Source organism: Pinus tabuliformis, chromosome 3_2 (genome assembly GCF_031772625.1).
Source record: "Pinus tabuliformis cultivar Carrire ecotype Pingquan chromosome 3_2, CPIR1, whole genome shotgun sequence".
Taxonomy (NCBI): Eukaryota; Viridiplantae; Streptophyta; class Pinopsida; order Pinales; family Pinaceae; genus Pinus; species Pinus tabuliformis.
The window spans coordinates 1,065,788,327-1,065,860,415 of NC_142302.1; the positions used below are offsets into that span (position 1 = coordinate 1,065,788,327).

Genomic DNA, 72,089 nt, shown 5'->3' on the forward strand with positions numbered 1-72,089 from the left:
ACAAGATGGGAGACTCTGGCACTGCCTAAACATTGGGGGGGGGGGGGGGGGTTGGGGGGGAGGGGGGGGGATTAAGAGGCTGAATTTTTTCTTAAAAGCACTAGCGGAAAAGCTAGGATGGCAGCTTTTCAACAAAGACAGCCTTTGGACGAAGGTGGTAACTTCAAAGTATATAAGCCCCATTAACCCTCTGGATTGGATTCGACATGACAAAAGAACATATGGGAACATCTCCAACATTTGGAAAGCAGTAAACAAAGCAAAGGACCTAATAAGGAACGGTTTGACTTGGCGAGTCCGTTCAGGCTCAAACGTGTGTTTGGGAGTGGACCCATGGATAGGGTGTGGAAACACTCGCAAGCTCCCTGAAGACCTGAGGCTTCACCTAACTAAACAAGGGATTTCTCATCTCAGCCAAATTGTAGACAGTGAACGATCCTCCTTAGCATAGCAGGCCTGGAAATCGAGAGCAGCCCTAAATATTCCCATACAGTGGCAGCATTCATGGAGCCTTTACATAACAGTGCTAACAGAGGCCCACATAAGGATCATGGAAGGGGAAGATGATCTCATTTGGGATTTTGCAAAACATGGTTACTAAACACCTAAGACCAGATATGTAAGGACCTGCGGTCCTTGGCACACCCACCGAAATGAGGTGTGAGCTTGTTGGTGAAAGGAGTGAAGATAAACAAAGGATGTGCAAGCTCATAAAGGAGGTGCAACGAACATAGGTGATAATGTGCACGAAGGGAAGGTGAGCGACATGTTTTATAGCGTGGGGAGCATGGGCGCTCAACCCACGGCCGACCTACACTTGAAGCAAGGCTGACATGTGAAATGAGGAGAATTGCAAAGTGTAGGGGCATTTCATTACATGGTGGATGAGTAGGCTTGGGTAGCCAACTCGCCCAACCATCCATATATATTATGTGTGACGAAGGTTCATTTGGCAAGTGTTCAAGGAAGAAGTGCGTAGATAAAAGGCCGCAGCAAGGAAGTGAGGCGCAAGTCTTATGCGCCCAAGTCTTAGGCAGGTCGCTTAAGTGTGCACGAGTCTTTAATGAAGGCGTGGGTGCTCGGTTGTGTGAAGGCATGCAAGGGTTCTTGGGCAGCTCGGGTGAGCATCGGCCCGTCGTGCAAAGGCAACCGCAGAAGTTGAAGAACGATGGAACGTGGTGAAGCCGAGTGCACGGTGAAATGTTGGTGAAGCCGGTTGTGTAAAGGGGGTGTCTTGGTGACTTGGTGGAGTCACCCGCCCGTTGTGCACGAAGACAAGGTTCGGTTGTGAAGTGCGGAAAGGCAGCTCGTGTGAGGGTGCGCGCGCCTGACTTGGGAAAGGAAATCTTGGTTGTCACACAGTGGTGTGATGAAGTTGTAAATTTGGCTAAGTATGAAACTTGGTGTTTCCAAGTATACTTGTAAAGCTTTGTAATATTGAATGACTGTATAATATATTATTCGGGCAGACTCAGTGTTCAAGGAGTTGCCCCTCCCTTTATACTGTGCAATTGTGTTCTTCGTTTATAATTGTTGTTGATAATGAATGTGTATGGGTGTTCATTGGTATAAAAGAACATTAATAATACTTGGTTGCGAAACACAAACTAAGTTGGATAAGTGGTTAGGCGTAGTCCACGAACATAAGTATTGGTGAAAAGAAACTGTTCGGTGGTGCTGCACCTCGCCAAGCACAGTTGGAAGACTACCGTCATCTTCGGCGTCGTGACAGGTGGTATCAAAGCTCGGTTGGAGTTGGTTGAAGCTTGGAAATTGGTGACAGTAAAGCACGTACTTGCAAGTGAACGAAGCTATTTCACATACAAGTGGAACAAGAGCTGGTTCATGGTTGCAGGCAACTTGGTGAAGCTGTTGGATGGTTGAAGTTAGATTGAAAAAGAGAAGGAATTTGTTAGCAATGGCAGGTGAATCTCAGGTTGGGTCTAGTCATGGTGCGAAGGATCCTACTATGGCATTCATTGAAAAAGTGTTGGAAAAGATGGAGGGCTTAGAGACTTACTGGACTAAGAAGATGGACTTGGTCGAGAAGGATCAAGAGGCCAATTTGAAGATGAGGGAAGAGCTCGAGGAACTCTGGACTCAACACGAGTACATTGATCTTATGTGTACACAACTTGAAGTAAGGTTCAAGGAGATTGAAGTGGCAAGAGATCGAGACTTGGTAGAGATCGTGGACTTGTAGAAATATCTTGACGAAGCCAGAGATGGGATCGCGGTGTTGAAGAAGGCCATGAGGCATAACTCAGTTGAAGTGCCTCATGTGAATGCAAGGAAATGGAATCTTATGATGGTACAAGGAGTGCAAATACTCTTGGCAACTTTCTATGGGACATGGAGCAATACTTGGAATGATTGGGTCTATCCGATGATGAGATGAAAGTGAAGGTAGCTGCTGAGTTCTTGACAAAGGATGCTAAGATGTGGTGGCAAAGGATAATGGATCAGATTGCGAATGGAAGTGCTGGTGACATTACTTCATGGATGAAATGAAGAAAGCTTTGCAGACCCATTTCAGTCCTCAGGATGAAATGCAGGAAGCAAGGATGAAGATTAAGTTCATAAAGCAGACAGGGAACCTATAGACATATCAGCAGGAGTTTGGAAGTGCGGTTCTGGAACTTCCTGACATGGCAAAGAGGGACAAGGTGTTCAACTTCATTATTGGATTGAAGCCTTGGGCATGCAATGAAGTGAAGAGGCAAAAGATTAAAACACTTGAGGAAGCTTTTGCTGCTGTGGACAGGTTGCTGGAGCATTAGGATGAGACTTCTGATGATAGGAAGAAGAAGTCCGATCAGCCAAAAGAGAAGAAGAGGGATGATGCTTCGAAATCGGATGATAAGTCAAAGACGAAGAAAGCCTTGAAGTGTTGAATATGTGTTGAACCACATACGGTGAAGAATTGTCCTTCTAGAATGAAAGTGGCTACTATTGCACAATCTAATACGAAGAATGAAGAAGCTTCTATGGGGATGATGCAGATACTTGGTGCTGCTGCTGCTACAGAGGTGATCTCTCAGAGGGATCCTGAGAGGAACAGTTTGGAGTATGTTCGGATGAAGGTTGAGGGTGCTGATATACTCACTATGGTGGATAGTGGGGCTACTCACAACTTCATGGGTGAAGATACTGCGAGAAGGATTGGGCTGAAATTTGTACCAGTGAAGGCACAAATGAAGACAGTCGATTCTCCTCCTGATTGTGTTCTTGGTATAGCTGAAAAAGTGGAAACAACACTAGGTGAGTGAACAGGGAAGGTCGACTTCACTATAGTGCGAATTGATGACTATGAAGCTGTGTTGGGAATGGAATTCTTGAAATAATTTGATGATATGATTGTTCCACATTTGAAGAGACTATACATTTATGATGGAAGGGGAGATGTACCCATTGGTGTTCCAACCATTGGTGTGACTAAGCCTGATTGTAAACTGGCAGTCATGCAAATGGAGGATCAGAAGCGAATGGAAAACATGAGTAAGCGGTTGTCTATGGTTGAAACAAAGCTTACCAAGCAGTCATTAGTCATCAGGACACTTTTTGATAGTATCTTGGATTTGTCAAGAAGGCTAGAAGTGGTTGAGGATGATGATGACGATGATGAGGCTTATGTGAGGCTAAATGTCCGAGAGGAGGATCAGGTCACTTATCTACAGAGGATGGAGATAGAGAATCCTGACAGATGGATTGAGATTATTAGTGAGGGTGAGCCTTTAGGCTCTACTCCCTCCACATATTCTTAGATGGCATAGAAGATGGGGCTCATTATTAGCTGCTCATGGCAGTGAGTCCTTAAAATAGGTTGAGCAGCTATGGCAGATGGTACAGGGATGGTTCGGCATCAAGCATCATGAAATGTTGCAAATGGGATGGAGTTTCCATGGACTTGAGTATGGGTGATATTCTTGGTGAGTCAAGGATGTGGCAGAATCGGAGATAGACTGGTGAAGGCATAAGGATGTTCACTCTCATGGCTTGAGTGTGACAGTTGGATTAGCTACCCAACTAGTCCAAACATGGGGTCCGGAAGTGCACGGAGAGATGTTGGCATCAAGCAGACAAGGAGGACAATTCACAGGATGGACGACACATGATGGAGATGAGAGTTATACATATGTTGCAGGGATGTTTGCAGTATGTGGAGGAGTTGACATCATGGACCAAGGATGAGACAGATGTTGATATTGATCTTGGTGGATGGCTACCAGGATGGTATGTTGTCGAGGATGACAACGATTTCAGGTGGAGGAGGTTGTAAGGACCTGCGGTCCTTGGCATGCCCACCGGCACGAGGTGCGAGCTTGTTGGGGAAACGAGTGAAGATAAACAAAGGATGTAAGAGCTCATAACGTAGGTGTGACAAACATAGGTGATAATGCACACGAAGGGAAGGTGAGAGACATGTTTTATAATGTGGGGAGCATGGGCACTCAACCCACGACCGACCTACACTTGAAGCAAGGCCGACATGCGAAATAAGGAGAATTGCAAAGTGTAGGGGCATTTCATTACATGGTGGATGAGTTGGCTTGGGCAACCAACTCACCCAACCATCCATATATATTATGTGCAACGAAGGTTCATTTGGCAAGCATTCAAGCAAGAGTCTTCAAGGAAGAAGTGCGTAGATAAAGGGCTGCAGCAAGGAAGTGAGGCGCAAGTTGTATGCGCCCAAGTCTTGGGCAGGTCGCTTAAGTGTGCATGAGTCTTGAATGAAGGCATGGGCACCCAGTTGTGTGAAGGCGTGCATAGGTTCTTGGGCAGCTCGGGTGAGCATCGGCCCGTCGTGCAAAGGCAACCGCAGAAGTTGAAGAACGGTGGAACGTGGTGAAGCAGGGTGCACGGTGAAATGTTGGTGAAGTCGGTTGTGCGAAGGGGGTGTCTTGGTGGAGTCACTTGCCCGTCGTGCACGAAGATAAGGTTCGGTTGTGAAGTGCGGAAAGGCAGCTCATGTGAGGGCACGCCCGCCCGACTTGGGCAAGGAAATCTTGGTTGTCACACGGTGGTGTGATGAAGTTGTAAGTTTGGCTAAGTATGAAACTTGGTGTTTCCAAGTATACTTGTAAAGCTTTGTAATATTGAATGATTGTATAATATATTATTCGGGCAGACTCATTGTTGAGGGAGTTGCCCCTCCCTTTATACTATGCAATTGTGTTCCTCATTTATAATTGTTGTTGATAATGAATGTGTATGGGTGTTCATTGGTATAAAGGAAAATTAATAATACTTGGTTGCGAAACACAAACTAAGTCGGATAATTGGTTAGGCGTAGTCCACGAACATAAGTATTGATGAAAAGAAAGTGTTCGGTGGTGCCGCATCTCACCAAGCGCGGTTGAAAGACTAACGCTGGCCTGGGGGCGTGACAGGATACCTGGTGCTCATGGAACCCTTTAAGCCACCTGACTCTGAGATAAGATGGAACCTCTTCTGGAAACTCAAAGCTACCCCCAGATCAAAGTTACTCTTATGGTCCATCTTAAATAACAAGGTCCCTACCAGGGCAAATCTGATGAAGCGATCTTTCGCTGGACTGTTCTGGTCCTACCTCTACAGAAGCAGCAACGAGGACACAGAACACCTCTTCCTGAATTGTCGTTTGGCACAGGATCTTTGGAATGGTATCCGGACAACTCTCTCCATCAGGCCCAGCTGGCACAGGATAGCAGTAAAGGAGGCGTGGACCTCTTGGTGGAAGGATGCTTCTAGAAAGGAAAGGAACCTGCCCCTGCTCATCTGTTGGGCGATCTGGATATCCAGGAATGAGATAATTTTTTCACAGAAGGTCCCTCACTAGCCCTCCATACATAACAGAATCGTAGTAGATTATCATATGATCCCAGAAGAGCCCCAAAAAAACCAGACAAGGAATGTTGAGACAGAGGTCATCAACAAATCAACCCCTTGGGCTTATTTCGATGGCTCAGCTCAGGAGACAGGCTGCGGTGGGGGAGCGATTCTATACTTATCCGAAACCCATTTTTGCAAAATTCAAATGGGACTAGGATGGGGAACCAACAATTATGCCGAACTTATTACTGCAAAAAACATTATCCTCTTTGCCTTACAAAAACAATGCTCAAACCTGCAGCTTTTTGGTGATTCAAAACTGGTTATAAACTGAATAAAAAAAAACATACATTTTTTGCTTTCACTTGGAGGCATATTTTAGATGAGATTCATAGACTTGTCTTGTTTTTTGACTCATTCACTTGTCATCATATTTTCAGGGAGCGAACACCTCTACTGACTTCCTATCCAAAGAAGCAGCGATCAGGGATGACAACTCTTGGATGATCTGTGAAGACTTGGACGGGGTCGTGTATCGGCACTATCATAGGCCTTTCGTAGACTCTGAAGCATTGTAAGAGCAGCACTAGAATGAACATTTTAACTTAGTTTTGATGAAAAACATATATTTTTTGTTTATCTTTTTTATATTTATGTAAATAGTCATTGGTTACTCTTTTTCCTCTGAGAAGAGGATAGGAACTTATAAGTTAGAAGTGTTTTGGAATTTTGTACTCCCTGTGAGGAGGAATGCACAATTTTCTTACATTTTTGGTTAGCCGGGCAGTGCCACATCAAAGTAATGCTTATGCATATACAAAATGTAATTTTTCATCTTATTAATAGAAATTACGACTTTTTCTATGAATATATATATATATATATAATTTTAAGCCTTGATAAAATTAAAATATATTTTCTATAAAAATTAAAACTTATTTTTATAATTAACCAATATTTAGTTTAATATTTGATAATTATGAGAAAAACATTTATTAATAGCAACTAAATTAAATTCGAAAATTAATTTGATAAACGGATTACAATACACTAGGCCTTGGCTAGAAAACTTGAACAACACCTTTAGAATATTTTAAGCCCATTATAATTGCGAGGCATGAATATAAAAATCTTTAATCTCTCTTTTAAAAAAAACTCTCTACCGGCTAACTCTTAAAAATATGCCCATGCTCATTAAACCATTGACTTTCCTCGAATCGATTGACGCGCGCTTATAAATATTAACGCGGTCTTTTCTCGCTATGATCGCGCTGCAGGCCAATAACGACTCTTGCGAATAAACTATGCGATTCTTGCAGACTACGCTGGTTCTTGCTAAACCTTGAAATTTGTAGATTGGAATTCTTTGCACTGGCGAAGACTAAGGGTGCCGGCGGCTCTCGTTCTTTCACATATTTAGTGAAACATTCAATGGTGGTAGGCTGCAACCCTACCACCTAGGAGACTACCACGATTAAACATTCAATGCTCGTAGGCTGCAACCCATACGGCACGGTATCCAACTTTGTCTACAATGGCTGTGGGGAGCAGTCGAGCTTCCTATAAATGGACGTCCTCGCGGGAGAGTTTCTCAAGTCTCTCATTTCCTGTGAGAAATATGGCAGCGTCTAATGAACAGATGAAGAGAATCTTGATTGGGTTGATTGCCGTCTTCTGTTGTGCAATCGTCACTGGTAAATTAGCATTACCCAACTATTCTTTAATTTTTGAAATGCAATTGTTATTCAAGACTTAACATCGATTGAGTTGTATTAAACTGATTATTTTTCTTCAATTGATTGTGCAGATGGTGATAAAATAGGAGTGAACTACGGGATGCAAGGAGACAATCTGCCACCTGCAGACCAGGTGGTAACTTTGCTGAACGGCCACAACATCGGGAAAATGAAGCTTTTCAATCCAGACGGTGGTGCATTAAATGCTTTTGCAAATTCTGGGATCGATGTAATCGTAGGAGTCAGTAACAACGATTTGAAGGCCATCTCCTCCAGCCAGGACTCAGCAAATGGTTGGGTTAATGACAATATTGTGCGCTATTCGAGCACCAGTATCAAATATATTGCGGTGGGCAACGAGGTTTTGCCTAGCACGCAGTACGTATCTTATCTTGTTCCTGCCATGAACAACATTCAAACCGCGATCCAGAACGCCAATCTGCAGAACATCAAGGTCTCTACCCCCCATGCCTTCAATGTTATAGGCGTCAGTTACCCGCCTTCAGATGGAGCATTCAGCGACGATGTGAAGGATACCATGAACTCTATACTCAAATTTCTTTCAGATAACGGGGCTCCGTTCATGGCCAATGTCTATCCATATTTCAGTTACGCCGGCGGCAACGGCATTCATCTGGACTACGCTCTCTTTCAGCCCACGGCTACGGCGGTGACAGACGGAGTTCACAGCTACAGCAATTTGTTCGATGCGATGGTGGATTCTATTTTTTCCGCAATGGAAGCCTTGGGATATTCCAACATCCCGCTCATTGTTACTGAAAGCGGATGGCCTTCTGCTGGCGCGGATGCGGCCACAACTGAGAATGCTCAAACTTATAACAACAATCTCATCCAACATGTTTTATCGAATGCAGGGACACCCAAGAGGCCGGGTACGAACATCGAGACCTATATCTTCGCTCTTTTCAACGAAGACCAGAAAACTGGGGACGAGATAGAGCGTCACTTTGGGCTCTTCAACCCTGATCAAAGTCCTGCATACTCTGTCAACTTTTCTCCAAATTGACCGCAACTCAATTCTCCTTAATTATTTGTATGCAAAATGCAATGATATAAAACTATAGAGGATGCTGCATAAATAAACATCCTCCTTCCTTCTTAAAGTGCCGAAGCCGTCACAGTGTACCTATCATTGTTTATTGAAGGACCACACTTTGGATTTCTAATAAATATACATATTTATAATACGGCCTCCCAAACAAGTTGGATTGAGAAATTTTAATCTTTGAAATGAATTGTTAGTCGAACAAGATATGATACATGGTGATCAGGCAAACCACAAAAGAATGAATCCATAATGCCGTGATGATGTTTTCTCTTTAATGATCTGAATCCATTTAAGATATGTGAGAACAATCTCAATAATTATTCTAATAATATAAATATTATTTAAAGAATAATTTAATTTATAATAATAAATAATATTATAATTATTCTAATTTTATTAGATGATGGTTAATGTTTATTATTTAATGATATCAATATTATTTAAAATATAATTTAATTTATAATAATAAATAATATTATAATTATTATGATTTTATTAGATGATGGTAGTTAATGTCTCTTGCAATAACATTAATTACATGGTTAACATTTTTATAAAATCTTGGGAAAATAGATAATTAATAATTTATAATAAGAATTTGTGAATTTCTAGGTTACCAATTTTTAGTTTATCAAGTTCACTTCTATTTGATCTAGTGTGTAATCTACTCCTATATATGTAACCATTTGATGCAACCATACAAATATACCTTATCGGGGCTTAATTTCCCCTTAATGGCCCTTTAAAGCTCGATGCCCTCATGCATGCATATTGGAAGCGTTTTATATGATTTTGGCCTTAAAAATCCCAAATCACCCCGCTTTACACCCTTTCTCTACAAAATATAGGCCCTTTACTCTATCGGGAGTGGAAAGCCTTCGAAAAAGCTTAAACTATGCCTTTTTCCCTTTCATGACCAAATACTCTTCAAAAGGCTAAAACAAAGCTTTTCCACCCCTTTTACATAGTTATTTGTGTTAACGCCACAGATATAGATCTGGCCGATCGGATGGCTTAGATTAGATCGCAATATCGGCAATCGCAATCTCAATGCCCATAACTATAGGCATTATCCTTGGCGCAGTTCCAATGCGATAGCATAATCACTATCGGAAATAATAATGGCGCTTAACAATATATAACCCCTGCTTCAAAACCCTCTGATGCAATGGCCTTTACAGACCTGATAGGCTATCCAATCGACACTATATTGTTTCGGGTTTGGGTAGGTTACGTATCGGAATTCAGCAATCACAAGCGAGTTCCCTTCCTCCGATGCGACGCGATTTATGTATTGGATCCGATATAACTCAAAAGTAACATTTATATTATTTCAGGTCTATTATAATGATCCGCTGAGTAGTTTTGCACTGTTTCTCTGAGCAAATGGGTTTTTCGCTTGCGGACCCAAATTACACTAAGTTTGCCTTAATTATGGGGATTTCCAAGGTAGAGTATAAAAACACAAAGCCAATGCCAAAATCATTCGCATATAGCGAAGGAGCAAGAATTCGAGGCCTCCACGGGCCGATTATGTAATTATGCATGCAATACTAACCTTTCCACAATAAACAATAACAACGTCCCGCATTAGGCCAGATTATACAAACAAAGATCTCTGCCTTAAAAGAAATGTATTAAATTACATGGTTCCACACTCTAAATCAATTCTCTATGTACATATATACATACAAAACTATATTTGGGGTTCTCTGCCCTCTCTGGCCCAATTTCTCTATTTAATGGCCTTTCCCTCCTATGCTGCCTATAGGCTACAATACTCTCGATCCTCTCCCTCTCTGTCTCACTTGTAACTTTTCAGAAAAGAAAGGAACACATATATGATAAGTTAACCATCTCCTCCACAATTAGAGGAATAAATTATACATTTAGAATTTAATCATATCCTAATCTAAACAAACTAGACTACTTGGCTGGATCTCCATGCAGGGAGGATCATTTGCCATTTTATTCCCAATTCTGTTCAGAATTAGGCCACTATTAACTACTTACATTTATTTGAAATTAATACAAATTTAACAACCAAGTCTTCCTCCAAACTTGTATTAGCCACAACATGTGACCACTCCATCACATTGCTGGCTAGGTCTAGATGCTCTTGCATCAGACTCCTAAGGTTTAAATTAATCATGATATCCTGATCATGCACTTCTGATCTGTGTCCTCCTAGATCCCATACTTGGTTTTGTATTCTGTCCTTGGTTACTGCTGTTGTTGTTTGTCCCTCAAGTCTCCATCCTTTATGCTATAATGCCCCATCGGTCATGCTTTCACCGTTTGTTGTTGTTCTTTTCATATATCTTACTGCTGCTTTGCTCACTCTAATTCTCAGTTTTCCATTCCCTTCACTTGTACCATTCCTTCGAGCCAATCTTCCTTTCTTCTTTTGTCCTTTACTTGTTTTATTGGAATGTTGTTGTATGAGTTGCCACAACTCATCCAATTCTTTGTCCACTTCACTTTTCCTATGTTGAATAATATCCTCCTGCAACTGATTGTGTTCTTGAATAAGAACATCATAATCTCTGTGTCCATATTTTCCCATATACATTTCTGAAATGTATAAATGCCTTCTCCATTGATCCTCTGCAATGACCTCACTACTTCTTACTTCAATTCTCAACATACCTGTAACTTCACAAATTTCTTGAAATCTCAGAATTTTTCCTGCTTGTTTAGCTACTTGGAATATTTCTCCTTCCAGTAACTTCATTTTTGCACTCTTAAGGATTATGGCATTATATTTGTCTACTCCTGAAATGTCATCTTCAGCCTCTTCTTCATCAATAAACCCTTGTAGTATAATAGTAATCCTATTACTATAATCTCTTGAACTCATTTCTAATTCAACACTCCCATACTGTAGATTCCACACCATTTCATACTTCTGAGACATTCTAATCTCACCCTTCATTAATTTGATATGTTCTTCAAAATTAACTTCTTGGTTCAGATTGACTTCACATTTCCTTGTTCCTGCATATAAATCTTCATCAAAATTAATCAATTCAATAACCACAAATGCTTTACCTTGCTTCCTCATTATGCCAACATTTCTAACAACTTCTTTTCCATATTTTTCATTCATGACAACTTCTTCATCCTTATTCAGTTCTGGTTGTACAATTTGATCACTTATTCCTTGGTTTCCTTGCCTCTTTTTCAAAGGAATTGACTTTTACCACAACTCTACCATCTCGATTGGAATTTCTCCCAAAAGTTCTGCACAATCTTCATTGTCTGCATCATCTGTCTTTAGTCGTTCTTTACTCTGGCTTCCTTCAAGGTCAATTATCTTCAATGATTGTTTAATATCTACATAAGTTACTACAGCTATGTTTAACAGCTGCTCTTCTCTTTGCATCACATGATTATGTGAGTTTCCTTCCTTTAACTTCTGAAAAATCATATCTACGTTGTTCCCTTCACTTATGATAACACTAAACAGTCACCTTACTTCAGTGTATCCTTTGATCTCAATAATTTTTTTGCCATCCTCCTTTTGACTTATCCTTTGGATATCACCTGACTAGACATCTTCTTTCACTTGGTTGTAACTTTCCTCCTTATTCTGCATATGACTGTGAGTAGTCATCTCTCCACCGGTTAATATAATAGTTTACAATAACTGCTTGCCTTTCCTCAAGTCTATGTGACTTGCAAACACACAACAACCTTCAATTTTCAAAGTACAATACCTTCCATTTTCTTTTGATCCTTCAAGCACCAATCCTCCATCATAGATCTTTTGGATTTCAGCAGATCCATCTTGTTGTGACTCCATTTCTCTGAGTATTTCCTTCTTTAACAAGTCAATACAAATTTGTTCAAGTTCCCTGAACTCGTTCATCAGCTTGCCATTCCACCTCTGTTGCAATAGCTTGCAATAGCTTCCACTTGACTCTTTTCTTCATTCTCCATCTGTATCTTCGATCTTCGTTTGTCTTTCTTTATACTGCCAGGCTAATCTCTTGTCTTCATTCTGCTGCCAGTTGCTATACTTCTGCAATCTAATGCGTTCCTCAAATTCATTCTCATATAGCTGATCATCCCTTTCAAATTATTGGTTCCTTCCATCTTGATCTTGCTGGATTAATACTTATGTCTCCTTCATGTCTCTGAGGACATAACTTCCCTGTTGCTCCTGATCTTTCATCTCACCTTCAAATAATCTCTGCTCAATTTCTCTGATTTTAGCATCTTATTAATGTTGTCTTCCACACCATGCAGAGTAATCATATCCTTTTCCCTATCACGTTCTAAAAGCTTCATTTCTCCTTCAGGTTCCTTGAGCAGTCTTTCCAAGAGTTCTATTTCCTTGTGAAATCTCTCGAGTAGTTCATCACAACATCCATTATTAGCTTCATTCTTTTCTTGGCAATCCTCCAAAGTTATCATGTCTTCTGCACTATCATATTGCAAACTTCTTTCATCAATTTTATTAAAAAAAATCATTTGTTTACCTTCTCGGAATACCACTATGGCATTGTCATTAGACTTCTGGTCCATATCAACTTCATTTGATTGTTTCACAACAAACAGAATTTCATCTATGAACTCCTTCTGCTGCAATAGATCAGCACCTTCTTCCTCTAAAATGGATTCTCCATCATACTTCACCTCAAGAGCTTCATTCCTATTTGTGACAGTTTCACCAGATTGTCCATCATCCTCTATATATCCTACAAACATACACAAACTATGAGAATTAAAATCACAAGGCTTCATTGCCTCATCTGCTTCCCTTGTCAACATATCTTCGAATTGTTCTGAACTATGCCAATAGTCCATGAGATCTTCAGCTAATCTCTCATTATCCTCTTCACCCAACATTTCACCTTGTTCTGGTCTGCAAATGGAAACTTGCATTCCTGCTTCTGCTTCTCTGAGTTCCTCTGGTTCCTCTTGAGCACTCAATATCTACTCAATCTTTCTCAATTCTTATGTTATCTCTAACTTCACTTGCTGATTTCTCTTTTCTCGTAGCCTCTGCCACTTTACTCTCTTCCTCATGGTCCAACCATGCTTTTGGTCTTCATCACTTCTTTGCAGCATCTCCATAAATATTCCAATCTGGAAATCTATCTCAGCTCTCTCTCTGTCAAGCTCTCCTTGACTCATCCTCATGCCATTTGCTTTGGCATCTTTCCTTCTACTATGGATTCTTTCTGAACCTCTGCTATGACTATTTGTTATCATCTTCTTATCCTCTCTTTCCATGAGCTCTACACTCCTCTGCAAAAAGCCTTTGCAACAAAAAGTCCTCCTTATTGTGATCTTACCTCACTAAGCTCTCCTCACTCAATCTTTTGGTAAGCACGGTCCTCTATCTGGAACCCCCTCCTGAGCAACACCTTTGCTCCTTCTAGGCTTCTGCAATCTCTCACTCTCTCTTGAGAACACTTCAGTTGTCCTCTTTGTCCAATCTCTTATTGGATTCTTCAGGTTCACTGCCACTTCAAAGTGCTTTCCTTGCTCTGCTTTTAAGAACACATCTGGTTCTTCTCTCACAACTTCTCTTGTTTTATATTGCTGCAGTCTTCACACTTTCTTATGCGGCCACCTGTGGTTTGAATGGAATTCCTCTATCTTTTGCATCTGCAAGTTCTACTATACATCGTCTCTATGTGCCTTCCTTCTGTCAAATTAGAATTTGAGCCTTCCTCTCGTCTGCATAAATATCTTTACACAACTTTGTTTTTAGTTCCTTCACATGGAATTTTCTTCCTTTTTCCTACTCTGATACCAAAAATGACGCAACCTTAAGCTTGCCACACAAATATACCTTATCAGGGCTTAATTTCCCCTTAATGGCCCTTTAAAGCTCCACTCCCACATGCATGCATATTAGAAGTGTTTCATATGCTTTTGGCCTTAAAAGTCCCAAATCACCTCGCTTTACACCCTTTCTCTACAAAACATAGGCCCTTTACTCTATCGGGAGTGGAAAGCCTTTGAAAAAGCTTAAACTATGCCTTTTTCCCTTTCATGACCAAATACTCTTCAAAAGGCTGAAGCAAAGCATTTCTACGCCTTTTACACAACTATATATGTTAACACTACAGATTTAAATCTGGTCGATCGAACGGCTCAGATTAGATCACAATATTGGCGATCGCAGTCTCAATGCCCATAACTATTGGCACTATCCTTAGCGCAGTTTCGATGTGATAACATAATCACCATCAGCAATAATAATGGTGCTTAACAATATATAACCCCCACTTCAAAACCCTTCGATGTGATGGCCTTTACGAACCCAATAGGCTATCCAATCGACACTATACTTTTTCGGGTCTAAGTAGGTTGCACTATCAGAATTTGATGATCACAAGTTGGTTCCCTTCCTCCGATGCGACGCGATTTATGTATCAGATCTGATGTAACTCAAAAGTAACATTTATATTATTTCAGGTCTGTTATAATGATCTGCTTAGTGGTTTTGCACTGTTTCTCTATGTAAATGGGTTTTCCACTTGCGGACCCAAATTACACTAAGTTTTCCTTAACCATGGGGATTTCTACAGTAGAGTATAAAAACACAAAGCCAATGCAAAAATCATTCGCATACAGAGAAGGAGCAAGCATTCGAGGCCTCCATGGGCCTTTTATATAATTATGCATGCAACACTGATCTTTCCACAATAAACAATAATAGAGTCTCGCCTTAGGCTAGATTATGCAAACAAAGACCTCTGCCCTAGAAGAAATGCATTCAATTACTTGGTTCCACACTCTAAATCAACTTTTTGTGTACAGACATACATAAAAAACTATATTTGGGGTTCTCTACCTTCTCTGACCCGATTTCTCTAGTTAATGGCCTTTCCCTCCTATGTTACCCGTAAGCTACAATACTCTCGGTCCTCTCCCTCTCTATCTCGCTTCTGCCTTTTCATAAAAGAAAGGAACACATATATGCTAAGTTAACCATCTCCTCCACAATTGGAGGAATAAATTATACATTTAGAATTTAATCCTATCCTAATCTAAACAAGCTAGACTACTTGGCTTGATCTCTACACAGGGAGGATCATTTGCCATTTTATTCCCAATTTTGTTCAGAATTAGGCCACTCTTAACTACTTACATTTATTTGAAACTAATACAAATTTAACAACCAAGTCTTCCTCCAAACTTGCATTAGCCACAACATGTGACCACTCCATCACATTGCTAGTTAGGTCTAGATGCTCCTGCATCACCATTGTTAAATCAATACAAATATAGTGAGATTTTGTTTCGTGTGTAACTATGCTTGCTCTCTTGTTTTTGAGTTGGTATCAAAATAGGTTTAGCGCCGATTCTCTCAAGAGAACTATTATGATGATGCCAATTCTGCAAGCTTAAATCCTTTTACATAGGGTAGAATGCGAGAGTGTTTATTTTCCGTATGAGTGATTGTTGGAGTATTGAATTTGATAGTTTTGTTGTGTATGATTATGAGAAGGATCTGGAGTACAAAATCATCGTCCAAAGTATTGTACATGTGCTGCTCAAAAAATTTGCATAGTCATTGTCAAAGGAATGGATTCATCTTGTTATTGAAGAATTTCCATAAAATTTGTGGATTTATGAATTCCTAACTTCTGAAATATGAAATACCCCATCGAAATTATATGTTTTGTATCTATTTCAAACTTGTTAGTGGTATTTGTAGTGAAATTGTGGAAAGGGGTTTCATCGAGATTAGAACTCGAGACCTTCAAGATGATCCAGATGATGGTTTACTAGGGGATACAAGTGAACTTGTTGGTCAATCGTAAGAAGACTCAATCATGACCTGGTTAATTTCTTACCCTTGTTGGTGCAATTAATTTTTTCTTTTTTTGTATTTCATTATTATATTTTGAATCTCCAATCTCGTTTCAAGGGGGTTTTGAGTGGTAAAATTTCCTTGAGCCTCACGGTTCATGTGACTGGAAGAAGCCCTAGAGACTTGGATTTAGGGTCATTGAATCAACCATATTTTTTGGCTAAATGAAGGGCTAGGATATTTTCTCATGTTGGAAGTGTTGTCTTTCTTCTTAAGAAGCCGTGGGGAAGTCAAAGAAGAAAAAACCAAAAGTCAACGCGTGTGCTCGTAGCTTCACGATCATTGTATATTGTTGTTCACTTCGGAAGCTTTTAATTGCAAATAATTATGTGGTGTGGGTTTGAAATTTAATTAGTGGTGGGAAAAGTTCACTCTTGTATTTTTTATTTGTAATGAATTATGAAGAACCAAAATTATAGAGAATAGTAACATAATTCAAATTGGTGGGTTTTGCTATGTACGGTGATACAAGAACATCGTTGATTTGAATATGTTTACAATATGTTATATGTTGGTCCCATCATCTAGAGCAAGAAACATTAGTTTACAAGTTATTTCGTGTGTGCGTTTAAGAGGTCATATTGTACAATTAACTTTTGAATACATTGAATATCTAGACGGTGAAAGAAAATGTATTCAACAAATGGACGCATGTCCATAGATTGATTGAGTTACTTGAATGTTTTTCTTGCAGAAACCCCAACGAGTCGAGTGTGTCAATATTGTTAATTTTACAAGTATGACAATAATGGTGAGAAGCGGTTTTATCTTAAATGGGTCAAGTGGTAAGCTCGACGTTGTGGTGGAGAAAGAGTGTAGTGTGTGAGATGCCAAAGTGGGTGAAAGTGCTATGATGACCAGATTAGATAAACATCAATGTTTAATTTCAGTATTGTAATTTGTGATTTTTTATATTTGTACTGTAAGCATTAAGGGAGAGACTTAGAATTAATGCTTATAGGTGTGGTACAAGGTGTTAATTGTTGTGAGTTTCACTAGTTATTTTTAGTTAATGAGATCCACCTACACCGTATTCAGTTGGTGATATATTTCTATATATGTAACTATTGTCAAATCAATAAAAATATATATGATATTTGTGTTTGGTGTGTCACTATGTTTTTTATTTCATTTTTTAAGTGGATATTCATGAACTTAGACATTTTAACCTCTTCCCTTTTAGCTGAGATGCATCCAAATCGAAATCTTAACATTAGTTGAACCTTCATGTCATTTGTGCTCAAGGAAGGCACATTCTCATCAATTGTCAACCTAGAAGGATCAGTGGATCTTACACATTTTACAAACAAGTAAAAATTGTTCCGAGGGCGCCCCGGGGAGTGATTACAACGTGGGTGTACAAAAATTTGTATGTCAATCCAATGATGGACTAAGTGATCAGACAATTATTTGAGCTTGTTATAACCTTCTTAGAGCTTTGTAGGAAATGGGTATCAAAGCATGTTTTAAGGAATGCGAGGGGTTGTGGCATCAGAGTACACAAAGCTTTTCGTTAATTTGATCATGGACAAAGTGTTTGATTGGCTCATTGAGTGTGTTCTGCCCTTCCTCAAGCCATGTGAGAGATGGGTATTAGAAGATCGTAACGCTTTTCCCTTTCCTTTTAGGCCAAATGAATAGAGTCAATCATTATATTGGAGATCAAAGAGACGAGAACCCTAGAGGACTACCTAAGTCATAGCTAGCTTCAATGCGGGGTTAGTGGTTTCCATGGATTATAATCCCATGGATGCTATCAACACTCGTATTCTCTTAAGTCTACCATTAAATTGTTCCATTTGATTTTGATCATTTAATTGTTCCTTTTACATTTTCCATTTCAGCTTATATATTCTCATTTTCATTTGTGTAGATGGTTCCAAAGCTGTGCTTTTGCATTTTGCAATTAAGCTTTTGCATTTTCTTGTGTTGTACTATTTTAACTTCCCTCCCTATCAAAGTTTCCCACTTTTTGATGCCTTTCTTAAAATTCATCCACACCTTTTTGGTTTTCAGCGATCCTACCATAAGTTCCACTGCATTAAAAAAAATTGTTTTTACAAAAATGCAAATTTTTTTTTAAACTATCTTAATTATATAACATATGGTTCTCAACTATCCTGCCATAAGTTCCACTGCATAAAAAAAAAATTGTTTTAACAAAAATGAAATTTTTTTAAACTATCTTAATCATATAACATATGTCTAAATTTATTATATATAGTGTAATTTCAGATTTATCAAAATTTCAATGATACAAACTAATTTTTATAGTACAGTTATTCTCTTTAATGAAAATAATTTTTTAAATTTTAAATTTTTATTAAGTCCTCTATAAGAGTTGTAGTTGCAACTTGTGTTGTCCCATAGTTGCAACTTGTGTTGTCCCATACAATGGAGTAATTGGGTAATTATTTCCCCGGGGTCAATACAAATTCACAAGAGTAAAATGGATTTGATTTAGAGTTTAATAAAATATTTTGGATCTATACAGGTTTACAACTTTGCATTTAATAAAATATTTCGATCAGTAAAATAAAATGGGATACAAAGTTGCAGTTTTTACTAAAAACCGTAAATTTGCAAGGTAACAGAAACTACGGAGAGGGTTTAATACTTGGTCAAACAATCATCAACTTTGCCTTTAATTAAAACGTTAAGGCGAACGTTAAATTTATAAAGGTGAAAGAAACTATGGAGAACATTTAATAAATATCTAACTATGGAGATATGAAATTTTTGTATTGGTTAAAAATAATAACGATAGTGAGAAATTCAAATAAATATTAATAAAGTTTAGTTATTTTATTATTTTTCATAATATTTGTATATGATCGAATTTAGGCTTATGTGATTCATATCTAATTTTTGAGAAATTTTTTCGTGTTAACATCAAAATAAATTTATTTGTCGAGAAATTTCTTAAAATAAGACTAAAAATTAGAAGAAAGATTATTTTCTTTCTAATTTAAATAACTAAGTTATATATATATATATATTGGAATTCTTATCTTAAAAAGCTTTATGAATCTCCTAATGTCACGGATAATTTGGAAACCCTGCTCACAACGAAAGAAGTCTTCTCCTTAGAAGACATTAAGTTTGGGGTTAATCGCCTCGCGAATGGGAAAGCTAAGGACATTGAAGGTTACCAGGCAGAAATCTTAAAAATTGGAGGCCCTGTCCTCATCCCCCACATCCACAAGCTCTTCAATCAAGCTGTTAAGCAAGGGTTCCCTAAACCATGGACTGAGAGCCTCATTATCCCTATTTTTAAAAGTGGAGATACAAATAACCCCTCTAATTATCGAACAATTATGATCAGCCCTCTCTTAGCCAAATTATATGGTAGTATTCTGGAAAAAAAGTTAAGCATATGGCTTGAAAGTGAAGATAAGCGGGCTAAAGGCCAAGCAGGTTTCAGAAGGCATCACTCAACGACAGACCACCTTGTTACGCTAAGGATCATTGCGGAGGAATGTCGTAATGATAAATCCAATTTATTCTGCTGCTTTGTAGACTTTAGAAAGGCTTTCGATACGGTTCCTAGATACAACCTTTGGAATAGGTTAGAAGAGCTAAAGGTTCCTCTTGAGTTAAGAGCTGCTGCTATAAGGCTATACGAGAATGTAATTGCCAAGCTAAAGAACAATGAGGGGTGGTCAAAAGATATTAAGTGTAACATCGGAGTTAAACAAGGTTGCCCCCTCTCCCCTACTCTATTTGGCATTTACATCGATAAGCTCGAAGGTTATTTAGAAGAAGCAGGATGTGGTGGCACAATCTTAGCTGGGATAGTCATTATCCTTCTTCTCTATGCTGACGATATTGTTCTTCTGGCAAGGTGCCCTTCTGATCTTGATAAGCAACTCAAGCTTCTTAAGGATTTCTGCTCTACCATGGGTATGACTGTTAACACAGACAAAACAAAAGTTATGATTATCAAATCTAAAAAGGACACTTGCGCTAATTTTACGTATGACAATAATAACTTGGAGGAAGTGTATTCTTACAAGTACCTAGGAATTGATATCCATCACAAGCTCAACTGGAACCATAGCATTGAGAAAAGGATCAATGGGGGATGGAAAGCTTATTTTGGTCTTGAAAATAATTGTAAAACAGCAAACCTCGTAATGTGGGATAAAAAGAAGTTCCTCTTTGAAACCTTAGTCACTCCTGTTATCTTATATGGCTGTGAAGTTTGGGGCTGCAGCATCTCCAGAGAATCATGGAGGAAGATTGAGCAAATCCAGAAGCGTTTTATAACTTATAACCTGAAAATTAAAAGTAATACACCCTATCCTATTCTCCTTATAGAAGCAGGTCTTTCTTCTATTGAGAGCCTAGCTATGCTCAGGTTTCTGATGTACAAGCACAAGCTCAATAACATAGACAATCATAGACTTCCTAAGCTAGCTTTAACTTCCAGCCAAAATCACCTGAGGCTTAACCGAGGATGGCATAAGGACACAAGGGCCTGGTTAAACTATTGGGAGATCAATGAGAATGATGCTTTGCAAAACATAAATAACATTAAAGATATTGTTACTTCTAAGTTCAAAGAAAAATTGTGGTGTGAGAAAGATTTAGCGTCTAAAAGAAAATTAAGTTATTATAAGAAGGTCATCAACCCCACCCTTGAGGATCAAAAGTATCTCTCTATTCTAACTAGCTCAAAAAAGAAAATTAATATAGCAAAGATTAGAACGAATTCTCATGAGCTCCATAGTGAGACTGGCCGCTGGGTAGTTCCTAAAACGCCATGGATGGAAAGGATCTGCCATATTTGTGAGAATAAGAGCATCGAGGATGAAAACCACTTCCTCTTAGAGTGCCCTGCATACAACCACATTAGATCTCAATTTCACAACCTTTGTTATAATACTGACCTTTCTAGCCTTTTACAATGCCAAAATTATAGTGAACTCGGGAGGCTTCTCTCCAAGCTTTTTGAGCATCGGAATAAAATCATAAATCAAAATAAATAATTCGTCTTTTTAGGTCCGATAGATCATTATTTGGTCTCAGTGGACGTTAACAACCATCATCATCATCATCATCATAATCTTGAAATTACGATAAGATTATTGTCCAATTCATAATATGAGATTACTTTTGACTCCATTTTTAATCTAAATAAATAAATAAATAATATATATAAAATATTATTATTTTTCTGGGTAAAAGTAACTTCTATATTAAGCAAGAAAAATATTTACATAATTTACAGCAACCAAGGGGGACGAGGCCACCCTCTAACAGAGACAACTGGGACAGACTAGCAGACCTCTGAGACAGCATTACAATGATTGTCCAAATGAGCCCCTTGGACAACATTACAGTTCTGGATGGCCAAAAAAACAGACTCTATTACCTTGCTGACTCGAACTTTTAACAAGCTGCCACTATAGGGCTGAGAACAGGAACTGAGCGAGATTGAGGATTTGACCAACAAAGACATGAGCAAAAATACAAAAATGCAAAAACCTGGAGAAACGCCTTCGAACATATTCAGGTAGGGTGACTTGGCGAAGTTGGCGGTTGCCTTTGCATCAGGCTAGGCGGATCAAGCCATATGACAGACTCCTCACCCACCTGAAGATGCCCCTCTGAACCCGGATGAGCTGAATCCTGTTCCGCATTCCTATTCTGGACACAGTTTATTAATGGCTGAATTTCTTGCACTGATTCATCACAAATTGAGTTCGCCTGGTTCTGAGCCTGCTGAGGCTGGTCGACTTGTTCTATGGGTGCCCGCGGACGGGGCATCCTATGCACTCTTCCTTGCATATCCCCCAGAAGAATTTCGCTGCTCTGGAGACTGTCGGAAGCAGGGGAGGACCATGAGGGGTTAATTGGAGGCGCTTCTGAAAGACACACAAAGAAATTGACCATAACATCCGACTGAAGGATCGCTCTGGGAATGTGGAGGCGGAAAGACTGATAGGAATCCGGCAATAGCAAAAATTCCTCCTCAGAGCTGGATGATGAGGGGGAAATGGCTGCCATAGGTGCTATTGGGTGCGGTTCCTCCCCTTCAATCCCATAACGAACCCCTGAACGACCACCGTGGCGAGGCACGCCCCTTCGACGCATAACTGTTTCCAACCTGAGCGCCTTGAGACTCTGCTCAGTTTCCTTGAGACAATATTGCAGAGCAATATTTTGCCCGCCTCCCACTTCAAACAACATTCCCTGATCATTGCAGGTCTGAGCGGTGTTGGTATATAACCAGGACTTCGCCCTCACCAAATGCCGCGTACCATACTCCATTACACCAGATCTCCTCGAGACCGGAGCAGGCTTGCTCGACTTAAATGCAACCTCGACCGTGCTCTGCCATTCCTTAATGTCGTTTGCCTGAAGCATTGAATAGTTTTTTATCGCCATCGTTGTCTCGTACCTGCTCGCTGCCTCGGCCTTGAGACAGGTATAGAGGCGCGGGAAAGCCTTAATGGCCACCTGTCATTCATGCATGATGGACACCCGCATCCGGGGATATAAAATATTATTATTATTTTAAGTTTTAATTAAAAATAATTCCTCAAATATATTAGAGATTACCAAAGTCAAACATTGAATGTAAATATAAAAAATAAATTAAATTAAAAAAAATAACAAAATATAAAAGGAAAGGGAAAAAATAAATAAACACAAAGTAAGGGAACAAAGACGAAGCAATAAACTTCACGGGGGAAATTATAAGACACTGATTTAGAGAACCTAAAAGAAAATAAAAATTAATTTATTTCTATTTTTTTTTACGAATGAAGGAGATAAAATTAAATATAAAAATAAAAATAAAAATCGGGAATAATAGAAATCGATAAACCAAATGAGATAAGAAAGGAAAATTTGCTAAGAGGAAAGGGCAACTGCTAATTTTCCAGTCATTGTCCCTATTTAGATTACTAGGTTTCTATGGCCTCCCTAAACTTATGGTCATGAAAATGAGTAATCCTTGCAATAACCAAGGCCTCCTCATTGCATCTATGATGCTTTGTGTATTCCACATGTTTCGCCAAAGCTGAAAAGCGGGTCCTCGCATGCCTAATATTGACTACGTGCTCAAGAATCTTCTGATTTATAGAGCGACTTGTTTCACCAATATAGGGGGCTCCACAAGAACATGGGATAACATATACACCTTTCATATCCTTGGGGTCCACTAGGTCTTTTACATATTTTAAGGAGTTTTGAATGGTGTTGAGGGGTCTAAAGGTTGAAGGAACATTATGCTTCCTCAGATTTTCGCAATCTTGTTTGAGGTCCCTCAGATGAAAGGGATATGCACCCTTGAAATCTTATCCTTGAGATCTTTCTTAACCTTGGGACCTTTTCTAGCTTTAAGGAAAGCTTTAAGACCCCAGTGCCTATTATATCCATTATTAACGAAACAATTAAGGAGATGGGTTTTCTCTTTAAAAAGGTGGTTTTGATTAGAAATTCTCAATGCACGAGTAGCTAACGTGTTGAGAACACCTAGCTTTTGAGTAGGGAAATGATGTGGCTTGGCATGAAGATACTTCTCAGTATGAGTTTTCTTCTGAAATACATTGTGGGAGAAAGACATATCATCCTTCTTTGAAATAAGGACATTAAGGAAAGACAAGCAACCATCAACTTCCTGCTCCATAGTAAACTTTATGGAGTTAGATTGATTATTGAGATGTTCGAAAAAGAGATCTAACTTATCCTGACCATGAGGCCATATGACACAAGTGTCATCCACAGATCTTTTCCATAGCTCGGGCTTGAATCGAGACGAGAACAAAGCTTTGGATTTAAAGTTTTCCAGAAAGAACCTAACTAGAATAGGCGACAAGGGGGAGCCCATGGAAACAACACAGGTTTTTCATAGAATTCCCCTTCAAAGCAGGGGAAAGTAGAAGTAAGACAAATCTTGACTAATTAAGAAGTATCGAGATAAGTGAGGTGATTGATGACCTCAAGGGCCTCCTTGATAGGGATGTTAGTGTAAATGGAAACCACATCGAAACTAACAACGTTGTCTCCAGGATCAAACTTCATGTCCCTTAACTCATTGACAAATGATGAAGAGTCTAAGTATGGGGGATTTACGCAGTGCAATCTTTGATAAATGACTCTGTAAGGCCAACTAGGGGTTTAAGCTTCAGGGCTAGATATTTAGCTAGAAAATAGGTTGGCTCTCATATGGTGTTGACAATGGGTCTCAGGGGAGGCCCATCGTTATGGATCTTTGGAAGCCTATAGATCCTAGTTGTGATAGGGCTACTCTCAATGAGATTGTGGCTAAAGAAGGCAACAATGCTACTATATTTTATAGCTAAAACAATTGTTCTAGAGATCCTCTTGAAGGGATTCTTATTAAGTTTTATGTAGCTCTCATTGTTAGAAAGGTGATCCAACATCTTCTTACGGTAGTCCTCCTTATCGAGAATTGCTATAGCCCCACCCTTATCGACATTCACAACAACGATGTCTGGTTCTTGTTTAAATATTTGAGGGCATCAAACTCTTCCTTACTAATGTTGTTCTTGGGCGACTTTGCTTTCCTAAAGACAACAATGCAGTCATGTCTTATTATTTCCTTAGTATTATCCGGTAAGCCCCTAATCCCAAACTCAATATCACACATAATTTCTTCCACCCATATATTTTTAGTTAAATTAATTATATATATAGATAATAGTTACTTAAGTCACCGGTCACTGGATCAATTGAGTTTGTTTTGCTTCTTTTACTCAACTTATATATCAAACAGTTCAGACTCTCCGCATTGACTGAAAAAAAAAAAGACTCTGCACATTGACTGAAAAAAAAAAGACTGCGCATTGACTGAAAAAAAAAAGAAGACTCTGCGCATTGACCGGGATTAAGCGTGCTCGTGGTTCTCCTTTTTACACATTTGTAGAGAAACACGATAGAGATTAGTAAGAGAGTTTCATAATGAGTCAGTCAATTGGGTGTCCCACACGTTAACGGTAACGGAGCAATTGAGTTTCTTATTCAAATCTATGCTCAACTTTAATAATTAATTAAATTTCTTATAAGTCAACCAACATCTACTGCACAAAATATTTCTCAAATTTGTGATTTCCCAGCAGAAATATGGCAGCCTCCAACGAACAAACGGAGATTGCGATCCTCTTTGGTTCAATCCTCACCGGTAAATTAGTAATTACCAAACGAATGTTTGTTCAACCGTTCGCAAGCGCTTTGTGCTCTCGATTACCTGAGTGGTTGCGTATGCAGGCCATTCAAAGATATGCCCACTTGTGAGGAAGTTAAAGTATAAGAAATATTATGCATTAAGTTATTCGAGAAATATTCGTACCGCTTGCTGGTGAATTCAACATATTCGTACCGCTTGCTGGTCACTTCACTACGTTTTTGATAACATATTAACGCTTGGGGTTTAACACTTTCATTATATTGATATATTGAACCCTTAGTTTCCCCATAAAGTTTAATTATTATATTTACATAATAATAGAATGGCAGGGTTTCGTTAATACAACTATGTGTATAATGAAAAAACGATGATGTAAAATTATAATTAAATTATTTTAATCTATTTATCATTATTGAATTTTTTTTTTTCTCTCTAAATATTAATTCTATTAAAAAAGGTGAAAAAATATGTACAATGAGGTCATGCCCTCAGAGGAGGCCGAGGCCATTCCTCAATCAAAAACTCAGGGACAATACAGTTTAAACTGTCAACCAAATTTACAATAAATACCTCAGAGATTTGATTTCGGTCCCTGACATACTGACAAAATTTACCCGGACTACAGTTATCATAACCTTCAGTGACCTCAAAAACACGGTAGCGCCTAGCATAGCTTTCTTTAAAACAAAAATTGAAATCTATGTTGGCTTGAATTGCTATCTGAAGCATGAGACTGAAACAAACAAGAACTTTTAACTGCAAAATCAAAGACACGGGATCAAAAAAGCATAGCATGTGCACCCGAAGGCGACCCGACAGAGAAGAGTGTAGTTTAATCCGCATGACTTGGAGAAGCTGGCATATCCTCCTTCGCCTGGCTTGGAGAGGCGACCCAAGTCACGAACCCGTCTTCGTCCAGAACCGGCGCTCCATCAGAATCAGTAACCAAATGTAAACAGCCAGTTGCTCTTTGAGATGGCTCGCAAACAATGTCATCTTCCTTAGCGGGGTCAGGCTGCTGAGGCGCTTCCGGGACAGGGGCGTATCATTATTGAATTTTAATTATTATTTAAAATAATTTTATTTTAGTCAAATGATATTTTTTATATTATATTATTTTATTAAATTATTTTATGTTGTTGAAGTAATAAATTATTTTATTAATTAAAATATTAATTAATTAATTAATAATATTAATTAAAACATTTCACAGTATATCAATTAAAATATTAATTTTAAAATATTTAAATTAACATATTAATGTTAATTAATAATAATAATTATTATTAATTTATTTATTGACAATAATATATAGATATTTTAATTATAACATAAATATATTATTTTAAAAGAGTAATTTGATGATGATGATAATCTATAAATATAGTCTATAGGAGCTAGCTTAAGACAATGAGGGAAAGAAGCATTTTGGTCAGCGTAGTTTCGTTGAGGGAAAGTGTTTTGGAAATGAGAGTGGATATGAGTAAGGGCCAAACAATTCAAGAAAAAGTTATTTTCATCTTCTAGTCTTTTAGTATAGTCAATCAACTAAATCAAACATAGTCAAACATGACCACATTTAGACTTGGCCAACTCTATGTTTACGTATCTGACAATAGTCAACCTTGTTCACTCAAAGTCCTCTTGACTTAAGATATTGTTAATTAACTAATTAATAACATTAATAAAAACATTAAAACATACCGTTAAATTTTAATGAAAAATTAATAATATTAATTAAATATTTTACTTAAAAATGTTTAATAACACTTAATATTAATTTAAAAATGTTTAAATAATAATATTAATTTATATGATAAAAAGTTGTGGCGTAAATCGCATTATCAATCATTTGTCTAAGAGTTTCACTATATCCAACTTGGTCTACATTGTGAATATTCAATGGCTGTGGAGAGCAGTCGAGCTTCCTATAAATGGTTGTCCTCGCGGAAGATTTTATCAAGTCTCTAATTTCCTGGGAGAAATATGGCAACGTCTAATGAACAGATGAAGAGAATCCTGATTGGGTTGATTTCCGTCTTCTGTTGTGCAATCGTCACTGCTAAATTAGCATTACCCAGCTATTCTTTAATTTTTGAAATGCAATTGTTATTCAAGACTTAATATCGATGGAGTTGTATTAAACTGATTGTTTTTCTTCAATTGGTTGTGTACAGGATGCTCGGAGATAATCTGCCACCTGCAGACCAGGTGGTAACTTTGCTGAACGGCGACAACAGCGGGAAAATGAAGCTTTTCAATACAGATGGTGGTGCATTAAATGATTTTGCAAATTCTGGGATCGATGTAATTGTAGGAGTCAATAACAACGATTTGCTGGCCATCTCCTCCAGCCAGGACTCAACAAATGCTTTGGGTTAATGAAAATATTATCTGCTATTCCGGCACCAGTATCAAATATATTACTGTGAGCAACGAGGTTTTGCCTAGCACGCAGTACGTATCATATCTTGTTCCTGCCATGAACAACATTCAAACCGTGATCCAAAATGCCAATCTGCAGAACATCAAGGTCTCTTACCCCCATGCCTTCAATGTTATAGGCAAAAGTTACCCGCCTTCACAGGGAGCATTCAGCGACGATGTGAAGGATACCATGAGCTCTATACTAAACTTTCTTTCAGATAACGGGTCTCCGTTCATGGCCAATGTGTATCCATATTTGAGTTACGCTGGCGACAGCAACGAAATTCATCTGCACTACGCTCTCTTTCAGCCCACGGCTATGGCGGTGAGAGACGGAGATCACAGCTACAACAACTTGTTCGATGCCATGGTGGATTATTTTTTCTCCGCAATGGAAGCCTTGGGATATTCCAACATCCCGCTCATTGTTACTGAGAGCGGACGGCCTTCTGCTGGCACGGAAGCGGCCACAACTGAGAATGCTGAGGCTTATAACAACAATCTCTTCCAACATGTTTTATTGAATTCAGGGACACCCAAGAGGCCTGGTACGAACATCGAGTCCTATATCTTCGCTCTTTTCAACGAAGACCAGAAAACTGGGAACGAGATAGAGCGTCACTTCGGGCTCTTCAACCCTGATCAAAGTCCTGCATACTCTGTCAACTTTTCTCCGAATTTGTTGAAAATATAATTTCAACTGCTGCTCAGTCAAACAACGTTTAATCCAGCAAAACCACCGTGAGCTTATCGGACCACTTTTGGTTAGCAAGCAGTTTTCGTACAAACGCGCCTGATGGAATAAGATTTTGCCACGCGTAAAATGTACCTTATCCAAAACAACCATTCCATCAGGACATAATGTTCAGCAGATAAAGGCCTTCCGATATTCACCTCGACCGTTTGATTTTTTGAGGGCAGATCAATGGTTGACGGACATCTCAGACCTGCAGCAAATAAATTTTGACGTGCCGTAAAAATTTTGGTTGACCACCGGTAAAGTAATTTAATGAATTAATTGTGCTCGTAGAAGTATTGGTAAGAGTTTTAATTTTATTGTTTTTTTAGTTGACGAAAGGTATGGGCAAGTCAACGTACTGTTAAGTTTTTTTTTGTTTTTTGGTATATGTAATGTTTTGTATTCATTTTGCAAATGTAATGAAAAGGGAATGAAATGCACAGCTCGTGCGAAGAAAAATTACCAGAGTCTCTTGTTATTGAGATGCACAACAGTGCATAAGAAGAGTGTTGCTCATTGTAATGTAAGGTGTGTTGACCATTCTGAAATGGCGCAGTAGAACGCACAACAGTGCGTGGGCGAAGGCGAAGACGAAGATAGTATGTATTTCTTTTGAGAATATGTAATTTGAAAATACGCAGCAGTGTGATTAATCTTTTTTGGTTGTTGACTTTGTATTTTGAGAGGAGATCCGCACAACTGTGCGAAGATGAAATGAAATAGAACAGAGCATGTAATGGCTTGTGTGCTGGAAGCTTTTTGCAATATGTAAAGTGCATAATGTGATTTTTATTTTTACAGCAGTATATGCAAAAGGTTTTTATAGCAGTAAATGTAAACAAAATTTACACATAGCTGTGTAAATTTGTTTAAAGGAGACAGAATAATTTTGTTAAAATGTTTTGGTGAATCCCTCTCAGTGAAAGAGGATGAATTTTGTATCATAAATTTTATTTTAATGAATACAAAGATTTTGTGGGTGTGTAATACTCTGTTCTTAGAAATCAATTAAAGCTTTCCTATGCTAAGATCCTGTGGCAGAAAAACAGAGCATTGTCTCTGTGTTCAGTTTATTTTGTTTTTGGGATTTTAACAGAAAAATCCCCAACAGTGGTATCAGAGCAGATCCAGGCTCTTTGAAGGTGTCAAAGAAGCTGAAGGGAGTTTTTTGCTGCAACATCTTCTCCAGCAAAGTTAAGTCTCAGGCAAAAGAATCCAGGTATTCCTCAAAGTTTTCTTTGTGTTACTGCTGAAGAAACAATCAGTGTTTTAAATACACAGTCAAGGATTTAGAAGCATGGCTTAGAATGCAAGGAATGGCTAGAACAAGCACTAGTATGGGTATGTTTAACACCCAGCTCCCACAGTTTAATGGGAAAAACTATGACTATTGGGCAATAACCATGAGAACCCTGTTTGCTTCTCAAGATTTATGGGAACTTGTTGAAGATGGATTTGAAGAACCAGCAGATGAAAATGAATTTAATAGATTAACTCAGGCAGAGAAAGACCTGTTGAAGAGCAATAGGAAGAAGGATTCAAAAGCCCTTGTATTTTTGTATCAAGCAGTGGACCATAGTGTGTTTCCAAGGATAGCAGCAGCTAATACATCCAAAGAAGCATGGAAAACTCTCAAGACAGCATATCAAGGCATGGAGAAAGTGAAGACAACAAAACTAGAGTTGCTGAGGAAAGATTTTGAGAATCTGTGCATGAAGGAGTTAGACAATATTGACTCATTCTTCACACATGTAATTGGTTTGGTCACACAAATAAGGACTCATGGAGAAGTTCTTGAAGAAATGAGGATTGTGGAGAAAATATTGAGAGTCCTACCCTCAAGGTTCCATGTGATTGTCACCACCATAGAAGAGACAAAGGATCTCTCAAACTTTTCAATTGATGAACTACATGCATCACTGATAACACATGAGCAGATGTTGAGTAGAAATGAAATCCAATCTCTAGAGCAAGCCTTCAAGACCCAGATGTCCTTTGGAAGAGGAAGAGGTCAAGGCAGAGGAAACAAGAGAGGAAGAGGCAGAAGCCAAAACAGAGGTGGAAGGAACAATCCAGCAAATGCTCAAGGAAGAGGTAGCAATCCAAATCAGAACCAAGGCCAAGGCAGTAGCCAACAAAGAGGAAAATATCATGCTTAAGGACAAATGTATGAAAAATGCAATGTCCAATGTTATTACTGTAAAAAATATGGGCATTATGCCAGTGAATGTAGGAAGAAACAACATGATATGAATAATAGATCTAGTGCAAATATCACTAGAGAAAATATCAGCCAAGATAATGTGTTGTTAGCTTGTAACATGGCTGAAACAAACAGTGAAGACATATGGTTTCTAGATTCCAATTGTAGTAACCATATGACAGGAAACATAGCCATATTTTCTGCTTTAGATCAGAGTGTGAAGTCACAAGTCACACTTGGAACTGATAGCAAAATTTCTGTTATGGGAAAAGGGGAAGTTAAAATATTTACAAAGAAAGGTGAAAAGAAAACCATAGCAGATGTCTACTATGTTCCTGGAATGAGATGTAACCTCTTGAGTATTGGATAGCTTGTTCAAAAGGGGTACAATGTTTTCTTTATGAATGATGTATGCACCATCATGGATAGAGCACCCAACAAACGATGTATTGTTGAAGTAAAGATGACAAGGAACAAGATGTTCCCTCTTAGAATAAGGGAAGATTTGAAAAACAAAGAAGTAATTGCAGCAGTTACCCAAGAGGCTTTCCAAAGCGTACCAAAGGATGAAAATTGGTTGTGGTTCTTGAGATTTGGACATCTCAACTTTGGAGGTCTTAACTTGTTGAGTAGAAAAGGAATGGTAAGAGGATTACCATTGATAGAGAAACCGTACAGCCTTTGTGAAGGTTGCACATTGGGGAAACAACACAGAGAAAGTTTTACATCAGGGAAAAGCATAAGGGCAAAAGCACCCTTAGAAATTGTCCACTCAGATTTATGTGGACCAATGCAAACTCCATCACTAGCAGGCAGCCAATATTTTCTAACATTCATTGATGATTTCACCAGAAAGACTTGGGCTTATTTTCTAAAGAACAAAAGTGAAGTGTTTGAAAAATTTCGGAATTTCAAAGCACTTGTGGAAAACCAAAGCGGGCTGCATATCAAAGTTCTGAGAACTGATAGAGGAGGTGAGTATATCTCCAAGGAATTCCTACGGTTTTGTAGAGAAAACGGAATACACGAGCAACTTACAGCAAGGTACACTCCGCAACAAAATGGAGTTGCTGAAAGGAAGAACAAGACAATCATGGACATAACGAGGAGCATGTTGAAGGCAAAGCATTTGCCAAATGATTATTGGGCTGAAGCTGTACGCAGTTTACATTTTGAATAGGTGTCCTACAAAAGCAGTGATGAACAAAGTGTCGGAAGAAGCATGGAGTGGGAGAAAGCAAGGAGTCACCCACATGAAATTTTTTAGATGTGTGGCCTATGCACACATTCCAGATCAGCTAAGGAAGAAGTTGGACAACAAAGGGGAGAAATGTATTTTCATTGGATACAGTGAGGAATCCAAAGCTTACAGGTTGTATATCCCATCCACCAAGAAGTTTTTTGTGAGCAGAGATGTTCATTTCATTGAAGAGGAAGCTTAGGATGGAAGCATAGAGAAAACAGTGAATGTTAAAAACTGTTTGTCTCATGATGAAGATGATGAGGAGATGGCTGAAATACATCCCCAAACAGCAGTGCCAACACAAGGACAGCAAGGAACACCCTTGAGGATAAATGAAAGTGCTTCTCCAAGCACACCACAAGGAGGAAATTCAAGTGCATCTTCAAGCACTTGCACACCAAATGAACGAGGTAAGAAGTTTAGAAATCTAAGTGACTTTTATGATGAAGGTATGAATTCATTGTTTGCTTTGTATTGTCATGTTGATGATCCTATTCATTTCGAAGATGCAATTAAAGATAAGAAATGGATAGAAGCTATGGATGAGGAGATGAATGCCATAGAAAGAAACAAGACATGGGATTTGGTTGAGCTACCAAAAGGTAAAGAAGTCATTGGAGTCAAATGGGTCTATAAGACCAAATGCAATGCTGAAGGCAAAATTGAAAGACACAAGGCAAGGCTGGTTGTCAAGGGATACAAGTAGTAGTATGGGAGAGACTATGAGGAAACTTTCGCACTGGTTGCAAGAATGGAAACCGTGAGAGCAGTGTTGTCCATAGCAGCTCAAAACAAATGTAAAGTTTACCAAATGGACGTGAAGTCAGCATTCCTAAATGGAGTGTTAATGGAAGAGGTTTACATTGAACAACCTCTAGGCTATGAAAAGAAAGGCCAAGAGCACAAAGTGTGCAGATTGAAGAAAGCTCTTTATGGGCTGAAGCAAGCGCCAAGAGCATGGTACAGTAGGATAGATTCCTATCCACTGGAAAAAGAATTTGAAAAGTGTGAGGGAGAACCCACCCTCTACATCAAAGAAAAGGATGGTAAAATTTTAATTGCTGTGTTATATGTTGATGATGTTATTTTTACAGGTAATGATGACTACCTCATTGAAAATTTCAAATCAGTCATGAAAGAAGAATTTGAGATGACTGACATGGGTTTGCTGAGATACTTCTTAGGAATAGAAGTAGATCGAAATGAAAATGGAATTTTTATTTCGCAAGAAAAATATGTAAATGAAGTGTTGGGCAGATTTAATATGTAAGAGTGCAAGGCAGCAATCACTCCCACAATGATGGGAGTAAAACTCAGCAAAGAGGACGGCAGCAAGGATTTTGATCCTAGCTTGTACAAGAGCATAGTTGGCAGACTTATGTATTTAACTGCAACTAGACCGGATATAATGTTTGCTGTTAGTTTAATTTTCAGATTCATGGAGAGGCCAAGAGAAGCACATTGGCAGGCAGCAAAAAGAATTCTGAGGTATGTTAAAGGTACTAAAATGTTTGGCATTTTATATACTGTCTCAGAATGTTCATATTTAGTTGGATACACTAATAGTGATTGGGTTGGAAGTGTAGATGATCGGAAAAGCACATCCAGTTATGTTTTTCACATGGGCTCAGGAGCCATTTCATGGGCTTCTAAGAAAAAGCCTATTGTGGCGTTGTCTACAGCAGAGGCTGAATATGTGGCAGTTACAACAGCAGCATGTCAAGCAGTTTGGATGAGAAGGATGTTAAGGAGCTTAGGCCAGGAGCAGGCAAAAGCAACGGTGATCTTTTGTGACAATAGATCAGCTATTGCATTATCAAAGAATTCAATGTTTCATAAGAGAACGAAACACATCGACACAAGGTTTCACTACATCAGGGAATTGGTAAGCAATGGAGAAATCACTTTACAACATTGCAGGACTCAGGAACAGGTTGCAGACATTTTGACAAAGCCATTGGATCAGAAAAGCTTTGAATTTTTGAGGAAGTGTTTGGGTATGACTAATAACCCAGCAGTTGAAATTAAAGGGGAGTGTTGAAAATATAATTTCAACTGCCGCTCAGTCAAACAACGTTTAATCTAGCAAAATCGCCGTGAACTTATCGGACCACTTTTGGTTAGCAAGCAATTTTCGTACAAACGCGCCCGATGCAATAAGATTTTGCCGCGCGTAAAATGTACCTTCTCCAAAACAACCATTCCATCGGGACATAACGTTTAGCAGATAAAGGCCTTACCGTTTGATTTTTTGAGGGCAGATCAATGGTTGAGGGACATCTCAGACCTGCAGCAAATAAATTTTGACGTGCCATAAAAATTTTGGTTGATCGCCGGTAAAGTAATTTAATGAATTAATTGTGCTCGTAGAAGTATTGGTAAGAGTTTTAATTTTATTGTTTTTTAACTTACGAAAGGTATGGGCAAGTCAACGTACTGTTAAGTTTTTTTGTTTTTTGGTATATGTAATGTTTTGTATTCATTTTGCAAATGTAATGAAAAGGGAATGAAACGCACAGCTCGTGCGAACAAAAATTACTAGAGTCTCTTGTTATTGAGATGCACAACAGTGCATAAGAAGAGTGTTGCTCATTGTAATGTAAGGTGTGTTGACCATTCTGAAATGATGCAGTAGAACGCACAGCAGTGCGCGGGTGAAGGCGACGACGAAGACAATATGTATTTCTTTTGAGAATATGTAATTTGAAAATATGCAGCAGCGTGATTAATTTTTTTTTTGGTTGTTGACTTTGTATTGTGAGAGGAGATCTGCACAACTGTGCGAAGATGAAATGAAATAGAACAGAGCATGTAATGGCTTGTGTGCTGGAAGCTTTTTGTAATATGCAAAGTGCATAATGTGATTTTTATTTTTACAGCAGTATATGCAAAAGGTTTTTACAGCAGTAAATGTAAACAAAATTTACACACAGCTGTGTAAATTTTTTTAAAGGAGACAAACTAATTTTGTTAAAATGTTTTGGTGAATCCCTCTCAGTGAAAGAGGATGAATTTTGTATCAGAAACTTTATTTTCATGAATACAAGCCTTTTATGGGTGTGTAATGCTCTGTTCTCAGAAATCAATTAAAGCTTTCCTGTGCTAAGATCCTGTGGCAGAAAAACAGAGCATTGTCTCTGTGTTCAGTTTATTTTGTTTTTGGGATTTTAACAGAAAAATCCCCAACAGAATTGACCGCAACTCAATTCTCATTAATTATTTGTATGCAAAATGCAATGATATAAATCTATAGGGAGTGGTCTTTAACGTGACATTTTGGAAGCTTTTCCGGTGGATTTTTTCAGTCTAATTTCTCTAAAATCTGGCAGGATTTCATTGAAATCATAAGATTGATGGGTGAACACGGCACAATAAAAATGACCTAGTGGTTTTTCATGGTGTTGAATCCATATATACAGTTAAAAAACTAGTTTAAATAACACAAATCAAGATTTCACATCAAAATTTTCACCGGATTTCAGCAACGAAATCTCCAAAAAATCGCATTATAGACAACTCCACTCTATAGAAAATGTTACATAAATAAACATCCTCCTTCAACCCTAATCAAAGTGCTGCATACTCTGTCAACTTTTCTCCAAATTGACCGCAACTCAATTCTCCTTAAGTATTTGTATGCAAAATGAAATGATATAAATCTATAGAGGATGTTGCATAAATAAACATCCTCCTTCCTTCTTAAAGTGCCGAAGCCATCACAATGTTACCTATCTTGTTTATTGAAGGACCGCACTTTAGATTTCTAATGAGTATTGAATCTACATATTTATGACAGGTTTTGAAAAAATTTTACGTAGACGCATTAAACACGGCCTCGATTGAGAAATTCTAATCTTTGAAATGAATGGTTAGTCGAATAAGATATGATAGTTTGTGGTTAGGCAAACCACAAAAAAATGAATGCATAATGTCGTGATGATATTTTCTCCTTTAATGATGAGAATCCATTTAAGATATGTGACGAACAATCTCAATAATTATTCTAATAATATAAATATAATTAAAGAATAATTTAATTTATAATAATAAATAATATTATAATTATTATGATTTTATTAGATGATGGGAGTTAATGTTTCTTGCAATAACATTAATTATATAGTTAACATTTTTATAAAATGGTGGGAAAATAGATAATGAATAATTTATAATAAGAATAAAATGGAAAATTGAATGGAAAAATCATAAAAACAAACTAGAAAACTTATGGGATTTTTAAAATTATTATTTTTATGTTAGTAGAGTATTTCAAACTCATTATATAGAGACTAAATTGAAACTATGGCAGAGCACTTCAGGGGTTAACATCAGCTTCTCACTAATATTCTGTAGTTAAACTGTGGACGAAACCCCTCTGTGGTCATCGAACAATGCATGAACAGAAGTACGAGCATTTACTCAACATAGATGGAGATTAGAAACAAGACCGAATTTCCTAGAGTAAATGGTGCAGATCTAGGACTGATTTCCCAAGAGTTCAATCATCTACAAATCACTCGATGTCTTCATGAAGAAGTGCGATTCCGTAGGGGCATACATAAGCTTGGGAATCATCGATTGGCCCTGATCCAGATGGCTTCCAGCTTCGCGAAGCTCAGTTCTGTCTGCCTCTGGGGGGCAAGCTCCTTTCCATATCGTCAGTGAAGCACCAACTCCTGGTCCAAGCCTCACTCGATGAGGCTTTGAAGTTTTCTAAAAGTGCCCTAATATGCTAGTTCAATGATTTTTTGTCGCAGTTAACAACGCTCCACAGTTGGATCTTGGAGGTACGGAAGTCTGTCATTTCTGATGAAATTAATATCTACCCTTGTGCTAGGGTTTTTTTTATAATAGTTTTTGAAAACCTTGAAAACAAACAATGTATTATAAATTCCAGCCCTTGGTTTTGGAAAAACTTAGGCCTATTCATGAAGCCATGGAACCCATCATTCAATGCCTCAACAACAGTCATAACCTCAGCACCAGTTTCGGTGAGATTTCCAAACCTACCCTTGCATCCCTCGAATTTCTCCTCACTAAAAGCCATTGGAAATGAAATTGGGAAATTTTACTACAGGTACCCAGAAACATAGGAATATGCCAGAACCACTTATGCAGGCATCTGTGTAGAAATGGGCTTCAACGCTGGATTCCCAGCTGAAATAAACCTAACAAGTAAAGACTATGTGTGGAACCAGAAATTTGATTATGAAAGTGTCCTCATCAGATGTTGATCCTGCTTTGAGACAGGCCATCTAGCCAAAAATTGCCTAAAAGCCTCTTAGAAAAATTCTGCTAGAAAGAATCACCACAGATCTACATGGTGGGAAGGAGCACAAAAAGAACATTACACTCTCATCAAAGAAGAATACTCTCTAGAAAACTCTGAATCGCAAGAAATCGAGCAAGAAAGAAACAACTCTCAAGTCAAGCAGGGGGAAAGCCCCACCCAACAGCAAAAAAGTGAACTCGACAACCCCTCAAGCATCAACAGTTATGAGGATTCAAATACCTCATAAAATAAATCTTCATTTAACAACAAAGCAGATCTCCCAGACCAAACTTATTCTCCGACTATCTTCAAAAGGGCAAACACAACAGATCGCGAAGGTAAGACACCAATGTCTCAAGAACTAGAAGAGATGAAAGAGATGCAAGATAAAGGAAGATGGAAGACCGTAGAGGAAAAAAAGAAAGCTATGACACCAATCTCGCCAAGAAAGACGAGAAGCCAGACAATTAATAATTAAGAAAATTATAGGTCCAATAGACCAATTTGGTCTCAATGGACGTTAGCCACCACCACCATCATCATCATATAGTATCAAGGTTGGTTTTGTGATTTTTTTTTGTGGGATTTTTAAAATTTTTGTTTTTATGTTTGAAAAGTATTTCAAACTCATTATATAATGTATGAAGGTCGGTTTTGTGATTTTTTTCCTATGTATGCGTCCAGTGTTATAAACTATGCCAACATAATTTATTTTTCTAATTTACCAACACCAATTTATAAAAATTAGTTTTTATTTTTGTAATTTTTTTTATTAATTTAAAAAAAGAAAACATACTTTTAACTTTTTAAAGCAAAATCTAATACTTATTTATACAAATTTTTAATAAAAATAATCAAAATGGATTAATAATATTAAAATGGATTAAAATAATACATTTTATACAAAATATTGTTGGTAGTGTGTGTTTGAAATTGGATTTGCGTAATTTTATTTTATTTATGAAAATAAATTAGAGATGGTGGGGTTATATATATATATATATATATATATAATATATATATTCGTTATGGTATGTATGGACAAAAAATGTATATTAAATTTATAAAGAGTCATGTCTTCGATTTCCCTTTTTGAAAATTTAAATTATAATAGATTCAATTTTTCTCCAATTTTTCACTATTTGGTTCTATTAGAATTAATGGTTATAAGTGTGTTATTGTTTTGTGAATTTCTACGTTAGCAATTCTTAGTTTATCAAGTCCACTTCTATTGGATCTAGTTTGTAATCTACTCCTATATATGTTACCATTGTTAAATCAATACAAATATAGTAAGATTGTGTTTCATGTGTAACTATGCTTGCTCTTTCGTTTTTTAGTTGGTATCAAAATAGGCTTAGCCCTGATTCTCTCAATAGAACTCCTATGATGATGCTAATTCTGCAAGCTTAAATCCTATTACATAGGGTAGAATGCGAGAGTGTTTATTTTATGTATGACTGATTGTTGGAGTATTGAATTTGATAGTTTTGTTGTGTGTGATTGTGAGAAGGATCTGGAGTACAAAATCATCGTCCAAAGTATTGTACATGTGCTGCCAAAAAATTTTGCATAGTCATTGTGAAAGGAATGTTTTCGTCTTATTATTGCAGAATTTCCATAAAATTTGTGGATTTATGAATTCCCATCTTCTGAAATATGAAATACCCCATCGAAATTCTATGTTTTGTATCTATTTCAAATTTGTTAGGGGTATTTGTAGCGAAATTGTGGAAAGGGGTTTCATCAACTCGAGACCTTCAAGATGATCCACATGACGTTTTACTAGGGGATATAGGTGAACTTGTTGTTCAATGACTAGAAGAGTCAATCATGACTTGGTTAATTGCTTACCCTTGTTGGTGTAATTACTTTTTTCTTTTTTTGTATTTCATTATTATATTGTGAATCTCCAATCTTGTTTCAAGGTGGTTTTGAGTGGTAAAATTTCCTTTAGCCTCATGGTTCCTATGACTGGAAGAAACCCTAGAGACTTGAATTTATGGTCATTGAATGAACCATATTTTTTGGCTAAATGAAGGGCTAGGATATTTTCTCATCTTGGGAGCGTTGTCTTTCTTCTTTAAAAGCCGTGGGGAAGTAAAAGAATAAAAAACCGAAAGTCCACGTGCGTGCTCGTAGCTTCGCGATCATTGTATATTGTTGATTGCTTTGGAAGCTTTCAATTGAAAATAATTATGGGGTGTGGGTTTGAAATTTATTTAGTGGTGGGCAAAGTTCACTCTTGTATATTTATTTGTAATGAATTACGAAGAGCCAAAATTATAGAGCATAGTAACATAATTCAAATTTGTGCGTTTTGCTGCATATGGTGATGCAAGAACATCATTGATTTGAATATGTTTATGCTATGTTATACATGGGTGCCATCATCTGGAGCAAGAAACATCAGTTTACAAGTTATTCCGTGCATGCGTTTCAGAGGCCATATTGTACAATTTACTTTTGAATACATTTAATATCTAGACGATCTTCCTAAATAACTAGTGAATACGTTGAAAGACCATGTATTCAACAAACAGATGCATGTCCATAGATTGATTGAGTTACTTGAATATTTTTCTTGCAGAAACCCCAACGAGTCGAGTGTGTCAATATTGTTAATTTTATAAGTATGACAATGATGGTCAAAAGCGGTTTTATCTTAAATGGGTCAAGTGTTAAGCTCGACGTTGTGGTGGAGAAAGAGCGTAGTGTGTGAGATGCCAAAGTGGGTGAAAGTGCTATGATGACTAGATTAGATAAACATCAATGTTTAATTTCAGTATTGTAATTTGTGATTTTTGATATTCGTAATGTAAGAATTAAGGGAGAGACTTAGACTTAATGCTTATAGGTGTGGTACAAGGTGTTAATTGTTGTGAGTTTCACTAGTTATTTTTAGTTAATGAGATCCACCTACACCATATCCAGTTGGTGATATATTTCCATATATGTAACCATTGTCAAATCAATAAAAATATATAATGATATTTGTGTTTGGTGTGTCACTATGTTTGTTATTTCATTTTTTAAGTGGCTATTCTTGAACTTAGCCATTTTAACCTCTTCCCTTTTAGCTAAGATGCATCCAAATCCAAATCTTAACATTAGTTGAACCCTCACATCGTCTCTGCTCAAGGAAGGCACATTCTCATTGATTGTCAACCTAGAAGGATCAATGGATCTTACACATTTTACGAACAAGTAAAAAATGTTCCGACGATGCCCCAGTGAGTGATTATGATGTGGGTGTACAAAAATTTGTATGTCAATCCAAAAGTGGACTAAGTGATCAGACAATTATTTGAGCTTGTTCTAACCTTCTTTGAGCTTTGCAGGAAATGGGTGTCAAAGCGTGTTTTGAGGAACGCGAGAGGTTGTGGCATCGAAGTAAACAAAGATTTTCGTTAATTTGATAATGGACAAAGTATTTGATTGGTTCATTTAGTGTGTTTTTCCCTTCCTCAAGACATGCAAGAGATGGGTATTAGAATAGTGTAACACTTTTCCCTTTCCTTTTAGCCCAGGCGATTATAGTCAATCATTGAATTGGAGATCAAAGAGACGAGAACCCTAGAGGACTACCTAAGTCATAGCTAGCTTCAATGCGGGGTTAGTGGTTTCCTCGGCTTATAATCCCATGGATGTTATCGATGCGCGTATTCTCTCAAGTCTAGCATTAAATTGTTGCATTTGATTTTGATCGTTTAATTGTCCCTTTTACATTTTCCATTTCAACTCATTTTCATTTGTGTAGATGGTTCCAATGCCGTGCTTTTGCATTTTCTTGTGTTATACTATTTTAACTTCCCTCCCTATCAAAGTTTCCCACTTTTTGATGCCTTTCTTAAAATTCATCCAGACCTTTTTGGTTCTCAACTCCTGCATTAAAAATATTGTGTTTACACTACTGCATCAAGTTTTCCCCCTTATAGTTTTGATGTGGCTATGTTATGTAGACTGTTTGGCAGACCTGATAGTACTAAGTTCTCCCCAGAGTGGTTGTCGTTAATAGAGGCAGTCGTTAACGCAACTATAATGAATTGGGCCTAAATCTTGTCATTCAATTTAGCAAAAGCAATTATCGAGTATAGAAGGAGAAGAAGTATTACTTCGAGGGTTTACCCTCCATTTTTTATGAGTGCCTATGTTATGGATGTTATTTGTTTTAGTTCAAATCTCCCCATTATGGGATGGAAAAGGACTGTTCGAAATCCACTTCCCATTCATGTGTACCACAAGGTCATGAGGGAATCCAATTTTCAACCACGTCTTTTCAATATTTGCCATGGAGTCATGCTCCCTATTCACAAGCAGCTTTATAATTGAGACGCCCCCAGGTTTTTCGAAGAAGTTGAAATTGGCATCCTCCTAGTGGAAAAATGGTTAGGGGAGGAATCATTTACATATATCAGAGTTTTTGGCAGCCTCACTTCCCCCCCCACATCCTCCCATACTATGTTCCAGATAGATTGATGGCTAGGGAGATAGCATACAAGACAGCTAGTGAGGGAGGAATGAGCCATACACTGAAAGAATCAAAGAAGGCCATTTGACTTTCATTCCATGTACAGTGCGGATCACTTGCACTACACGACTTGGGACACACATTCAAAGAAGAAGAGAACATGCTATCTCTGCAATTACCCAAATTCCCTAGACGACAGTATGACTCATTTGGCATTGTCAAGAATTTCACTGCTTTGGTGAAAATAAAAGTATTCAGTAATGAGGAGGATGTTTTTGATGATACCTTTTTGCGGAAAAGCACCTTTGTAGAGGTGAAGCATATGGCACAACTACTTTTTGACCAAGAAGATCTGGAAAATTTTTATAGTTACGGAGAAAGAAGGCTGGCAATGGTCCCATTCGACCAATTATTAACTGAACCAATAAGGGAGCCAACTCCCGGTGTGACTATAGCAGGTGACTCCAAAGAATATTACAAATCTAATTATGAGGCAGAGTCTCAAGAAAAATCTATCGGGGAATCGCGATAGTCATCACAAAATGGAAAAAGTAGAAGCATCAAGGATACAGCCCAATCTACACAAAATATAGCTAAAGAAGCTTCAGCTAGAAAGAAGGTTGAAATGCCTACTACCTCTGCACAACCAATAAAACCCACACTAATTTACTTAGAGGCAAAGTGGGATAATTTCAATAAAAGTCTCAATATAGAGGAACAGGTGCCAAAGTTTCAAACTTCACAACAGAAAACAACGTTAATTTTTTGCACTTGCTGTATATTTGATTTTTAGCAGGCACTGTATATTTGATTTAGTTTTCATTGGGCGATTTATTTTGTGTTCTAGAATAAATTTGTAAGTTTTCAAATAAGTGGAAGTATGACGCTTACAAATTTGATTAGAATTTCAAATGAAAGGTATGAAAAATTCAAAAATATCATCAATTTGACAAGTTGTGAGGATTTGAAAATCCACCCGACGTTTACTGGATCCTGAAATGCGTGCATGTTTTGATCATTAATATTTTCGACAGAAGTTACTGTGAGTTTTTTTTAAATGAGTTTTTTTTTTTTTTCAAATTAATCTTTTATTTCTGACGAATAAATTTAAAAAATCTATAAAATAACCTATCAAAAATTTTAAGAAATGATAAAATTACAATATATTTTTCATAAAAATTAAAACTTATTTTTATAATTAACAAATATTATGAGAAAAAAAAATTATTAATAGCAACTAAATTAAACTCAAAAATTAGTTGGATAAACGGATTACAATATACTAGGCCTTGGCTAAAACACTTGAACAAAACCTTTAGAATATTTTAAGCCCATTATAATTGCGAGGCATGAATATAAAAATCTTTAATCTCTCTTTTAAAAAAAAACTCTTCTATCGTGTAACTCTTAAAAATATGCCCATGCTCATTAAACCATTGACTTTCCTCGAATCGATTGACGCGCATATAAATATTAACTATGATCGTGCTGCATGCCAATAACAACTCTTACGAATAAACTATGCGATTCTTGCAGACTAAGCTGGTTCTTTCTAAACCTTGAAAGTTGTAGATTGGAATTCTTTGCACTGGCGAAGACTAAGGGTGCCGACGGCTCTCGTTCTTTCACATATTTAGTGAAAAATTCAATGGTGGTAGGCTGCAACCCTACCACCTAGGAGACTACCACGATGAAACAGTCAATGGTCGTGTTGGAACTACTACACACCTACATGCAGACGCTTAGTTAGAGCATGTGACTGCATGCAAGATTCCTTTTTCATGTTGGAACTACTACACACCCACATGCGGACTTTTAGTTAGAGATTGGGATTGCATGCAAAATTCCTTTTGCATGATTTACTCCTTGATTTGCTCCTTCTTTAACTTCGCAAATGACTAGTTATCTCCGGAACTTGTTGTAGGTGTTGAGTCTTCTCATTGATCACCACTATAGTGCATTACCTTTGGATTTTCACCCAGTGATGCTATATCATGAGCATTGTAACATATTTTCGAATGAATCATTCTTCTCTTCTTTCGATTTTCTTTTAGTGTTTTTGCTTTGCAAAGCTGTGTGTTCAACCTTTACTAGCTAGATTCATCTGTGCAGGTTTTCTAACACATTTACATGGTATCAGAGCCCACAGGTTGCTAGATAAAATGCGCATCAGTACTTTATTTTGCAAGAATTATAGCTTGGAGATCGAAGATTGACAGAATGGAGTTTCACAAAGCATCGATCCTAACACCGTACAACTATCATGAATGGAAGGACCAAATGGCTCAATACCTTCATCATAAAGGGTTGTACAGGATTACCATGGCTACAAAAGTGGAACCACTTCAGCCATATAGAAATCCAAGTACCTCAACCGTATGGATGAGGCCCACGGATCCATATGCATGTGCATCTCTCCAGAGTTGCAGTTTCATCTATCTGCCTGTAATACTCCCAATGAGATTTGGAAAAAGGTTGAAGAGCTCTACGGGAAGCAGGATGAGATGAAAGGACATCTGCTCGAAGTGGATCTGCTATCATTGGATCCACGGAACTATGACAGAATTCAAGACTTATTCACCAAATATAATGATCTATTGCTGCAACTCAAGGGTTGTGGAATTGACAAATCCAAGGAAGAGAGTCGCCAAGTTCTCTCTATTATGTCAAAGCTCGGACCGAAATACTCCATCTTTGTGTCTACATTTCATTCAGTAAGGCTCGCAACAGGTAAATCCTACACTATGCCTTCTCTCAAAGAATTTATGGAGTCCCTTATTTTTGAGCATGATAAACTCATTGGCATGGGGAAAATCAAACCTCCAAAAGCACATGCACTTGCTATGCATGATGGCAGCCACAATAAAAATCACAGATCTGATTAAAATCAGAAAAATCAACAGCAAAAAGACAAAGGAAAAGCACATTCCCATCCAAATAAGGAAGGGTACACCAAGCCCTTCAATGACTCCTTTGGCTCGAGAAATGAGAAAGGGAAGAAAGGAAACAAATGCACCTACTGTCAAAGAGGATTCCATCCAGAATCCTCTTGCATGAAGAAACAAATTGACCAAATGGCAGAAATCCTTCAGAAGCACAACCTTGGGGACCACATCCCTCAGGGCGCCAAGAAGAAAACTGAGGATCCGCCACACAGGAAAGGTAACAATTTTCATGCTTTAGTTGCAATTAATTCTTCTCCTGATGCATGGATTATAGATTCTGGTGCATCACATCATATGGCTGCTGCAAAGGAAGTCTATTCCTCTTTGGATGCATGCAAAGGACCTCCCATCCTCATGGGAGATGACTCACCTATTGAGGTCACCGGAAAAGGTAGAGTGGAACTTTTACACGGAAGCTTTGAAGATGTGCTTCATGTTCCAAAAATTTCGGTAAACCTACTTTCAGTTTATCAGATCACTCATTTCGGCACCGGAAAGAGAGTGGAATTCACTCTAGATGCATTGAACATATATGATCTACATAGCAATGCCAAAATTGCAACTGGTGAGGTAAACAATGGAGCCAAACTGTATACATTTTCTAAATTTATTGAATCTGAATCCTCCTTATTGCTTACACATGCTGATGATAGTAGTAGGCTTTGGCACGAGAGGTTTGGTCACTTAAATTATAGGTATATGCAGCAGCTAAGAAAGAATGAGATGGTGGAAGGCTTGCCAAATATTAGTTTCTCCAAAGGAGTTTTTGAAGGGTGTGTTCTTGGCAAACATCCCAGAGAAAAGTTTGACACCGTCAAGACTCACAGAGCATCCTCTCCTCTAGATCTGATCCATAGTGATCTCATGGGCCTTTTCCTCATCCTTCCATCAACAAAGCAAGGTATGTTCTTACATTTATTGATGATTTCTCACGGTATACTTGGGTGTATCTTCTCAGGAACAAATCTGAAGTTTTTGAGCAGTTTGAAGATTTCAAAGCACTAGTTGAGACACTGTCAGAGAGAAAGATCAAAGCCCTCCGTACAGACAATGGGGGGGAATATGTTAACACAGCACTTCGGAACCTTTGCCTTCAGTCCGGCATACAGTTGCAGTACACAGTTCCATACACTCCGCAGCAGAACAGAGTTGCTGAGAGAAAGAATCGATCTCTCAAAGAGATGGCTTCCTGCATGTTGCATGCCAATTCACTGCCTCATAAGCTCTGGGCCGAAGCACTTAATTGTGCTAACTACATCCAGCACAGATCTCCTCATAGGTCTGTCAAGGATCATACCCCCTTTGAGGCTTGGAGCGGCACTAAACCAGAGGTCACTCACCTCCATGTTTTCAGCTCTCGATCATGGGCCCGAATCACCTCTGAAAAGAGGAAAGATCTTGATCCACAGAGCATTAAGTGCATATTTGTTGGATACCCTAATGGTGTGAAGGGATATCGACTCCCGATTCCCTCTACAGAAAAGCTCATCATTGAGCGAACTGTCAAAGTTGAGGAAAGTCTCTCGCATGCACCTCAAGCACCGCATGCAGACACTTTTTATCTACCTCATGTCCGAGATAATGACTCAGTGCATTCAGATGCAGATACAGATCATGCAGATGCTGAGGAAGAGCATGCAGATGCAAAGATAGAGTCTTCAGATAAAAATCTAGTGCATGCAAATGATGATCCACATCCAAACCCAGATCGGGCTTCCAGTATTGAATCATATTCCCCTATCATAAATCAGAGAACAAGGAGCTTACGTGAGATATATGCACAAGACCAACCAGCTGCTAGAAATGGTCTTGTGGGGGATAATTCTGATCTGCAGAGGACTAGCTCAGAATTTATTGAGCCTCCTCTTGTCCTCACTGCCACTGAACCATCGCCCTCCTGGCATTGTCATTTGGTTCAGTCTTCTGATCCACAGTCTTATGCTGAGGCTGTTGGGCATCCATCTTGGGAGTCCACCATGGAGGAGGAGTATAATTCCCTCCTCAAGAACCAGACTTGGGATCTGGTCCCCCTTCCTTCAGGAAGGAAACTTGTCCGATGCAAATGGGTCTACAGGACCAAGAGTGCTGCAGATGGGCAAATCACCAGACGGAAAGCAAGGCTAGTAGCCAAAGGCTTCCAACAAGTGCATGGCATTGATTATGACGAGACCTTTGCTCCAGTAGCAAAGATGGATTCCATACACCTTACACTTGCCATTGCGGCTGCCCAACGGTGGGAAGTACATCAGATGGATGTGAAGAATGCCTTTCTTCACGGAGACCTATCTGAGGAGATCTACATGTAGCAGCCACATGGTTTCATTCAGGATTCATCTTTGGTCTGCAGACTAAAGAAATCTCTCTACGGACTTAAGCAGGCCCCGAGAGCTTGGTACGCGAAGATGGATTCTTTTCTCTTATCACAAAACTTTGAAAGATGTAAGTCTGATCCGAATGTTTACATGCTTAGGACACATGATTCTCTTCTTATCTTAGTTTTGTATGTAGATGATCTCCTAATCACTGGCAGCTCGACTTCAGCCATTGCTACAGTCAAGAGGGCCTTGAATGATAGGTTCTTGATGACGGACATGGGTCCATTACACTTCTTTCTTGGTCTTGAGATCAGCCAGAATGCCACAGGCATCAAACTCTCTCAGGCTAAGTATGCACGGGATCTCCTCAAGAGATTTCGCATGACTGACTGCAAGCCAGCACCGACTCCTTTTCTGTTTGGGGTCCGCCTTGAGGATGGAGGTGACACTCCATTAGTTGACAGCACTCTCTACCGACAGCTAGTGGGGAGCTTATTGTACCTCACCCACTCCAGACCAGAGATCTACCATCACCTTCACCTTCACCTTCGGGATTCACTATGCAGCAGGCACTGCATTGAATCTCCTTGGCTTCACAGATTCTGATTGGGCGGGAGACAACATTGATCGCAAGTCCACCTCCGGATATTCACTCAGTCTAGGATCTGGCCCTATCTGCTGGTCGAGCAAGAAGCAGGCTGCTATTGCTCTCTCTTCAGCTAAGGCTGAGTACCGAGGAGTAGTCAACATCACCATTCAGGCTCTGTGGCTACAACACTTCCTCACTGAGTTGGGCGTCCAGTTCCACCAGCCCATTGTCATCTGGTGTGACAACTAGAGCACTCTCAAATTTTGCAGGGATCCAGTACAGTGGCAGTGGACGAAGCACATAGAGATCCATATGCACTACATCAGAGACTTAGTACATGATCAGGTCATTTATTTGCAGTTCTGTCCTTCAGCAGAACAGACTGCAGACATCTTCACCAAGACATTCACTGAGCAGAAGTTTCGCTCTTTGCGCGATCGTCTTGGAGTGAAGGACGCGATTGCTTAGCAACTATATTTTTCTTCCTCTTTTCTTTTGATTACATTGTATTTTGAGTGGGGGTTTTTCCCACGAGGTTTTCCCTCTTTCCTCAATTTTAGTACAAGTTGCACTGTATTTTGGGTGACCTTTGGCCTTAGTTGCTAGGGCCCATTTTCTATTTTTCCCCATAGTGGTGTTCAGGGGGGGTGTTGGAACTACTGCACACCTACATGTAGACTTTTAGTTAGAGCATGTGACTGCATGCAAGATTCCTTTTGCATGTTGGAACTACTACACAACCACATGCGGACTCTTAGTTAGAGATTAGGATTGCATGCAAAATTCCTTTTGCATGATTTACTCCTTGATTTGCTCCTTCTTTAACTCCGAACTGACTAGTTATCTCTGGAACTTGTTGTAGGTGTTGAGTCTTCTCATTGATCACCACTATAGTGCATTACCTTGGGATTTTCACCCAATGATGCTATATCATGAGCATTGTAACATATTTTCGAATGAATCATTCTTCTCTTCTTTCGATTTTCTTTTAGTGTTTTTGCTTTGCAAAGCTGTGCGTTCAACCTTTACTAGCTAGATTCATCTGTGCAGGTTTTCTAACACATTTACAGGTTGTAGGCTGCAACCCATCCCACACGGTACGGTATCCAACTTTGTCTACAATGGTTGTGGAGAGAAGTCGAGCTTCCTATAAATGGACTTCCTCATGGGAGAGTTTCTCAAGTCTCTCATTTCCTCTGAGAAATATGACAGCGTCTAATGAATAGGTGAAGAGAATCTTGGTTGGGTTGATTGCCGTCTTCTGTTGTGCAATCGTCACTGGTAAATTAGCATTACCCAACTATTCTTTAATTTTTGAAATGAAATTGTTATTCAAGACTTAACATCGATTGAGTTGTATTAAACTGATTATCTTTCTTCAATTGGTTGTGCAGATGGTGATAAAATAGGAGTGAACTAGGGAATGCTCGAAGACAATCTGCCATCTGCAGACCAGGTGGTAACATTGCTGAATGGCCACAACATCGGGAAAATGAAGATTTTCGGTCCAGAGAGTGGTGCATTGAATGCTTTTGCAAATTCTGGGATCGATGTAATTGTAGCAGTCAGTAACAACGATTTGCAGGCCATCTCCTCCAGCCAGGACTCAGAAAATGCTTGGGTTAATGAAAATATTGTCCCCTATTCCTGCACCAGTATCAAATATATTGCGGTGGGAAACGAGGTTTTGCCTAGCTCGCAATACGTATCGTATCTAGTTCCTGCCATGAAAAACATTCAAACCGCGATCCAGAACGCCAATCTGCAGAACATCAAGGTCTCTACCCCCCATGCGTTCAATGTTATAGGCAACAGTTACCCGCCTTCACAGCGAGCATTCAGTGACGATGTGAAAGATACCATGAGTTCTATACTCAAATTTCTGTCAGATAATGGGGCTCCATTCATGGCCAATGTCTATCCATATTTCAGCTACGTTGGCGACAACAACAACATTCATCTGGACTACACTCTCTTTCAGCCCACGGCTACGGTGGTGCCAGACGGAGATCATAGCTACAACAATTTGTTCGATGCGATGGTGGATTCTATTTTATTCGTAATGGAAGCCTTGGGATATTCCAACATCCCGCTCATTGTTACTGAAAGCGGATGACCTTCTGCTGGCACGGATGCGGCCACAACTGAGAATGTTGAGGCTTATAATAACAATCTCATCCAACATGTTTTATCGAATTCAGGGACACCCAAGAGGCCGGGTACGAACATCGAGACGTATATCTTCGCTCTTTTCAATGAAGACCAGAAAACAGGGGACGAGATAGAGCGTCACTTTGGGCTCTTCAACCCTGATCAAAGTCCTGCATAATCTGTCAACTTTTCTCCAAATTGACCGCAACTCAATTCTCCTTAATTATTTGTATGCAAAATGCAATGATATAAATCTATAGAGGATGTTGCATTAATAAACATCCTCCTTCCTTCTTAAAGTGCCGTTACAGTATACCTATAATTGTTTATTGAAGGATCACACTTTGGATTGATCCTCTACAATGACCTCACTACTTCTTACTTCAATTTTGAGCATACCTCTAACTTCACAAATTTCTTGAAATCTCTGAATTTTTCCTGCTTGTTTAGCTACTTGGAATATTTCTTCTTCCAATAACTTCATTTTTGAACTCTTAAGGATTATGGCATTATATTTGTCTACTCCTGAAATGTCATCTTCATCCTCTTCTTCATCAATAAACCCTTGTAGTATAATAGTAATCTTGTTACTATCAACTCTTGAACTCATTTCTAATTCAACACTCCCATACGGTAGATTCCACACCATTTCTTATTTCTGAGACATTCTAATCTCACCCTTCATTAATTCGATCTGTTCTTCAGAATTAACTTCTTGGTTCAGATTGACTTCACATTGCGTTGTTCCTGCATATGAATCTTCATCAAAATTAATCAAGTCAATAACCACAAATGCCTTACGTTGCTTCCTCATTATGCCAACATTTATGCAACTTTTTTTCCATATTTGACATTCACGACAACTTCTTCATCCTTATTCAGTTCTCGTTGTACAATTTGATCACTTATTCCTTGGTTTCCTTGCCTCTTTTTCAAAAGACTTGAATTTTACCACAAATCTGCCATCTCGATTGGAATTTCTTTGAAATGTTCTGCACAATATTCATTGTCTACATCATCTATCTTTAGTCGTTGTTTACTCTGGCTTCCTTCAAGGTCAATGATCTTCAATCATTGTTTAATATCTACATAATTTACTACAACTATGTTTAACAAATTCTCTTCTCTTTGCATCACATGATTATGTGAGTTTCCTTCCTTTAACTTTTGAAAAATCATATCTACGTTGTTCCCTTCACTTATGATAACACTAAACTGTCACCTTACTTCAGTGTATCCTTTGATCTCAATAATTTTCTTGTCATCCTCCTTTTGACTTATCCTTTGGATATCACCTGACTGGACATCTTCTTTCACTTGGTTGTAACTTTCCACCTTATTCTGCATATGACTATGAGTAGTCATCTCTCCACCCGTTAATATAACAGTTTACAATAACTGCTTGTCTTTCCTCAAGTCTATATGACTTGCAAAGACACAACAACCTTCAATTTTCAAAGTAAAATACCTTCCATTTTCTTTTGATGCTTCAAGCACCAATCCTCCATCATAGATCTTTTGGATTTCAGCAAATCCTTCTTGTTGTGACTCCATTTCTCTGAGTCTTTCCTTCTTTAACAAATCAATACAAATTTATTCAAGTTCCCTGAACTCGTTCATCAGCTTGCCATTCCACCTCTGTTGCAATAGCTTCCACTTGACTCTTTTCTTCATTCTCCATCTGTATCTTCGATCTTCGTTTGTCTTTCTTTATACTGCCAGGCTAATCTCTTGTTCTTCATTCTCCTTCCAGTTGTTATACTTGTGCAATCTAATGCCTTCCTCAAATTCCTTCTCATATAGCTGATCATCCCTTTAAAATTATTGGTTCCTTCCATCTTCATCTTGTTGGATTAATACTTCTGTCTCCTTCATGTCTCTGAGGACATAACTTCCCTATTGCTCCTGATCTTTCATCTCACCTTCAAATAATCTCTGCTCAATTTCTCTGATTTCAGCATCATATTTATTAATGTTGTCTTCCACACCATGCATAGTAATCATATCCTTTTCTCTATCATGTTATAAGAGCTTCATTTCTCCTTCAGGTTCCTTGAGCAGTCTTTCCAAGAGTTCTATTTCCTTAGGAAATCTCTCGAGTAGTTCTTCACAACTTCCATTCTTAGATTCATTCTTTTCCTGGCAATCCTCCAGAGTTATCATGTCTTCTGCACTATCATATTGCAAACTTCTTTCATCAATTTTATTAAAAAAATTCATTTGTTTACCTTCTTGGAATACCACTATGGCATTGTCATTAGACTTCTATTCCATATCAACTTCATTTTGATTGTTTCACAACAAACATAATTTCATCTATGAACTCCTTCTGCTGCAATAGATCAACACCTTCTTCCTCTAAAAGGGATTCTCCATCATACTTCACCTCAAGAGCTTCATTCCTATTTGTGACAGTTTCACCAGACTGTCCATCATCCTCTGTATATCCTACAAACATACACAAACTATGAGAATTAAAATCACAAGGCTTCATTGCCTCATCTGCTTCCCTTGTCAACATATCTTCGAATTGTTCTGAACTATGCCAATAATCCATGAGATCTTCAGCTGATCTCTCATTATCCTCTTCACCCAACATTTCACCTTGTTCTGGTCTGCAAATGGAAACTTCTATTCCTGCTTCTGCTTCTCTGAGTTCCTCTAGTTCCTCTTGAGAACTCAATATTTACTTAATCTTTCTCAATTCTTCTGTTATCTCTAACTTCACTTGCTGATTTCTCTTTTCTCGTAGCCTCTGCCACTTTACTCTCTTCCTCATGGTCCAACCATGCTTTTGGTCTTCATCACTTCTTTGCAGCATCTCCATAAATATTCCAATCTGGAAATCTATCTCAGCTCTCTCTCTGTCAAACTCTCCTTGATTCATCTTCATGCCATTTACTTTGGCATCTTTCCTTCTATTGTGGATTCTTTCTGAACCTCTGCACTCACTATCTGTAGTCATCTTCTTATCCTCTCTTTCCATGAGCTCCTCACTCCTCTGCAACAAGCCTTTGCAGCAGCAAGTCCTCCTTATTGCGATCTTACCTCACTAAGCTCTCCTCACTTAGTCTTTTGGTAAGCACGGTCCTCTATCTGGAACCCCCTCCTGAGCAACACCTTTGCTCCTTCTAGGTTTCTGCAATCTCTCACTCTCTCTTGAGAACACTTCAGCTATCCTCTTTGTCCAATCTCTTGTTGGATTCTTCAAGTTCACTACCACTTATTAAATATGCACATTTATTTTAAATGTTAGTGATTTTCATGCCAATTTTGAAAAGTGTTGATGCAACATCAACCCCCTTTGTTTAGGTTTATTTTTTATAATTTAAACTTTTTTATTATTAAGTATGGATAATATTTTTAAACTGTTCATGATTTTCATGCGAAATTTGAAAAGTGTTATGGACCATCAACAATTTTTTAAATTTTTATTTTGGATATTTTTTACACTTTAATCTTCTTCTTCTTTTTTTATGCCTTAAGTATGCACATTTTTTTTAGATATTGGTTATGAAACCATGTTTCAAGTTGTCTTCTTCTTCTTCTTTGTTTTCTTCATGAAATGTATAGTTTTGAGTGTTTTTCAAGTTTGTGTTTTTGTTTTTCAAGTACAAAAATTTTCATTTTTTTTGCTGATCTGGACTTAAACAGGAACACAACAAATTACAGAGATAACCATATACACAAAGATGCAGCGGAAATAATACTTCATTTCATTAATGGAAAATACTGAAATATGCTTACAAACAGTAATGGAAATAAACTAGCTAGGGCGATGGTAGCTTATCTCTGAGAAGAGATGTGGTGGCTACATGCCTTTGAACTGTTCTGAACAGTGTTACAATGAGGCTCGAAGGCCTATTTATTGTTGAGAAACAATGGAAAACCCTTAACATTCCAAAACCTAACCCTAGAAGATGAAACGCCAATTGTGGGCCCCATTTGGGTAAATTGGTACATCAATTTCCCGGGGTCGTAACTTTGGCATACGATCTCCGTTTGACGTGTACAATAGCTCGTTAGAAAGATCTATACAAGCACTACCACTATGGGAAGCAACATTGGTCCATGGTCCCATGTTTCTCCAGATTCCCAAAAAAACGTCGTTTAGGGCCTCAAAACGGCTCCGGAAGTTCAGGACCCAAAAAACTGCTAAAACTAGTAAACTGTGTTGCAATTTAGGAAACTGAAAGGACTGAAAGAGATAGTTGTGGGGATCCAAATGGGATAGGTGGGTGGCCATCAACATCCACCTGAATCATTCCTCCCCCCTTAGGAAGCAATGGTCCCCATTGTGTTGAGTTCCTCCTTGAGATGAGGAAGCTTCTGCTGAGCTGTTCTGCAATCTGTGATGTGTCCAGAAATGGTGGAAAGCATGGGCGACGATGGTCCACATTGAACACTCGATGCAAGCGAAGGAATGGAGGAATGCTGTGATTCAAAGCATTGTTGCTCGTAGCCTTGGTACTGGTGTAAGGACCATGTCTGAGTGGTCTGAGTTTCTGATGGGTCCTGGTAAGGCGTTCTCTCTGCAGATGTAACCAAAATTTGTCGCCCACCTGAAACTTGTGTGGTACCCCTGTGGGTGAGGAGAAGTTGTTCCTGTGTTCTGTCATGACCGTATCCCTTTGCTGCTGCTGCTGCGTGGAGGAACCCTTTGCAGGGGTCATGGATGTAGCAACGATCTTCCCCTTACTTTGGGAGTGAACCAGACAGATGAATTTCCTAGTCTGGGAGATGAGCTTGTTGCCTTTCTTAGTAGTGATCAAAGAGGTGGCAGTAGGTGGGGCTATCTCTGGTATCCTGTATAATGAATTATTCAAAGAAATAATGACAGCACGAGGCCTTGACTCATACACAGCATGTCTCCTCCACAAGTATGGTTGGCCTAATAATACATCACAAACATCCTGAGGTGTAACATCACACAATGCCTCGTCTGTGAAGGGTTTGATGCTGTAGGGAAGGTGGCACTGCTGGCAAACTTTCAGGTCTTGTACTTCGTGAAGCCACCCTATGTTGTACGGCTACGGGTGCGGTGTAGTCGGTAGGCCTAACCGCTTCAGGACCTCTGCTGAAGTAAGGTTCTTTTGGCTGCCACTGTCGACAATGAATTGTAGTAGTGAACCCTTCACCCACATCTGTGACTGGAAAATACGCTCCCCCTCTTCTGGATCTGCAGGTTCATTCTTCTGGATCTTGGCAGTGGCAATAGTGGCGCTGGGATCCGCATCAATGATATGCTTCCCTTTGCCATTCCCCTTGTCAGGTTATGGCTCAAGGTTAGAACATGCATCTGATTCGGAAGCCTTCAACTCGGCCACCAGCAACTGCTTGGTCCGACACTCACTTGTGTTATGAGTGGGACTCTTGTGGAACTCACACCACTTTCCTGTGTCCTTCTTCGGCTTTGTGGTGTTGTTCTTTTCTTGCGGCTTCGACGGGTTGTCTTGGGTGACCCCGCCTTGGCTTTGTCCTTTGGGCTTTGGATTTGCAGATCCAAAGTCTCGCTTCTTCTGTTTGAACTTCTGCTCGATTTTGACAGCGTATCGGTATGTTGTGCCGAGTGAGGAGATGTTCAAGAACCCCATCTCTTCCTAGATGTATCTGTGTAGGCAGCCGTGGTATTTGAGTACCAGATGCAGCTCAGAATCTTTGATACCCAACTGTGTGCGAAGGGTATGAAAAATGTTTGTGAACTCCGACACATCTTGATCTCATCCCTGCCGTAGTGTGGTCCATTTGATGTATTTGTCCTCATAGCTTCCGACAGGATAGTACTGCTCCTTGATGGCATCCCGGAAGTCATTCCAAGTGGGTGTGGCTGAAAATAGTGAGCCTGTACTTTCATCCTTCTGCTCGCAGTAGGTTTCCCACCAGTCCTTGACGTGGGGGCTGCTTTTAGAAGAGCGAAAACAATATTTTCCCGACTTGAAAATTCATGAACAGAAAAATACTTATCTAGCAGATTTAATCATTTATCTACAACATCTACATCTATTTAACCCTCGAAGATGGGGATTTCAAAATTAGCTTGTACCTTAAACGGTGTGGCATTCCCAGAGTAGCTATTGGAAGCCGATGCGTCGCCTTTGGGTAGCCGCTAAAGGATCTGTGCAAAGCTATCCATCATCGCGTTCCTTTGCCGCTCGAGTGATTCTTCGAGCAAGATTTTGATAGGATCTCCTGCCCCCTCGTCTTTCTTCTCATCCGTCATGGGAGGCTATCGGGATTTGCGAGGCTGGTCTTGCAAAGGTTTGACCAGTTCAAGCCCTAACTCCTTATATCCCGACCTCGTTGGGGACATGCAAAGAAAAACAGAGAAAAAGCAGACCGCTCTGATACCACTGATCTGAACTTAAACGGGAACGCAACAAATTACAGAGATAACCATATACACAAAGATGCAGCGGAAATAATACTTCATTTCATTAATGGAAGATACTGAAATATGCTTACAAACAGTAATGGAAATAAACTAGCTAGGGCGATGGTAGCTTATCTCTGAGAAGAGATGTGGTGGCTACATGCCTCTGAACTGTTCTGAACTGTGTTACAATGAGGCTCGAAGGCCTATTTATTGTTGAGAAACAATGGAAAACCCTTAACATTCCAAAACCTAACCCTAGAAGATGGAACGCCAAATTGTGGGCCCCATTTGGGTAAATTGGTACATCAATTTCCCGGGGTCATAACTTTGGCATACGATCTCCGTTTGACGCGTACAATAGCTCGCTAGAAAGATCTATCCGAGAACTACCACTTTGGGAGGCAAGGTCCGTGGGCTCATGTTGCCCCAGATTCCCAAAAAAACGTCGTTTAGGGCCTCAAAACGGCTCCGGAAGTTCAGGACCCGAAAAACTGCTAAAAATAGTAAACTGTGCTGCAATTTAGGAAACTGAAAAGACTGAAAGAGATAGTTGTGGGGGTCCAAATGGGATAGGTGGATGGCCACCAACATCCACCTGGATCATTTGGAAAGTTAAAAAATGTAGTAATAATAATATTTTGAAGTTAGGATTTTTTATTGATTTGTGTATCATTAATAATAACTTGAATACACATAAAATAGTTATCACTAAAAGAATTAATTTTAAATTATTGATTAAAAAAAACACATTTTGCATAGAGACGTAATTAGAAAAATACATATGTTAGGATTTTTCGCTAAAAGTGACATGTCAAATAAATGATTTCTATGGAAAAAAATGAACATGAAAGTTTGAAACAATAGCAAATTTTATGAAGTTTATCTCCAAAATTGAAAATATTTGGTGGTTTTTCCAAAAATAATGATTCACATAAAAGTTTAAATAAAAATAACAAAATAAAAAACTTAAATCTTTAAAAAAAAATTAAAGAAAATAAAAATATTTAGTTTAAAATAAAGTAAATTGAAAACAAATTTAAAAGAAACAATTAAAAACATTTTAAAAAGATTGAAAAAAAAAACATTAAATTAACCAATAAATAATAAATAGAACAATAGAATTTAGTTAAAATCTATAAAAAAAGGAAAGAGAATTTTTGTTTTTATTAAAATTAGAAAATATTAAACAATTAAAAAAAAATGTTGAGAAATTAAAAACTTAAAAACAAAACAAATTAGAAAAAAGATTAAATAAATTAGGAAAAAAACACAACAAACAAAACATAATTTAATTGATTACAAGGAGGAAAATAAAACAAACTTGAATATATATAATTTTAAAAAATAATATTATAATATAAATTAAAAAATAACAATCACAATCATAATTAAAAAATATTAATTGTTTAGGAATATTAAAATAAAAATAATAATTTAAGCAAAGTCTTTCAGTATAAATCACATAAGAGAAAGGTTTGGCCGGTGCATTTCAAACCAACAAGTGTGGTTCATGATCAAGACTAGATGAAGACGCAGACCATGGCAAAGGGTTAAACAGAGAGCAATGTAAAGACACAATTTCAGGTAACAACTATATTTGAACAATAATATTTAAATTATGATATCAATTTATTAATATATTAAATACAAATATTATTAAGTAACGACTATATTAAACGGTTAGTTTTTTAAAAATAATATTTAAATTAATTTATTAAAACCAAATATTACTATTTTTTGAAAAATAATATTTAAATAATAATATTAATTTATTAATTTATTAAAAATATTGATAAGTAATGTTATATTAAAAGACTAGTTTTTGAAAAACAATATTTTAATTAATTTATTGAAACCAAATATTACTAATTTTTGAAAATTAATATTTAAATTATGATATTAGTTTATTAGTATATTAAAAAAAAATATTAATGCGTAACTGCTATATTAAACATCTAGTTTTTAAAAAAAATATAATTAATAAATAAAAATGAGAAAAGTCGAACTCTAAACAAGCAGGGAATTCAAAAGTTATAAAGGAGTCAAGACCCTAATCAAGGCAAGATCATTTAATAAATAAAATATCTAATTGAAATAAAATAAACCAAATTAAAAATAATTAACGGAAAAATAAATAAAGTAAAATAAAAATATACACATGTCAAAAGAAATATATATATATATATATATATACACACAAAGAAAAGTAATCAATAAATAAATCATGGTCAACAATAAAATATGGGGTTGAGGCTTTTTAAACAAATAAAAAATACTAAAAGGAGTTAAGAATGAATAGGATGATAAAATACATAAAAAAGCATGAAGGATCAAGAAAATAAACTCTAATGGAGAATAAATCATCAATAAATACTATAAAAAGGACGCCAATATCTACATAGATAAACAAATAAAGAAGATAAATCCCAAAAAGAAGCGTAAAAAACTAGGAGGATAGGAGAGGGACCCAACTTCTACTAATATTCCAACCAACATCTCTATTCAAATTATTGGGTCTATTTAGAATTTCTAGGGCCTCCCTCAATTTACGATGATTAGGGTCTTGACTCCTTTTATAATTTTTGACTTCCCTCCTTGTTTAGAGTTTGATTTTTTCTTTTTAATATTATTTTTCAAAAACTAGTTGTTTAATATAACGGTTACTTATTAATATTTGTTTTTGATAAACTAATATCATAATTTAAATGTTATTTTTCAAAAACTAGCCGTTTAATATAACCATTACTTATTAATATTTTTAATAAATTAATAAAATAATATCACTAATTAAATATTATTTTTCAAAAACTAGTAATATTTGGTTTTAATAAATTAATTTAAATATTATTTTTCAAAAACTAGCCATTTAATATAGTTGTTACTTAATAATATTTGTTTTTAATATATTAATAAAATTCATATCATAATTTAAATATTATTATTCAAATATAGTCATTACTTGAAATTATGTCTCTACATTGCTCTCTATTTAAGCCTTTGCCATGGTCTGCCTCTTCATCTGGTCCTGATGATGAACCACACTTGTTGGTCTAAAATGCGTCAGCCAAAAATTTCTCTTATGTGACTTCTACCGAAAGACTTTACTTAATTCATTATGGATCAAAGAAGCCTGAATACAAAAATTACAATTTTTTTAGTCAAAATATAAATTTAGAAAAAAAAAACAATTAAAATAGAATTATTAATTCAAAAATGAAATGAAAATAAATAAATAAGTGTTTTGAAAAACATGAAAATATACATCAAAATAATTCTACAAACGTTTACAAATTTAAAAGGAAATATAAAAAAATTTAAAAAATAGATACATGGGTCCCTCCCTTGGTTGTGCCCCTAAAAGGTTGTTGACAGGGCCACACGAATGGCATGCCACTCCAACTACCCAGTGGTGGCCCTCTGGCACCATGTCAGGCCGAGGGGTTGATTCCTATAATTGAGCCCCCCTACAACATGGGCCGCCCTGGCTACCCTAGCGACAACCCTTTGGCACGATGCCTGGGTCATGGGTCAATTCTCATAATCAACACAACGCTCTAATCACACTAACAATGTGGTAGGAGTAGCCCGTCCTGCTCACTACCCTGATGGCGCTGCTGGGGTACAGACCTCGTCTTTTTTACGTTTTATTTATTTTTATGTTTTTTAATATATATATATTTTTAATGATTATTTTTATTGTTTTATATCTATGTATCTTTTAAATCTATATTTTAATATAAATTTAATTTTTTTATTATTTTTTAATTATATCTATCTATCTATATATATATATATATATATATATATATATATGATGATGATGATGGTTAACGTCCACTGAGACCAAATAATGATCTATCGGACCTAAAAAGACAAATTATTTATTTTGATTTAATATTTTATTCCTATGCTCAAAAAGCTTGGAGAGAAGCCTCCCGAGTTCACTATAATTTTGGCATTGTAAAAGGCTAGGAAGGTCAGTATTGTAACAAAGGTTGTGAAATTGAGATCTAATGTGGTTGTATGCAGGGCACTCTAAGAGGAAGTGGTTTTCATCCTCGATGCTCCTATTCTCACAAATATGGCAGATCCTTTCAGATCATTTTAATATATATATTAAAATTTTATATTTTCATCTTTTTATTTATTTGGTCTTTTTTCAATGATTTTTTTCTTACTTTTTTATGTTTAAATTTTCATTGTTAATGGGTTATTTTTTTGATTATGCTTATTTTTTCTCCAAGAAAAAAAATTAATATTTTATTCAAAGACAAAATTATATTGTGCAGATGCCCAAGGACATTACATACATTAGCTCGAACGCCCACTCGAAAAAAGGCCACAGGGCGAAATAGAAATCCAAGAAGCCGACATAAAAACTGGCTCAAATTTTAGACAAATCCTAGGCACAAGCTGCCCAAATAGCCAAGATATACCTAAAGAAGTTGTGACAAAAACACATCAACAATGCGATGAACCACAAAAAAAAGAGAAAAGGCGCACGACGCTAAAGTCAAAAGCAGTAGGAGATCCACTTCAACCTTTCTCCATCAGTTACCAAGTCCAAGACAAAGACGACAAGAGAGCCACACCAAAGGCGACACATTACCTAACGATGGAGACCCCTGACAACATCAACACTAGGAGAAGCCACTAAAAAACAGGACAACAGGATGCATAGACCCGCACATGTAGTCCATCACGGAAATCACGGTAATAGAGCAGGGCCTTGAGCCCAAACAAGAGCCAATAACCACTTCAACAAAAACATAAGCCTTAAGAAAGTGGATGCCATAGGCCATTTGCAGAGGTAGGAGAAACTGACAACAGGAATCCAAAGAAAAATGTGGCAACGCCCTAATTCCAAGCGAGCATCAAGGCAGCCATAAGCTAGAAGACAACTCGTCAAAGTGATGAGGAAAGTAGTTGCAAGAAGGAGATATGACTCTAGCTAAAATATATAGCAAAAGCGACAATAGTAACAACACGAGTCAACAAAAAATGGCCTAGCAAAAGCCAACCCAATACACAAATTGTTAGCAACAAGAACAAGCGAAAGAGCCACGACAACTCGAAAAGACAAAGAAGAACCAACAAAGGCACAAACTAGGGAGGCGGTAGCTAGAACCCTAGCCACCCCTCCCACACCCTCAACTCCTCCAACCCCTCCTCATTGCCCTCCTTGATTAATCCTTCATCAAAATCTACCATGTAATGCATCTCTGTTATTAAATTATGCTATTTATTTATTCATTTTTTATTTTGGTTATATATATGTGTTATTTTTCATTTCTAACTTTTATTTTTAAATGTTTTTTTTTTAACCTCTGCGGAACTACATCTTCATCATGCCCAATATATCACCCTAGTTAGGGCAAAGAATTGAATCGATAACTTCACATCAAGGAGTTAATTAACAAAGCAACCAATCACCTACTATCCAAGACCTTTTGGACTATTTTTGACTCTTTATTATTTTTGGGTTATGATTTTTTTGTTCTTTTGTTTGGTTTTTTTATTTTATTAATTTATTAATTTATGTCTTGCTATAGAGGTTGTGTCGATGTTCAACTAGCAACTCGACTCCAATATATGTCAATTTGAGAGCTGATTTTTTAGTTTTCGTTACAAGGAATCAAGTTCACCTCCACTATGTCTTGACTTGATGGTTGAATTTTTAGGATTTCATTATAATGCATCAAGCATGCCCCCACTACGTGTCAATTTAATGTTTGACTTTTAATTTTTTGTTGCAATGTGCCAAGTTGTTTTAGGCTAAGATTTTAGAAGAACTATATTTTTAGCATTTGGTAGAAAGACCTTTTGATTTAGGTATTTATTATTAAGGTTTAATTTAGTCATGATATTTGATCTCAAAACATGTTGAAAATCTAAGGTTTGTTATAGCCATGATATTTATTTTAATTCCATGGCTGAAAAATGTTGAAGTTTTAAGTTTTTTAGAGTCATGATATTTTATCTTTAATGCCATGGTTTAAAAATGCCAAATTTTTAACTTTTTTTCAGATTCATGATATTTATCTTGAATGCCATGGTTGGAAATTGTTGGGATTTTTAACTTTCTTGGAGTCGTGATATTTTATCTTCATCATATTGTTGAAACTATTGTGATTTTAATGGATTTTGGAGTCATGATATTTTATTTTTAATGCCAACGCTAACACATGTTGGAACTTTAGCAAAAAAATGATGATGCCATATTTTGGTGTGTTTTTTTGTGTTTATTGCACAAATATTTTAGTTTTTAATGTGATTATTAACAAAATGAAATTTTAACCCAAAAGAAAAGCATTGATGCAATAAGTTGCAACCCAAAAGAGATGAAATTTTAACATCAAGTTACATCAACACTTTTGGTTTCAAAGGGAATTTTGCATGTTTTTTGTGCAAAAAAATGGTTTTTACTTCCATTTTTAAGAAAGTTGAAAATTTACCTCAAAAAAAGGAAAGAAAAATTTTGTTCCAGCATCAAAACGTTTTGTTTTCAGGTCTTTTTCATGTTTTTCTAGTTTTTTTGGCTAGAGTTCTCATTTTTAGGTTTTAGTTCTCATTAAGTTGGTAACCTTATTTTTGTTTCCCCTCACCAAAAAATACCTTGTTGATGGTGTTGGACATCACCAATGATCCAGGATTTTAATTCTTATGGATGCATCGAAGTTAACATAAGTTACAATGCCTAAAAACCATAAAAACATAAACATGAAAACTGAAGACAAAGAAACATTGTTAAAAAATATCATGACACAAAGATTTGATATGGAGTTATCCAATTTGGACTACATCTTTGAGCCCTTCTCAATAGTGGGGATGCCTTATTTTATTAAGTTGCATGAAAATATAAAAGTACAAGAGGATTTCTACATAGCAATCCTTATACGTCCAATCTGGAACATATCTAGAAAATAGAGAGCCCATCTCTAGAAACATACAACACCACTACCTCCCTGGCGAAAAATAGTGCAAAAACGCCTATCTGAACACCCCATTCAGATAATCAGGCATTTTGTAGCCTTCTCAAAACATTTTGAGCCCTTCAATAAGGTCCCCGCCACTTGCCAGGAGTAGGTGCCTCTGCTCTGCTCTACAAACCTGCATTGCTCTCTACTCTGCCCCCTTTCCTCAGACCTAAATAGTCATATTTATATGCTGGTGTGGCTGAATCCTTCATAACTAGGTAGTTTTAAAAACAAATGGCAAGTTTATGAAGCTGGATTGTCGTGAGACCAAGGATCTTGGACCTATATGATACAAGGCAATTGAACTTCCAAACATGGTGAAAACCCTTTTAACCATGCATACAACTCAATGTAAATACTTATCAGTGGACAACTCTCATTGTTTTACATCCTCAACATACAAAAACCCATCGGAGAGCAGTCCAACAACCTATTTCTGTTTTAGGCCTTAAACTGATGGCTCTATCAAAGAATCGGTGTTCATTCTATCGGCGGATAGGGCAAGTCTAAAAAACAACACTTTTCACAATTAGCGATACATGATGCTGATGACTTTATCAAATGTAGCTCATAAAAAGACTGCATCTGGCTGTCCATCACAATTCGTAATCGGCAGTTTCCATCGGTGGACAGACCCAAGTCTTCACAACACGAACCGACTGGGTTTATTTAATACAACTTATAAATATCACATCCGGGCAGTCTTGTCACAAATCACAATCAATGATTGTAGTCGGACCGCTTTGTAAACACAAACCCTTTTATGCGATTACGATATGTGATATGTATCACATCGCAACGAAGTCTTGTTAGGGTTGATCCAAAACCTCTCCCAATATGCGATTGTGATATACGATATCGCATCGCAACTATGTACTTTCGGGGCTGATTTAGAACATCCTCCTATATGCGATTGTGATATGCGATATCACATCGTAAAAAAGTCTTGTCGGGGCCAATTTACCTTTCTGTTCTTCCAACGGCTTGTGATATGTGATATCACAATCGTAGCCAGGAACACCAAGGGATGATTCTTCCTTAAGCACTCATCCTTTTCGTCGATAAGCAATATGCAGGGCCCAGTGGAACTACCACGTGGTGCACCCTCATTTGTTGAAGCTTTGCCATGTCATATTTTTCTTTCCACTTGGACAAGTCAAACTCAAATTTTAACTTGCTCTAACTTTTTCATCTAGACTCAGATTTGAGTGTTTTCCATTTTGTTGGATTTACGATGATGATCACTTCGATCAACTACTAAACCTACCCATATTCTACCACTTTGAGTTTTGAGTCTTTTACCATGCCACTGGTACTTTAGAGAGATCCACCTGGATCCTCCTAGATCAATCCTCCTGGATCAATCGTCCCCACTAGGAGAATATTTTTTTCCTCCAAAAGCATTAATTAATATGCAATTACTCTATACTCTGTCAACACCACAAGTTTCCTAACAATTCATCCTTCCTTCTCTTTCACCTTTTTCCTTCGTAGCCATAAGCGATGAGCCAACAACTGCATCCTCTGCAAAATTGTAGTACAATATCTTGCAAACTTAATGTTTAGCTGTATGACCAAAATGAGCCAACCATCCCACACTTTCCATGATTTTATAACATATACTATGTGGTCAACTTTACATAAAAATGGAAACAATACTCCAGTTATCAAGACAAGGTCAAACATCATTGTTGCTTCAACAAGTGATGGAAAACACATCATCATTGCAACACATGATTTACACAAACAAGGCCAAACACTATTGTTGCTTCAACAAGTGATGGAAACACATCATCACTTTCACAGTTCAAAAAGAAACATAAAATAATTCCAAGCATCATTGTTGCTGCAGCAAGTGACGGAAAACACATTATCACTTTTACTATTTAAAATGAAACATATGAAAAAATAATGCCATGACATTCTACCACACCTAGAAAAACCATACCTCACTTATCAAAGTGAATGGATCATCTTCCCTGTGGCATGTTCACTTGTTGAACAACTGTTTCACCTAGTTCATGCTCACATGCTCTTGTCCTTGTGATGTTGCTATGGATGGAGCCTCCAACATGTGGCTCTGTAATGGCCACCTCTTTCGCAATGACTACAATGAGCCTTCACCTTCTAGATCTGCTTGATATTCTTATCCTTTACCTGATGTTTAGAGGTTCTTCTATGCCTCACCTTTTTTTTGTGTTGTAATTATCTTCCAGCACTCAACAAATAAATGGTTATGCAATCCACAAAAATTCCAAGTCCTTCTATGCCATGATCTACATACATTATTAACAATGTGATTGTAATCGGAATGAACATTAAAATATTGAGTCTGCTTATATCTTTTATGTCGGTCTCTGGTATGATCACAAGATTAAGAGCTTACCTCAGCCTTATCTCTGTTGTGCATACTGACATAGCTTGATGGTGATGTGTCCCCATCATCCTATTTTCTCGATTGTATTAAAAATGTCATGGAAGGTTTTGAAATCTTTGAGCATTGTCCTCCAGTGCACCCAAACCTTGTGAAGCGAGGACTTTACACAACCTCCAATTATTGAGCTATCCCTTGGCTGTTAACACCAAGTTCTTCTTCCTTATACCTCATCTTGGTAAGGAGTCTGACATTTGTCCCTGATATTTGTATCTCCACATTTCCAACAAAAATTAAACTATGTGGATATGAAACTGAAGGTATTTCGACATATTTTACCTCCAATTTCGAGTTGGAAAGAAATGATGAGGGCTTCTCATCATCTATCATTGATGGTTCGCTGGCAGTAATAGAGCATTTCTTAGTTTCCCTCCTGACATACCCAAGTCCTGTTCCACAACGTAATTATTCTTCTTTAATGGGATTGAAAATTCCTTGGCCATTATTTCCCAAGCCTTTTCCTTCATATCCCATTGTCTTCAATAGTTAGGAGCCAATTCATTTGGTATCATTTTCAAAAGTAGCAAATTCAGGATCAGGAATCATTTTCAGCATGAAATAATTTACCTCACATGGATAACGTTGCATATTTTCCAAGGCTTCCTCCTTTGCTTGCAACTACTGTAGTAGCAGATGTTATTCCTCTTTCTCTTGTTGTAGGAGACTTTTTAATTCATCGAGTTCTCCATGAAGACTCTGGTCATTGTGCTTCAAATCCTCCAGGGCCTGATATGTGCTTCACAGCTGAAGTTGCAATCACTACCTCTCCTCATTCTCTTTTCACATGAGCTTTCTTAATTCATCGTTCTACCCTTGAAGCCTATGGTTAATTTCCCCATTCGAGGAAGGCAATGACTGAAAATAAATAGAAGAGGTAGATGATATATCGCTCTCCAATCTTTGAGTCTCCTCCTCTTTGCGTCTCTCAGATGATGCATACATAATATCCACCATTTTGGACATACGTAGGAAAGCCTCACGCATTCCCTTGTCGTAATCCATGATTGCACGCTTAATCATTCATGCACAACTATGTCATTCACGCACACTCTAATAGAAATTCTATCGTACCTCTCACCCATGAGCCTTAATACTCTCCTTGTCTCCTTTTTTTCTAATATGTTCATCCTTTGAAGCCTATCTCTGGTTAGCACACTCATGCAATTCGCATCACTTAAGCCCTGCTCTGATACCATCTTGATCCAAGATTTTTCCACTTATGGATGCATTGAAGTTAACATGAGTTACAACGCTTAAAAACCATAAAAACATAAGCATGAAAAATCAATACAAAGAGACACCATCACAAAAGATCATGACACAGAGATTTGATTACGGAGTTCATCTAATTTGGACTACATCTCCAGGCCCTACTTAATAGTGGAGAGGCCTTATTTTAATAGGTGGCATGAAAAGAGAGAAGTACAAGCACATTTCTACATAACCATCCTTATACCTCCAATTTGGAAGATAATTGGAAAATGGAGAGCTTATCTCTAGAAACAGACAACACCACTGCCTTCCTGACAAAAAATAGTGCAAAAACGCCTATCTGAACACCCCATTCAGATAATCAAGCCTTCTGCAACCTTCTCAGAACCTTTTTATCTCTGAGATAAGGTCCCGACTACCTGCCAGGGGCAGGTGCCACTTCTCTACTCTACAAACCTGCATTGCTCTCTACTCTTCCCCTTCTATTTAGACCCAAATAGTTATATTTATATGCTGGTGTGGCTGAACCCTTCATAACCAGGTAGTTTTAAAAAAAATTGGCAAGTTTATCAAGCAGGGTTGTCATGAGACGAAGGATCTCATACCTGTATGATACAAGGAAACTAACATTACAAAAATGGAGAAAACCCCTTTTAATTGTGCATACATCTCGGCGGAAATACTTATCCACTGACAACTCTCAGTGTTTTACATCGTCAACATAGAAAAACCCATTGGAGAGCAATCCAACAGCCTATCTCTGACATAAGGTAACAGACACCTTCCAAGAGCATGTACCACTGTTCTTCTCTACAAACCTGTGCTGCGATCTGCTCTTCCCACTTTCTTCAGACCCAAATAGTCATATTTATATGTTGGTGTGGCTGAATCCTTCATAACCGGGCAATTTTAAAAAAAATTGTCAAGTTTATCAAGCAGGATTGTCATGAGACCAACGATCTCGGGCCTATATGATACAAGGCAACCGACATTACAAAACTAGTGAAAACCCCTTTTAATCGTGCATACATCTCGGCGGAAATACTTATCGGCAGGCAGTTCGCAGTGTTTTACATCCTCAACACAGAAAAACCCATTGGAGAGCAGTCCAAAAACCTATTTCTCTTTTAGGCCTCAAACTGGCGTCTCTAACAAAGAATCGACGTTCGTTCAATTGGCGGACAGGCCAATTCTAAACAACAACACTCTACGCAATTGACGATACATGGACTCAACAACTTTATCAAATGCAGTTCATAAAAATCCCGTATCTGGAAGTCCACCACAACTCGCAATTGGTGCCTTCCATCGGTGGACAGACCCAAGTCTGCATAACACAAACTCGTCAGGTTTATTGAATACAATTTATAAATATCGTTTCCATACAGTCCTGTTGCAAATCACAACTATTACTATTGGACCGCTTAACAAACACAAACCCTTTTATGCGATTGTCGATATGTATTACATAGCAACGAAGTCCTATCGGGTCTGCTTGAAAACATCTCCCGATCTGCGATTGTGATATGCGATATTTCATCACAACGGAGTCCTACCATGGCTGATTTAGAACCTCCTCCGATATGTGATCGTGATATGCGATATCGTACCGCAACAAAGTCCTGTTGGGGCTGATTTTCCTTTCTATTCCTACTTTGGCCTGTGACATGCAATAATGCAGTTGCAGCAGGGAACGCCAAGGGCCGATTCTTCCTTAAGCACTCCTACTTTTCACTGATAAGTGATATGTGGGGCCTAGTGGACCTGCCATGTGGCATACCCTCATTCGTTGAAGCTTTTCGATGTCATCTTCTTCTTGCCACCTAGACGAGTCAAACTCAAACTTTGAATTATTCTAACTTTGTCATCTGGACTCGGATTTGAGTTTCGTTCTGACCATTGGAATCAAGATGATGAGCACTTTGATCTGATGCTAAGCCTACCCAGATTCTACCACTTTTAGTTTTCAGCCTTTTACAAAGCCACTGGTACTTTAGAGAGATCCACCTAGATCAATCCTCTTGGATCCTCATGGATCAATTGTCCCCACTAAGAGAACCATTTTGTCCTCCAAAAGCATTAATTAATCTACAATTACTCTTAACTTTGTATGCATCGCAAGTGTCCTCATAGGTCACCTTCCTTCTCCCTCACCTCTGTCCTTTGGAGCCATAAGTGATGAGTTGACACCAACATCCGCTGCAAACCTGTAGTACAATATCATGAAAAATACATGTTTATCTCTATGACCAAAATGAGCCAAGCATCTCATACTTTCCAAGAGTTTATAACATATAGTATGTGGTCAAGTTAACATAAAAATGGAAACAATACTCCAACTATCAAGATAAGGCCAAACATAAATTTTTCTTCAACAAGTGATGGAAAACACATCATCACTCCAACACATGATTTACACAAACAAGGCCAAACACTATTGTTTCTTCAACAAGTGATGGAAACACATCATCACTTTCAAAGTTCAAAAAGCAACACAAAATAAGTCCAAACATCATTTTTGTTGCAACAATTGATGGAAAACGCATAATCGCTTTTAGAATTTAAAATACAACATATGAAAAAATAAGGCCATGACATTCTACCACACCTAGAAGAATCATATATCACTTGTCAAAGTGAATTGATTGTCTTCCCTATGACGTGTTCACTGGTCGAACAACTATTTCACCTAATTCATGCTCGGATGCTCTTGTGCTTGTGATGTTGCTCTGTATGGAGCCTCCAACATGTGGATCTCTGATGATCACCTCTGTCGCAATCACTACAATGAGTCTTCACCTTCCAAATCTGCTTGATCTTCTTCTTCTTTTCCTCGTGTTCAGAGGCTCTTCTACGCCTCACCTTTTTTGTGTTATCATTCTCTTCCAACACTGAGTAAACAAATGGTTATGCAATCCACAAAAATTTCAAGTCCTTCTATGCCATGATCTACATCCATTATTAACAATGTGATTATAATCAAAATGAACATTAAAATACTAAGAATGATTATACCTTTTCTATTGGTCCCTGGTATGATCATGGGAATAATTGCTAGCCTCAACCCTCTCTTTGCTATGCATACTACCATAGGTTGATCGTGATGTGCCCCCATCATACTCTTTCCTTGATAGTCTCAACGATGTCATGGAAGATTTTGACATCTTTGAGCATTGTCCTTCAGTGCACCCCATCCTTGTGAATCGAGGTCTTTGCTCAACCTCTAATGGCTGAGTTATCCCTTGGCTCTTAACACCAAGTTCTTCTTCCTTATACCTCGTCCTAGTAAGGAGTCTCACATTTGTCCTTGAAATTGGTATCTCCACATTTCCAACATAAATTAAACTATGTGAAGATGAAACTGAAGGGATTTCGACATATTTTATCTCCACGGTCGAGTTGGAAAGAACTGATGAGGGCTTCTCATCATCTATCATTGATGGTTTGTTGGCTGTAATATCACATTTCTCAGTTTCCATCCTCACATACCCAAGTCGTATTCGACAGGGTAATTATACTACTTTGATGCGATTGAAAATGCCTTGGCCATTAATTCCCAAGCCTTTTCCTTCGTACCCCATTCTCTTCAATAGTTTGGAGCCAATTCTTGTCATATGAATTTTGAAAGCAACAAATTCAACATCAGGAATCATTTTCATCATGGAAGAATTTACCTCAAATGTATAGCGATGCAGCTTTTCCAAGGCTTCCTCCTTTGCTTGTAATTGTTGTAGTAGTCATTGTTCCTCCTATTTCTCTTGTTGTATGAGCCTTTTTAACTCAGCGAGCTCTGCTTGAAGACTTTGGTCGCTATGCTTCAATTCTTCCAAGGCCTCATTTGTTATTAACAGATGAATTTGCAATTGTTGCCTCTCCTCATTCTCTTTTCACAGGAGCTTTCTTAATTCAACGTTATCCTTTTGAAGTTTCTGGTTAATTTCCCCATTCAAGGAAAGTGATGATTGAAAAGAATTGGAAGAGGTAGATGATATATCACTCTCCAATCCTTTAGTCTCCTCCTGTTTGCACCTCTCAAATGATGCATACATAATATCCACCATTTTGGACATACGTAGGAAAGCCTCATGCATTCCCTTGTCATAATCTAGGATTGCACACTTGATCATTCACGCACAACTATGTAATTCACGCACACTCTAACAGAAATTCTATCGTATCTCTCACCCATAAGCCTCAATACTCACCATGTCTCCTTTATTTTTTTAAGATTCTCATCCTTTGAAGCCTATCTCTAGTTAGCACACTCATTTAATTTGCATCACTTAAGCCTTGCCCTGATACCATCTTGATCATGGATTTTTCTACTTATGGATGCATCAGAGTTAACATGAGTTACAACACTTAAAAACCATAAAAGATAAGCATGAAAAATAAAGAGAAAGAGACACCATCACAAATTATCATGACACAAAGATTTTATTACGGAGTTCATCCATTTTGGACTACATCTCCAGACCCTGCTCAATAGTGGGGAAGCCTTCTTTTATTAAGTGGCATGAAAAGAAAGAATCATAAGAAAATTTCTACATAACCATCCTTATACCTCCAATTTGGACCATATCTAGAAAATGAAGAGCCCAACTCTAGAAACAGACAACACCACTACCTTCCTGGCGAAAAATAGTGCAAAAATACCTATCCGAACACCTCATTCGAAAATCGGGACTTCTTGAACCTTCTTGGAACCTTCTGATCTTTGAGATAAGGTCCTAGACACTTGCCAGGGGTAGGTGCCATTGCGTTTCTCTACAAATTTACGCTTCTCTCTTCTCTCTACCCTTTCTTCAGACCAAAATTATCATATTTATATGCTAGTGTGGCCAAATCCTTCATAATTGGGTAGTTTAAAAAACAAATGGCAAGTTTATCATGTGGGGTTGTCGTGACACCAAGGATCTCAGGCGTGTATGATACAAGGCTACTGACATTACAAAAATTGCGAAAACCCCTTTTAACCGTGCGTACATCTTGGAAAAAATACTTATCGGCAGACAACTCTCGGTGTTTTACATCCTCAACATAGAAAAACCCATCAGAGAGAAATCCAATAACCTATTTTTTTTTTAGGCCTCAAACCGGCAGCTCTAAAAAAGAATCAATG

The 72,089-nt window shown here is 37.8% G+C and overlaps 1 protein-coding gene and 2 pseudogenes across 1 annotated transcript; all 3 read left to right on the forward strand.

Moving 5' to 3' along the window:
- Window positions 1–7,432: 7,432 nt before the first annotated feature.
- LOC149184317 (glucan endo-1,3-beta-glucosidase-like) lies at window positions 7,433–8,758 on the forward strand. The gene is made up of 2 exons (XM_089418899.1): window positions 7,433–7,508; window positions 7,622–8,758. Exons 1-2 carry the CDS (start codon window positions 7,433–7,435, stop codon window positions 8,575–8,577), a joined length of 1,032 nt encoding a protein of 343 aa, XP_089275025.1. The 3' UTR covers window positions 8,578–8,758.
- Window positions 8,759–28,098: 19,340 nt separating this feature from the next.
- On the forward strand, window positions 28,099–28,737 carry LOC149184318 (glucan endo-1,3-beta-glucosidase pseudogene; annotated as a pseudogene).
- Window positions 28,738–49,243: 20,506 nt separating this feature from the next.
- Window positions 49,244–49,936, forward strand: LOC149184319 (glucan endo-1,3-beta-glucosidase pseudogene; annotated as a pseudogene).
- The last annotated feature ends 22,153 nt before the right edge of the window (window positions 49,937–72,089 follow it).

Coding starts and splice junctions, on each gene's coding strand:
- LOC149184317 (XM_089418899.1), top strand. CDS start 7,433: ATGGCAGCGTCTAATGAACAGATGAAGAGAATCTTGATTGGGTTGATT. Junction 7,509..7,621: donor CTGTTGTGCAATCGTCACTG/GTAAATTAGCAT, acceptor TTGATTGTGCAG/ATGGTGATAAAATAGGAGTG.